At 33.5% G+C, this 72,089-nt stretch overlaps 1 protein-coding gene and 1 non-coding gene across 2 annotated transcripts; both read right to left on the bottom strand.

Moving 5' to 3' along the window:
* Positions 1–23,663: 23,663 nt before the first annotated feature.
* Positions 23,664–61,610, bottom strand: GMNC (geminin coiled-coil domain containing). The gene is made up of 5 exons (XM_049775992.1): positions 61,468–61,610; positions 32,775–32,949; positions 29,561–29,649; positions 28,555–28,671; positions 23,664–24,387 (listed from the first exon to the last, which is right to left on the bottom strand). The coding sequence occupies exons 1-5, from the start codon at positions 61,492–61,494 to the stop codon at positions 23,767–23,769; spliced, it is 1,029 nt and encodes a 342-aa protein (XP_049631949.1). The 5' UTR covers positions 61,495–61,610; the 3' UTR covers positions 23,664–23,766.
* On the bottom strand, positions 58,744–58,846 carry LOC126012391 (U6 spliceosomal RNA). Its single transcript, XR_007496882.1, has one exon. It is a non-coding gene; the product is annotated as a U6 spliceosomal RNA (small nuclear RNA).
* Positions 61,611–72,089: the final 10,479 nt, after the last annotated feature.

Here is a 72,089-nt window from a genome sequence, read left to right as displayed (position 1 = left end):
CCTGGTGTCCCATATGGTTTCCCAAGCCAGGAACTATTTCTGAGTGCATAGCCAGGAGTAATCCCTGAGCATCACCGGGTGTGGCCACAAAACAAACAAACAAGCAAACAAAAAGATTTAAAATTGTAAATAAACAAAGTAAATTGGAATAAAGAAAGATTGTTGAGTAAAAGCATAGATCTACCAATATTTTTTAAAATGATTAGTTGTGGACATAGAAATAGCAATATTAATAATATATTAGTAATTACCATAGAAAGAAATATATTATGGAATCTTCAGAAAAACATAGAAAGGACAAAATTAAAAAGAAATAGCACATTTCACGATAGATTTGAATCCCAAAAATGATATATAAGTAGATATAAAAACATCTGAAAATTTTAAAAACTGAATATAGTTAATAGAAAATTAAAGATAACATGAAACCATAGACATAGTATGCTGTCTTGTATGCAGCCAGCCCTTATTCAATTCCCAGTACCCAGTATGGTCCTCTGAGCCTTGCCAGATGTAATCCCTAAGTGTGGAGCTAAGAGAAAGCCCTGACATTGCGGGGTGGCTTCAAAACTAAACAGACAAAACTTGAACACATACCAGAAAGATTTATCATTGAATTTAAAGATTGATCAAAAGAATCACCCCATCTGAATACACAGAAAATTCAGGACATAAAATATAAAATGAAATAAATAAATAAAACACAAAATTTATTTAAAAAAGATTATAAAACCATAAAATATATAGGAGAAAAAAGGCAGGAGTTGCCTGACCTTAGTCTTAGCTGTGTCTGTAAATATTCACTCTAATAGAAAGGATAAAATATAAAATGAAATAAATCTAGTCCATTGATGTCAAACACAAAATTTATTTAAAAAAGATTATAAAACCATAAAATATATAGGAGAAAAAAGGCAGGAGTTGCCTGACCTTAGTCTTAGCTGTGTCTGTAAATATTCACTCTAATAGGAAGGATAAAATATACTGAAATGAACAAATGTGACTATATTTACTATATATATATAATTACTATAAAACTTCTGGAGAGAAAAATAATTTTTATTAAAAATATACCCTTATACAAGGGTCAGGAGCTTTGAGTTTGTCTGTGATACAGAAGTGGGATATCAATATTTAACTAAATCACTAGAGCCAACACTACTAAAAGCATGAAGCCCAAAGTACAATAATCAAATTAAAAAAGTCTGTCAATGAGCCAGTTTGAGGGTGAATGGAGCCTGGGGACAGTGACAGAGGTATATGGTCACTGATGGTGGTGTTGGCATTGTATATCTGAAATCCCAATCTGAGAAATATGAATTTTTCCAAATTTATATTCCAAAAACGATGTCTATTTGTTTAAATCTACCATGAAGCTGTAAAATACTAAAAAGATTAAGGTTCTTGCCTTGCCTGTAGCAAATCATGATTCTGTCCTCAGTATTACTGTATTATGGTACTATGCTATACACTATGGTATTCTAGTATATACTATGGTATATATTATATGGTTTCCCCATTACTGCTAGCAGTGACATCTGAGTAATTGAGCCAGAAATAAATTCCAAGTATCATAGAACACAGCCATAGATATAACACAAACTGTCTTTGAATGGAAAAAATTGGATAAATGATATATCCAATAATAACTTAATAACCAAATTAAAAAATCTAATGTGCAATAACAAAAGTTAAGTGTACAGATGAACTTAAACTGTTCCCCAAAGAATACTTATGGATAATTAACAGGCATATGAAATTGTTACTAATTCTTATTATGAAAATAAAATCAAATGAGAAATGATATTAATCCATGATTGTTAAAATGATTTTAATACAAAAAGGAAATTAAAAGTATTGGAAAATGTGAAGTAAAGAAAATCCATGTACGCAGTCAGTGGTTATAAATTGGTGCAGCCATTATGGAAAATAATATTTAAATTCCTCTTATAAATAGAAATAGCACATAGAATATTCTCACTCATTGGTGTAATATAAGAAAAATAGTATGATGGGCCTGGAGAGATAGCACAGCGGCGTTTGCCTTGCAAGCAGCCGATCCAGGACCAAAGGTGGTTGGTTCGAATCCCAGTGTCCCATATAGTCCCCCGTGCCTGCCAGGAGCTATTTCTGAGCAGACAGCCAGGAGTCACCCCTGAGCAACGCCGGGTGTGGCCCAAAAACCAAAAAAAAAAAAAAAAAAAGAAAGAAAGAAAAATAGTATGATAATAATATCCAGAAACAATAAGATGAGGCATGGAGGACCAATACATGGTAAGAAGCTTGCCACAAATTGTGGAAAAGTGTAGTTAGGATAGAGAAATGAGAGAAGTAGTATGCCTGTTTTGATATAGTTAGGGGGTAGGGGAGCAGAGAGATAGGGAGCATTGATGGTGGGAAGGTTGCACTGGTGAAGGGGGGTTTTCTTTCTTCTTTTTTCTTTTTTTGTAACTGAAACCCAACTACAAACATCCTTGTAATTATAGTGCTTAAATAAAGATATTATACAGAAAAAGAAAATGATAGTTGGATCTGATCATTCTGGGCAAAAATGGGGTGTTAGAAGGGTGAAAGTGATTAAATGGCACATACCCTTTAATTAACAATAGTACAAACTAGTGTCAAAAGAGGTAAAATGGAGGGAGGGAAAGAAAGAGAGAAGAAGAGTGAGTATCCGCAAAGAGGCAGGCAAGGAGAAGAGTGGGCAGGAATCTGGTGATTTAGGTGGTGGGAAACTTGTAATGGTAAAGGGAGGTGCACATTGTATGACCGAAACTCAATAATTTACAATTTTTGTAATTATAGTGCTTAAATAAAGTAATTATAAAAATTTCATGCAAACTAGTTATTTCACTTCTACAAAGTTATCTTAAACACAAAACACTAATTTGTAGACATGTACGTTATGTCTATTTTTATTATATTATTAACTAAAGCCAATAGATAGAAACAGCTTAAATGCCCACCAACAGATGAATGATTAATATGCAATGATATATATGCATATATTTTCACAAATAAATACTACTCAGCTCTAAAAAGATAAAATCCTGCCATTTTCTAAAACATGGATATATCTCGATGGTATGGTGCTGAATTAAAAAGCCACGGAATATTAAACACCATATCACTTAAGTCACAAAACATATAAATTAAACCATCATGTGAAGAAAAAAAGCATCATTGAGACTATCAGATCAGTCAGTGGTTAACAGAGAGGTAAAGTAGTAACAGATTGTCAATTTGGGTTCAAGTTTACCATTATATTAAAAATAAAATTGTCATTTCAGTGGTGAATTTAATGTATCCATATGTTGATTTTAATTCTGCATATTGGTAATGTATGTTACAGTTAATAAAATGGACAAATTCAGCCAAGCATGTATAAATGAGATGCCATATAAATAGGAAAGAGAACTTGAAGAATTGTCTAAAGAAATAATGACAGTTTTCAAATGTAATAACAAAAAAGATCTTCAAATTCAGGAAGAAGTACAAAGATAATGAGTATAATTTAGCAGAAAAAAAACTGTGTATAAATTTTAAGAGAAAAACAATAGTTAAAGAAAGGACAGTCATACGGTTGAACATGATAAAAGAAAGGGACTTTATCAGAAACTTTGAAGATTAAAAGATAATGAAAATATTTTATATATGAGAAAAAAGAATAGAACCGAAATTCTGTGTACAGCAAAACAGCTTTCAAAAAAGTTTAGATATTTAGATAAAACCTCACACAAAGCTCTTATAAATTTTTACAATATAACTCAGTACAAATGAAAACCCAGGACTATATAAAATATAATCATAAAAGTTATACATTTCTATAAAGATAAAATATGTTTCTGTTCCCTCTATTATCTCTTCATACAATATTATAAACAAATTAATATTTTTTCTAATTTTCTGAAAACTAAGTTTTATTCTTGTAAATTTAGTACAGTGGTAGTAAGGGCACATAATATGAGCTGTTATGTAATTTTATTACTATAAGATTATTTGAAAAAAGGATATTATTTGAGAATAGAGAATAAATTGAGTATAAAAATATCAGCAGGCCAGAAAGGTAGTACAGTAGATAGGGACCTTTCCTTGCAGCCAATCTGGATTCTATCTCGGGTACTCCTTATGGTTCTACAAATCCTACCAAGAGTGACCTCTGAGTATAAAGCCAGGAGAAAGACCTGAGCACCAACAAATGCAGCCAAAATAAACCAAAAATAAAATAAAATAGAAAAAAGTTATGATTCTCCTCAAAAGAAGGTTATATAGGAACAAAGAAATGAAAAATAAAATAGATGGAACACTTTTGTAAAATTCATAATTTTAGATTTAAAATGTGGTCCAAAACTCATCTTTTAACTATCAACATAACTAATTAAAATGTAGAATATATATTAGAACATGGTATAACTTTTTATTTTTATTTTTTCCCATATTTTGGAACCATTCAGCATTTTTCTTTTTCTTTATTTTTTTGTAATAATATTATTTAAGCACCATAATTGCAAACGTGTTTGTGTTTAAGTCATAAAATGTGCATACCCCATTCACCAGTGCCACCAGTGCTCTCCATTTTCTCCTCCCACACCCCATTTTTGTATTCGAGACAGGCATTCTATTTCTCACACACACACTAACATTGTCATGATAGTTATTAGTGTAGTTCCTGTATTTATCTAACTGCAGTCACCACTCTGTGGTAAGCTGCATATCATAAGTCAGTCCTTTCAGCCCTCATCTTTGTTTTCTCAGTATTATTACAATAATTTCTTTTATTAATATTAAATCCCACAGATGAGTGAGACTATTTTGTGTCTATCTCTCTCCCTCTGACTTATTTTATTCATCATAATAGTTTCCATGTCCACTCATGAATAGGAAAATTTTATGACTTCATTTTTCCTGACACCTGCATAGTATTCCATTGTGTATATGTACCACAGTTTCTTTAGAAATTCATTTATTTTTTTTCCCAGATTCAGGATTTTTTTTTGTAAATAGTGCTGCAATGAATATAGGCACTCAGAGGGCATTTCTGCATTGTGTTTTTGTGTATATCACAAAAGGTATATCATAAGGAGTGAGTATTATTGCTGGATCATATGGGAGCTCAATTTCTTTTCCTTTTCCTTTTTTTTTTTTTTTTTGTCAATTTCTTTTTCTTCTTTCTTTTTTTTTTAGGAATAGCCATATTATTTTCCAGAAAGACTGGATTAGATGGCATTCCCACTAGCAGTGAATGAGTTCCTTTCTTCCCATATCCCCACCAGCATTGATTGTTCTTGTTCTTTGTGATGTGTGCCAGTCTCTGTGGCATTAGATAATACCTCATAGTTGTTTTGATTTGCATCTCCATAGTAATTAGTAATGTGGAGTATATTTTCAATTGCTTTTTGGCCATTTCTATTTCTTTGAGGAAGTGTCAGTTCATTTCTTATCCTCATATTTTTTTATGGGGCTAGATGTTCTTTTCTTGATAAGTTCTGTCAGTACCTTTTATATAGTAGATACAGTATTATCTCCTTATCTGATGGATATTAGGTGAATAGATTCTCCCATTCTGTGGGTGACCTTCATGTCTTAGTCACTATTTTCTTTGAGATGCAAAACCTTCTGAGTTTAATGTAGTTACATTTGTTTATTTCTACTTCCATTTGTTTAGACTATGGTGTATTTTTCTTGAACATACCTTTAGTCTCAGTGTCATGGAGTTTATTTTTACCTACATGATCTTTTATACACGTGTGATTCTGGGTCTGATATCAATGTCTTTAATCTATTTGTTTTTTCTTTGTTCATGATATTAGATGGAGATCCATGTTTACTATTTTGCATGAGGTTGACCATTTGTCCCACTACCACTTGTTGAAGAGGCTTTCCTTGCTCCATTTTGGTTTTCTTGCCTTTTATTAAAGATGAATTGATTTTATGTCTGGGGAACATTCTCTGACTATTTAAGTATATTCCCTTGATCTGAGGGTCTGTCTTTATTTCAGTACCTGCTATTCTAATAACTATTACTGTATAACAATGTAAAGTTGGGGAAAGTGATGTTTCCTTTCTTCTAATTCCTATTGCTTTAGCTATTCTTGTGTATTTTTTGTTCCATATGAATTGCAGAAGTGTTTGATACAATTTTTTTAAAGAATTTTATGGGTATCTTTAGAAGAACTGCATTAAATTTGAACAATGCTTTGTGGAGTGTTGTCATTTTAATGATATTTATTCTCCCAATTCATGATCAGGGTATGTCCATTTCCTTGTGTCTTTTTTATCGAAGCATTGTTTTGTAGGTTTTTTTTTTTTTTGTATAGGTCCATCATCTTTTTAGTTATGTTGCTAAGGTATTTAAGTTTCTATGGCACTAATATGAATCGGTATTTTACTGTCCATTTCTTCCCTATCATTATTTGTGTATAAGAAGGTCATTTATTTTTGCTAGTTATTTTTGTAGCTTACCACTTTGCTATATGAATCATTTGTTTTTAGAAGTCTTTCGTTAGAGTCTTTAGTATTACTTTTAGGTAGTTTTTAGTCTTTAGGTAGAGTCTAAATACAGTATCATGTCATGTGCAAACAATGAGAGCTTGATTTCTTCCTTTCCTAGCTAGATGTCCTTGATATTTTTTCTTGCCTAATTGCTATGGCAAGTACTTCCAATATTAGGTTAAGAGTTGTGAGAGGGGGAAGCCTTGTCTTATACTAGATTTAGAGGAAAGTCTTTTAGATTATTTCCATTGAGTATAATATTTCCAATGGGCTTGTGGTAAGTGGCCTTGAATATTTTGAGTAAAATTCCTTCTATTCCCATCTTATTAAGAATTTTTATTATGAAGAGGTCTTGAGCATTATCTAATGCTTTCTCTGCATATATTAATATGATCATATTTTGTTTATATGGTGTATCATGTTGATTGATTTGCATATGTTAAACCATCCTTGCTTCTATGGAATGAAACTTACTTCTTGGCCCTGGTGTATGACCTTTTTGAGGCATTAGATTCTGTTTGCTAGGATTTTGTTGAGGATCTTTGCATCTGTGTGCATCAGGGATATAGGTCTGTAATTTTTTGGTTTTGCTTTGTTTTGTTTTGCAGCATCTTTGCTACTAAAGTGATGTTAGTTTCGTTAAAACTATTTGAAAGTGTCTGTTTTTTAAATTTCCTGGAAGAACCTGAATAATTTTGTATAGGTCCTTGTAAAATTTTGAAACAATTTTTAGTGAATCTATCTGGTCCTGGGCCTTTGTTTTTGGTAAAACTTTGGATTACCATTTTACTTTCCTCAAAAGTGACAAGTTGTTTAAATTTGCTAGATCATCCTGGTTCGAACATGGAAGAATTTATCCATTTCTTTCAGGTTATCTTACTTTGTGGCATAGAGTTTCTCAAACTAGTCTCTGATTATTCTGATTCTCAGTGGTATCTGTAGTGTTCTTCCCTTTTCACTTCTAATTTGGTTTATTACACTTATCTGTCTCCATTTCTTTGAGAGTTTTGTTAGTGGTTTATCAATCTTTATTTTTTTCTAAGAACCAACTTTTGATTTCATTTATCTTTTGATTATTCTTTGAACTTTTACTTTATTAATTTATGCTCTAATCTTTGTTAGTTTCTTCTGCTTTTCTATTTTTGGTTTAGCTTGTTGACCATTTTTTAATTTCATAAGCTGTGTCATTAAGTTATTTATGTAGGCCCTTTCTTTTCCTTCCTGATGTGTACTTGCAAAGCACTTTTGCTGTGTCCCACAAAGTTTGATAATTTGTGTCTTCATTCTTGTTTGTTCCCAAGAATTTTTTAATTTCCTCTTTGATTACATCTCTGCCCCCATTGTTTTTTCATAGTAATTAACTGTTTAATTTCCAGGTGTTTTAAGCTTTTCCTCTGTGTCTGTTTCTACTTCACTTCTAATTTAAGTGCATTATGATCTGAGAATGTAGCTTGTACTATTTCTATCCTCGCGATTTTAAGAAACTATGTTTTATATATATATATATATAACATATATATAGGTAGGTAGATAGATACATATATATATATATGCTTGTATCTACTAGGCCACTTTCTTCCATTTCTCCTTTTAGAGCTAATACATTCCTGTTAGGTTTCATCCTGGTTGACCTATAAAGAAGTGACAGGGCAATGTTGAGGTCTCCCACTATCAGTGTGTTGTTATTTATGTCCTCTTTCAGATTTGTCAATAATTGTTTTAAATATTTTGCTGGTCCCTCATTGGATGTCTATATTTATAAATATAATTTCTTACTGTTATAAACATCCCTTGATTATAATGAAATATCCATCTTTGTCCCTTATAAATTTTTTAAGTCTAAAGTTTTTGTCATATGATATTAATATAGTCATTCCTGCTTTTTTAAGGAATTTGTTTGCTTGGATGATTGTCCTCCAACTTTTAATTTTGAGTCTACATTTGTTTGTTTCTTATAGGCAGCAGAATATTGGATCCATTTGCCACTTTGTCTCTCTTAACTGGTGCTTTTAGTTCATTAATATTGAAATAGATCATTGTCATGGGATTTACTCTCATGTTTGTATTGAAGTTTGTTATGTTGGTTGGTCTGTCTTGTGTTACAGTTGGTCTAACAATTTTTAAATTTATTTTAAAAAATGTATCACGTAGTTGATATAGCTGACATAATACATTTGTTTCAGGATTATAGAAAGAAAAGTTATTAAAAATAAAAAAGAAATAGAGAATTAAATAAATGGAGAAAGGAGGGGAGAGTACATTAGCGGTTATATTGGTGAAAATTATTGTATCACCAATAAAGCCATTAATACAATAGCTGAAGTTTTAGTATGCTCCCTTTATTTTTCTTTAGAGACAGGAGATACAGTAAAATAATAAATTAAAAAAAAAAAGATATGTGAGTGGCAGTTGTTGTTTGCATAGGCAGAGCAAAATATGGAAGAAATTGGAAAGAAAGACCTTTGGCTTAAAAAACAAGGAGATCTTACCCCCAAAGTATTTTGGCATAAGACCAACTCAAGGCTCCAGGCATTGACTAGGACTAGATTGTCCAACCCCATAGTCATTCTCAGTGGTCACTCTTCACCATCACAGTTGTTATCTGTAGTTAAGATCCTGGCTTACAGGTCCTATGTCAAAGTCTGGCTGGTGTATAGTGTCTTTTGGTTCCATCTCACCATTAGTTAGCATTGCAGAGAATACTTCCCTAAAAGCAGACTCTGGCTGTTGCCAGGTTGTCAGGGTGACATAAGAACTATTTGGAGTAAGTTAGTATCATGGCAGTAGTGGGGTTTTCCTTGGTAGAAGTAATGTTCCTGGTGCTGGTGTAGGAAACCATGTTTGTTTCCATAGGTAGTATCCATGGTTCATGGGTGAATGATCAGTGTCCAAACAACTGGTGTTTAAGCCAAGTCACTATGTGGTCTAGCATTTTAAGTGTTTTTTTTTATCTGTATTAATGTCAAGCAAAATTAATTTCAAGATAAAAATTATTATTAAAGTTAAAATATAAATTTCTCATAATTACTAATTTATCAAGACAGGACTCATTCAAATAAAGAATAACCTGGTAACTTCATAACCATTATTTATATTTTAATTGAGACAATAAGTAAAATAATAAACTAAGAAATTCTATTAATCAACTTAATTCTATTGAAACCAATTCGATTTTCTACTATGATCAGATGTGTTATAGACTATTATTATGTATTTATTTTGTAATAAGGTTTAAAAAAGCTATACATAGTAGAATAGAAGACAAAAGTAGCTATTGTTGTACGTTCAACATATGTTATGTTATAGTACAAATATGTTACCTTGGGAGGACAGATTTGGCTAAGCCCCTACTCTGCCATGAAAGATATGACTATACCAGCTCACGTAGCACAAAGTTGACCATCTTGAGAGGAAAGGGTAGGCAAAGTCCCCACAATTTGCTGAAATTATTCTTGCTGCCTGCATATCCAGAACCATTGTTTCCCTGATGGTCCTACCTCACCACTGAGCCTCTGTGATTCCCTTTGGGGACATCAATCTGACCACATTTCATTTATGCCAGTTTCAGATGATGATATTAGACATTTTTGGAATGACTGTGGGCATCGTTCCTCTGTATCTTATTTTTACTGGAGACCTGGTAACTGATTGCATGCCCCCAAAAGTTGTAGTATCAGTTATATTTTATACATCAGAGATAAGTCAAACCATCCAATCCAGTATGTGTTCTTATGACTCACCCAACACATATGATATTTTCCACAGATAAGTCAAACCATCCAATCCAGTATGTGTTCTTATGACTCACCCAACACATATGATATTTTCCATTTCTTTTCAAATTAATTATGTGATTAGAGTTTTCTGAGTTCAAATAATGGATTGTTTATTTCCATATTAACCATTTGCTCTTTGTGAATTCTTTTTTTGTTGCTTTTGGGGGCCACAACCGGTGATGCTCTGAAATTGCTCCTAGCTTGGGGGCCATATGGGATGCTGGGGGATTGAACCGTGGTCCATTCTAGACTAGCGCAGGCAAGACAGACACTTTACTGTTTGTACCACCGCTTCAGCCTCTATTTCTGAATTCTTAATCAACTATGTAGTCACTTTATGCCACATATCTGTCTCAATAGGAAAGAAAAGTAGTTTCTACATAATTGTATTATATGATTAAAGTTTTTGTGTTGGTTGTTCATTTATAATAAAGCATTTAACAAATGGTTTTAGCTATTAAAGTATATTTTAAAACAACTAACATACATTTCTAATTCTAGACAATTTGTATAATCCAAATTTTATTTTCTCCTTTCATTTTATTCTTCTGATTTTTTTACTTTCCTTTTTTATTCCATCTTTTCTTTCTTTTCAATACCTCTCTTTTTTCTTCATTTTTTCATCTTTACCTATTGTATGTTTTGAGTTAAATGTTTTAGGAGCCAATAATTGCTTTACAGATATATTGAGTGGATCTAGTTTGCTCAAATAGTCAAGGGTCCAGGCTTACATTTTCTGAGCTCTTTTGGTGTCCAGGCTATGTGCATTGTAAACTCTAGCAAGTTGTGCATAGTGCTTGGAAAAAATTTCATTAATCCTACCATTAGTAGGTCTGAATTCATAGCAACTAATACAATATCTGTTTCTCCAAGTATGCCAACATTTTCTTGACACCATGTATGACCTTCTGTTATTTCTGAACAAATGTTGGCAAGCTCAATTCAGTGGTGAAGTAAAATAACACAGCAGGTCACAAATTGCTGAGTGCATCCATGCTGAAATAAACAGAACTTTCCAAATTGATTCACTGTATTCAGAAATAAAAAAAAATAAAAGAAGAAAGAATTCAGACAGAATTGAGAGTAATTCTCTAGATCACCAGACTTCCTTATCTAATTTTACTACTTGAAAGTCAGTGGGCCTTCTACCTTTAAAATCCAGATCATTGCATTCTACTAACATGCTTGGACATGTCATTCTCACTGTCCCAATCAAACTTTATCCTCTCAAAGAATCACATATGTCTTCCTGTTGAAACAAATCTTTAAAATCTTTGAAGTTTCTGCCAGAAGTATCAAAAGAGAAAGTAACTTTTCAAATGTGCATAATTAAGTTTTGGTAATTGTGAAAATATTAAATTATTCTATTTTTATTTTTATAATTTTCTAGTTTTATTTTTATATTAATTAATGTGTCTAATTTTAATGAGCATAGGTGGAATCTGTACTTTTGGGGGGCACACCCAGTGACGCTCAGGGGTTACTCCTACCTATGCGCTCAGAAATCGTTCATGGTTTGGGGAATCATATGGGACACCAGCGGATCAAACCGTAGTCCGTCCTAGGTTAGTGTGTGCAAGGCAAATGTCCTACCACTTGCACCGCCACTCCGGCCCCTGAAGTCTGTACTTTTTTTTTTTTTTTTTTTTTTTTTTGGTTTTTGGGTCACACCCGGCAGTGCTCAGGGGTTATTCCTGGCTCCAGACTCAGAAATTGCTCCTGGCAGGCACGGGGGACCATATGGGACGCCGGGATTCGAACCGATGACCTCCTGCATGAAAGGCAAACACCTTACCTCCATGCTATCTCTCCGGCCCCTGAAGTCTGTACTTTTATCACTAAAATAGTACATCTTTCTTGAAGACTACCTAGTAGAATGCAACAAAAAAATCTTTATAGAAAGTTAATGGAAGGGAATGAAGAATGTTGAATGCCTTGCATAATCATAACAGTTGTTCAAATATACTATAATGAAGTTATAATAGCAATTTTTAGTCAAAAGAAAATATTACTATTGGGAGCTAGCTTTCTCCAAATATTTTCAAATATTAAATTCTATGATATTATATGAAAGTCATGATATAATATTAGTGTCTATGATTATGATATTGTTGAACAAATAATAATCACATGTTTTAGAAACTTTCTAAAAAGAAAATATTTAGGGTGATAGAGAAAATTTCAGCTTTGAATCTGGCCAACATGAATACAGAGCCTAGAGTAAGTCGTAGGATAGTCAAGTTTTGCTCAACACTTTTCTCTTATAAAAATTAATTGCAATGAACTTGGATAATTTTATATTTAAATAGTGACATCAATGTTAAATTCTTATATTTACTGTAATTATTTTTTCTTAAAACAATGATTTTAGGAGCCAGAGTGATGGCACAGCGGTAGGGCATTTGCCTTGGATGTGTCTGACCTAGGATAAACTGCAGTTCGATCCCCAAGGCATCCAAGACAAGAGCAATTTCTGAGCGCATAGGCAGGAGTAGCACCTGAGCATCACCGGTGTGGCCCAAAAACCAAAAAATAAAAAAAAACACCAAAAACTAAAACAACAACAATTACTTCAATCAGTAAGTTTAATTCTATTAATTTAAGACTTCTGTTTGATAGGCAGAACACACCTCACTCAGTAGGGCTGTTTTCATTCTCGTGCCTATGCTTGGTTATTGCGCCTCATGGTTCTTGGAGAATGAATCCAGAATCAAAGCAGTCTCGGATCTTAAATACAATTTCTCTTTCTTATTTTTTCTATTGGTCGTATATATATTCTATCAGATAACATAGGTTTATGTTATAATGGGTATTATATGTATTCATGCAATCAAATGGAAAGTAATGGACCAGTACTAAAAAAATATGATCCATGACCAGGCTGATATAATTTTTCAATTTATTGTCTGATGATTTACTTGAAAAATTGAGTTCACCTTTCTTACTCATGCATTGCTGAGGTCAATCAGATTTTAAGTGGTTGGAAATACTCTCCCTCTCATCTTTCAACCTAGATTAAAGTTACTATCAGGTATTTTTTGCGCAACATAGTAGTAAATGAATAGATAGGTATATATAGAAAAGAGTGAAAATAGGCAAGTATGTGAGCCCACATGCCCAAAGTAGTTCTTAAACTGGTGATTTGTTGAAGAAAGAAAATGTCAGAAATATAAATGATGTAAAGGTTTCTGCCCTGTGTTCCTTTGGCTATCCTGGAAATAAATGTTCCCCCTACATAGTAAAGTAAATTTAACTCCTACTTCCTTCAAAATATTGTATATTATATAATGCATTTTAAACCCACAGACTTGCACACATTTAGTTTTGCTTATTGTGTTTATGTACACATTTCTTTAATTAATACTACTCTGATATCCTATGTAGCAGAAATTAATACATATTTCTTAACAGAAATTACTACTTATTACTTGAGAGAAATTCTATACATTATCAATATTTCTGTGCATTGCCCATCTTTTCTTTGAGGGAACAAGGGGATAGAACACAGTTGGCAGTATTCACAGATTACTCCTGGCTCTGTACTCAGGACACACACTTGGAAACACTGAAGGGACATATGTGGTGATGGAATAAAATCAGGGTTAACCTTCTGCAAAGCAGTTGTCTTACCTACCGGGCTATCCCTCTGACCTCATTATTAGCCATCTTAGTTTATAAATTCTGAAAAACAATATTTGAAATTTGATATAGTGTCACTAATTAAATACTATATAATTAATAATTAATTAATTGATAGCTATGAATAAACTAAGAATATAGAGATTTTATTTCTCAAAATTTAAAAATTAACACCCAGGAAAAAAAGGTTCAAGTATTTGTTGTTTAAATGTCTAAGACCCATCCATCATTTGTGTTTTTAATTGCATACTTGAAAATTACATTAATATATAAAATTCAACATAGACCCATCATTATTTTAACTATTTCTTTAGCTTTTCTAAAATTGTCTTGGTTTAGATATGAATATAAATAAAAGAAAAAATATTATGTAATTTTTTATTAACTACTCTGTACCCAAGAAATTTTATTGCTTACTTTTATTCCTGACTTTATCTATACATGCATTTTATTAACAGCATATAATAAAAATAATTATATTTAAATTTTATAATTTATAACTCATTATATACCAGATAAAATAAAAATTAAAGTTTATAAATATATGCATATGCAATGTAAAAATTTCATTGGCAAACTTTGAAAAATTATAATTGAGTATGCTTAATGAATAGCACTACAAAGAATAGTCATTGATATTTTATATGAAATTTATTTTAGTTTTATACCTGGCAATGCTGAGGAGTCACTACTGGTTCTGCATTTAGAAACTTCCTATGGCAAAATTTTGTTTATTTTATTTTATGTTTTGCATAGGCATATTAAGTATTGGGGAAATTAGAAAAGAAATTCCCTTGACCTAAGAGATACAGAGTGTCTCCAGCCTTGAAGCATACTGTCATGAGACCAACCACAGACCAACCATGTTCATTGTCAAACCCCAAAGTCTTTATTTATGGTGCCAGAATGTTCTGCTCAGTTGTGGTTGTCAAGCTCCCAAACATTTGTCTGTTTTTAACAGAAACATAGAACATTAATCATCTTTTCTACCTTATATTCTATGTCTTCCTACAAATTGATAAAAAAAAAAAAGTGCCTGGTACCAGGGGCAAAGCGGTCTCAGGAGCATTGAGTGGAAATAAAAAATGATCACACCTAAATAGTCAACCCAGGATCAGTGACAGGGGAAATAAGAGTCTCACACTACAAGCTATACACAAAAGGGGCCTGTTACAATGGTACTCAAGGGGACTGGGGTGGAGGTGTGAGTTGCGTGCTGGAAGCAGTGGAAGAGAGAGGTCAACACTGGTGGTCGGAATTGCTCTAATTCACTGTCATGATGTACCTTAAATATAATTGTAAAAGACTTGTAACTCACATTGGTTTCAATAAAAATTTAAAAAAAATTTAAACAGGAAGTTATTCCAGGTTAAGGGGATCAAATCTCGATCAGCTTTGTGTAAAAAAAAATAAATTGTACTATTGTTCTAGCCTCTGGAAGCCATTTTTAATAACACATTTTAATAAAATTAATAAATAATCAGTGCATGGCTGGAGAGAGAGTACAGGGCTTAAAGTGCTTGACTTGGATGTGACTGTTCTCAATTTGATCCCAAGATTGTATATGGTTTTTCCATGCCATCAGAAAGTGACCTCAGAGGACAGAATCAATCTTAAATCTTGAATATTGACAGATGTAGTTCACCCCTCTCCCCAAATAAATAATATGTAAGTTAAATTGAGAAAAGTATAAATTGCGTTCTTCCTCCCTTACTATATTTATTTATATCCTACATTTGGTGAACAGTATGGAGGTGAAATAAATGGTACATGTAGAAAACTATCATTAACAATCTTATAAATCATGGCACCTCAGTAAAAAACAGGAAACCCATGAGAACAATCATGGTTATGAGAAAACATCAACTAAATACAATTTTTGTTCTTTCTATATCTATTAATTAGTTCTAACTTTCAAATAATATCTTGATATCATACCTTCAGCAAGTCCTTTCTAGGTTTTATCATTGATATGTAAACTCTGTTTTAAGTCATTAATTATAGTCTCTAAAGCACAAATTTGCATCTGAAACATAATAGAAAAACAATGGGAATGTATTTAATGGAATCATTAACAAACATACTGTTAAACATACTATTAAATATATCTTAATATGTATGAATTTTTTCACTCAATGATTAAATTAAATACATCTGTGTGAAAGATGCAGTTAAAAATATTAATTCAAAGAAGGTTCTTAAAAGAGAATTTTTTTAGAAAGTTATGAGATACAGCAAGCATTTTTATACAACATATGAATACATTGAGCTGTAGAAAATTAAATTAATCTTGAGGGCCTGTGTGAGTGAAGAAAATTAATTGTTGGCTAGAGTTCTTTCTATGTAACAGCACCAAATAGAAGGAAGGGCAGTGAGTCTTTATATTTTAATCTATTAACTTGAAAATTTCTAGTTAACATTATAGATATTAAGCAAACTTCTACAAACCTATCTCATGTCATTCGGAAGATACTTATTTATATCTAAATATTTGTATCCTCAGCCCTATTTTTTCCACTATTGCTAAAAAGATAGCTTAGATAAATCTAATTCATCCTTTATAATTCAAAAATAAGATCATCATAATAATTAAAACTATTGTGGAAATAAAAAAATGAGAAAAACAGGGTGGGTTATGTGGACTGCAAAAAAGAGAGGATAACTTTAGATATATGGTACTTTAGTGCTAAAGAAGGCTGAGATGCTTGGGAGGCATGCACAGCACCAGGTAAGGAGATACAGGTGCCTCTTGCAAGCTCTGCCCATGGTGAATCAGCTGTGAGGGGGGAGGATTCGAGGGAGAATGACTCTGACCCTCTCCTGAGGTTGTAAATCTCAAGAGAATGACACAGAAAAGAGGATGCATTTGGGCCTTTTGCCTGATTCTAATGAAGGGTTCTGATTTTGAATTTAGCACTCATTAAATGACTTCTCCTTCTTTTAAGTTTCAGGGCAATGGGAATACTCTGAGGAAACATTGCTTTTAAAAAACTCCTAAGAATCTGAGCTATTGGATTTCATCCCATAGGGCGCAGCCATTAGATATTAAGGACTATCTTGAAACAACAATTTACCATTAAGAGCTCTTTTCAACTTCTATTGTTTTACACTGTAATCTGTAATAAATATGCTAGGTGGAAAAAGTATCTGCTGTGTCCTTCAAAAGATATCATCTAACCCTTGATTTTCAAAAATGAAAGGATAGAATTTTCCCTGTGTTGTTGGAAAGTATGGGATCAAAATTTTAAATATGTTTCTGCAATGATTAGTTTCTCTTTTAAAATTAAGATTAAGGGCCCAGAGAGATAGCACAGCGGTGTTTGCCTTGCAAGCAGCCTATCCAGGACCTAAGGTGGTTGATTTGAATCCCGGTATTCCATATGGTCCCCCGTGCCTGCCAGGAGCTATTTCTGAGCAGACAGCCGGAGTAACCCCTGAGCACCGCCGGGTGTGGCCCAAAAACAAAACAAAAATTAAATTAAATTAAATTAAGATTAAAAAGTTGATCAGAAAGGACCTAATATAATTTATGTAGAAAAATAAAATCTATTCATGTCAAGGGTAAAAAGAGAGATTTTTGCTATCATTAAGATCAATCGAAAATGGATTTACTTCCTTTTAAATTTAAATTGGTTTTGTTTTATTTTTATTATATTTTTTATTTTATTATATGTTTTATTTTATTATATTTCTTATTCTTTGTGCTTCCTCAAAGATACTTCTGGCTTTGTGCTCAGGGATCACTCTTGGCTTACTCTGGATACGACATGTGGTCCGATCTTAACTTTGTGATCTGAACTCAGGTCCACAACATACAACGTAAACAGCCAAAGGGCTATACTGTCACTTTGGACCCAGTTGCTGTTTTTCTTAAAAAACACACTAAGAATCTCAACCCTGGGGGGCCAGAGAGATAGCATGGAGGTAAGGCGTTTGCCTTTCATGCAGGAGGTCATCGGTTCGAATCCCGGAGCCCCATATGGTCCCCTGTGCCTGCCAGGGGCAATTTCTGAGCCTGGAGCCAGAAATAACCCCTGAGCACTGCCGGGTGTGACCCAAAAACCACAAAAAAAAAAAAAAAAAAAAGAATCTCAACCCTGTGTAGTTTACCCTTTCCATCTTATTCTATCTATAAATAGTTCATTTATTTCAAGTTCAGACATTGTTCCCACTGATTCAACACAATATATGATTTTTCAACTTTACTCTGAGATGAAAAGATACATGTTCTGTATAAATTGTACTTCAAACTTTGTATTCTGATCTTTGGCCTGTCCTTGAGTTAGTAGTACACTAATTTTTCTGAATGATGAAATAGCTATCTGATATGTAAGCAAATATTTTAGATTACTTTTTATTTCTAGGACCTAGACTGTAGCCAACTATAGACTATAATTATATGTGTGTATAATAGCTTAGAAAATAGAATAAGAAGTCAACTTTACTTAGCACTACAAGCACTTAATATAAAAGTTTAAATTAAAATTTTCAACTATAGGGCTGGAGCGGTAACACAAGTGGTAAGGCATCTGCTTTGTGTGCGCTAGCCTAGGACAGACCGTGGTTTGATCCTCTGGCATCTCATATAGTCCCTCAAATCAGGAGTGATTTCTGAGTGCATAGCCAGGACTAACTCCTGAGCATCACCGGGTGTGGCCCAAAACCCAAGAAAAATATTTTAAATATAAAATGAAATTTTAAATATTTCTGTCTTGCGATGATGATTCTGATGATAACTATATTTAAAGGTCACATAGTGAGGTTAAAGTTGCTTACAAGAACAAAAATTAAAATGTTCCTCAAAGAAAACTAAATGGAATTCATAATATTTATGATTGATTGGCATGTCTGAAACCCTATTTCTCTATTTTATTTTGTAGAGGAATACGGATCTATGAAGTATCCTCAGTAGAAACAAGTAAACAAAACTGTTTACAGTTTCATATGCAGATATGATATCCTTAAATTTAAATAATTGCTCATAGAAAAACTAAGATTAATACGAAATTCTTAACCCTCTATTTATTATAGCCACAGTACACTCCTATTTTGAGGACACTGTAAGTGTCAAGAAAATGAAAATATAATAAAACATGACAATATCTATGAGCTATACCTTGCAGCTCTTCAAGTTTACATTGTGTTGTCCTCATTTTTTCCATGCTGTTAGTTTAAGGAGTTCATTATTAATGTCTTTCCAGAATTCATTCATCATTTCTTGAATTCCTAAATCACATCTCTGACAACATTGTTTGAACCCCTCCATGGTCATATTTAAAACAGACATTTATAATTATAAGAAATAACTATGTCCTTGTTTTAATACTCTGTTCTGTTTTATATATAGCCAAGCTAGTTTAAGCACATAGTTTATCATTTTTCTTTTTTCTCATTTTTCTTTGTAAGGAAGTGTTGTAATAAATATTTCTTAAAAAGTGATTCAATCATACCATCATAATATTTTCCAAAATATAGAAGTTATGCCAGAAGTGAACAAATAAAAGTATTAATTAATCTGTTAAACTATTCAACAAAATAAAAAAAACTAAAATAAGAGTAAATGTAAGATTAAATAAGGTTTGGAATTTATTTATTAACATAAATGTATACAGAATTATTCTTACATATAATTAGAAATAACTGAAATCACAAAATTTCATAAATATTTATATTAAGAGTTAAGTTATAGTTTATAGTTAGATAATATCCAATGTAAGAATTACATAATTGGGTATCAAATAATTCTCATGTGATCACATATGTAGACAAAATATGATAAATACCATTAATTATAATCATACTATCTATGTAGTTTATAAACCAATTTTATTTGTTTTGGTGAAAAAAATAAATGATGTATAATATTTACCTTATGTGAATAGTTTGGTAATCTGAAACAATTATATAATTGCGTAACTCAAACTTACAAACATGTAAATTATTATAGATAAGTAAAACTCATAAAACACTACCTCTGAGTATAGAATATAGTAGATATTGCCTTTACATGTAAGATTGACTATTGATACATTTGTCACACTTTAAAAAATTTTGTTTATATTGAAAATAGAGAAGGGCTTCTTAAAGTTGTCAATACCCAGTCCTTTTCACTGGAAAAATATTTACTTAATTCCAGCTATAGTTATATAAAACAAGTCTTATATATTGATTACTATTAATTGCAAATCACAAAGAAATTTAGTTTTAAATTATGTGACCACATGTTGAGTTATGATAAAATTTAAGAAGCTAGGAAAATATTGTGACATATTATCTTCTCTTTAAAACTTTGAGATTTGCAGGTCAGTATTACTTTGACTTAAATAATACCCTTCATTAAGTGTCAACTGCATAAGCAAATCTTTCCAATTGTTCTTATTTTTCAGGGAATAGTAAGAAAAAAACAGCCATTTTCATATTAAATTTAATATTTTGAAACAGCATCAACATTTTTTTTGGTTTTGGGGTCACACCAGGCAGTGCTCAGGGGTTATTCCTGGCTCTATGCTAAGAAATCGCTCCTGGCAGGCTCGGGGGACCATATAGGATGCCGGGATTTGAATCACCATCCTTCTGCATGCAAGGCAAACACCCTATCTCCATGCTATCTCTCTGGCCCCAGTATCAACATTTTAAATTATACTGGATTCTAACTTTCATGTGAGGTTAGGTGAGAGAAAGTTGAATTCTCAAAACACTTGACCTTCCAATCACTTCTTAATATCTGAAAATATCATTGCTATATTCCATGTAATGCAAAGAATGAAATCCTAAATGTAGAGGGTATTAATATTATGTACATAGTAGATGATTTATAGCAATTGGATTGTATAACAAATCAATTAAATTGTAGTAAAAACATAGAAGAAAATTCATTTTTAAATATTATGCACAATATAAAATATTTATCACAAACAAGAATTATTCATCTTTCATTTCTTACATGAGAGTAAAATAGTAATATAGAATTTCTCAGTTACCATGGTATATAAAACAATAAAAGTTAGAATATAGGATCTGGTGAGAGAAATATTCTTTTCAAATATTAACGAAATAATTTCTACTCTAATTTTAATAAAGACAAAATGTTTGTAAATATGATTATAATAAATGGTACTCATTTTTTATATTTTTATCTGTAATATTTGTACTTTATTATGATATCCATGCAATAACTTGTCAGATTAAGATATCATAATTTATCACAAGGATACTATAATTTCTTTAAACTAGGATAAAACCTAGATATACTTAAAAGTTGTCTCATTTTTCTTTTATGTACAAAATGCATTTTGCTAAGCCTGGGTACAGTCTCATGAGATAAAACTTAATAGGGCACATAAAATGCAAGTTGTACATTAACAAATCAATTTTTCTCTATAGCTTGATCATTTAGATTTTAAAAATAATTATTTAATGTTTTAATTAAAAATGTATTAAGATATAATTAGCTCTAGCTCTTAAATTTTTCCATTTGAATAGATAAATTATATCCACTGGGGTCCCAATTACTGTAGTATAAAACATACATTTGGGGCCAGAAAAATAGTACCAGGTTTAGGGCTCTTATTCTTTGTAATTGACTTTAGTTTTTAATTTATCTTCCATACTACAAATGGTCCTCTGAGCACCACCAAGAGGGATCTTTGATTTATGGTGTCAGAGTAAACAATCCCTAAGTACCACCAAGATACATGTCTCAAAATAACCCCCAATAAAGTAATTTGTGAGGGTTTTCTTTTTAAAAGAAATTTGTGAATTTTGGTATTTAAAAAAAGCATAATTTGTCCTATCTATCCCCAATCTATAAAAATATTCTTGTTATAGGGCTAAAGTGATAGTACAGTGGGGGTGTAGAATGCTTGCCTTGCACATGGCTAACCTAGGTTTGATCTCCATCATACTACATGGTTCCCTAAACCCACCAAGAGTGATTTCTAAGCACAGAATAAGGATATAACCCGTGAACATTGCTGGGTGAGGCCCCATAACAAAAACAAATTCTTGTTATAATGCCATTATTTTGAATTCTTCCTCGGAAATTATAAAGACAATTGGTAATAACAAAACTGTAAAAATAGATCGTTTACATTCCCAAAATAAAGCAAACATCAAAAATCAGCAGACAGCAGAATCATGTTCTTGGTCACTCATTGAACTGGATGACAAATATTAATAGCGATAAACAAAAAATTAGTAAATATAACCATGGTAGGTCTTTCTGCTAAGTGAAATTCAGTCCCCTCAAAATTTTATTTAAAATAAACTTGATATGTTTCCCAAAAGCTTCCCAAAAGAGGCTTAGGAAAGTTACTAAGATAATTAACATACTTTTAATTTTAATTGAGTAAAGTGAACTTCTTGATGTCAACTTTTCTATTAATTCAGGTACTCTAGCAAAAATTAATATTTATTAGAATTAAATTAAACTCACACATATATATTTAATCTGCTCAGAGCAGAAAAATTTAAAACAAAGCAATGCCTTCTAGTATTAACTACAAATGGTTCACATTTTAAAAATTATATAAAAGTACAGCCAAGGTATTACCTTACAAGTCCATGAAATTAAATAGAGTATTTACCTGTTATGACAACACTGGAGTAAAGCTGATGGCACTCAGCCTCAATTTGAGGAATTATGAATTATTAACCTATATTTTATAGCTAGGATAACCAAATCTTCATGCTAAAGAGGTAGCTTTCTTCAGGTCACAGTCATTGACCTTGAGAAAGTCTCATGAGGGTGGTCACTATGTCTAATTTGTTCTATTTTATCATTACCTATTTCACACTGTCAAACATTGAGGTGAGTCAATAATTTAATAGACTGATAATGAATGTAGAGACAATGGCAGAATTAGGTTTAGTTATAATTTCTAACTGATATATTTGGCATCTGAGTAAATTAGGATGATGACTTCTTCTTTACCACTAGTTTATCAAAAATATTTTTATTTGATCCTTGTTGGTTAAAGATGCAATGCTAGGGTTGGAGGTTAGAACAAAGTTGAGACATTTATCTTGCCTGTGATCAAACCTGGTTAGATTCTCAATATCCCAGTTTCCTAAGGAGTGATTCCTGAGCAGAGAGTAAGGAGTAATCCCTGAAAATGACTGACTGTGTCCCCAACAAAAAGAGAGAGAAAGAAAATGTTAGATGCCAATAGAAACTGACAAATTAAGAACATAGCATAGTCATTTAAAATCTCATTAAACTTTACTTTATCAATGGCTCTAGTTGTCTGTAGAATTACAAATGTTTAAAGAGGCGATTAGCCCCATTGAGACACACAACTTAGTAGAATATCTTGCATATGTTACACACACACTATGACACTATGTCTTAAGAAATTCTGTAAGCAAAGGAACAAATTTCTTCCTCACCCCCAGCTACTTGAACATTTTATAGTGAATATATGGATGGTTGTATCATTTATTCTAAGATTTATTTTCAGAAAAAATGGCAGGAGAGAAATAAAAGTAAAAAGGCAAAAACTGAATATTTAACTGTTCAATGAATGAAAATAAGCTGTTGAACTCAGCATAATTGATATAGTACACGAAAGTCTCAGGGGAATATACAGGTAATTGGAAATGCCCTTTTAAAGAGCAAAGGAAAGACATCAACAGTCCGGGCTGGTGTGAAAACCGGTCTAATTCAGATGAAAGAACAGGAATGTTTCAAAATGGATTCTTGGAGATGATTCCCAGCAGATTTTATTGAATTGTTGCAAGTGGTATTACAGGAGAGAGCCTGGAGAACAGCTTTCATATTCCACGTAGGTTCAAGTGCAAGTGAGATCTTTGTAAACAGAGTTTATGGTAGTCCTTCGTGATATAAGAAGGGTCACTAAGTTTAAGTCTGCTTAGGGACCCAAGTAAACTTCCAGCCTCCTTCCTCATCTCTACGGACAAAAGCTTGACCCTGGTGAAAGGAATGAGTTTTAACATTACAGTGAGGACTCAGGGAAGTGGAAAAAGCCATCTCTGTCTTATTAGGTGATACATGAGAAGTATAGTAGGTCGGAGTTTGCAACCTTTCTGTGGAAGCTGGAAGCTGAGAAAGGAAGTAAAAATCTTCTGTGTGGCAGGCAGTGCTGTGTAAAGGGGTGGCTTCATTGCTTTCAGAGTCACCTGGCAGTTTCTCTCTGGGGAAATGTTCAATAGCAACTGCATCATCTGGAAATTGGGGAACTATCCCGTTGATTCTTCTGGGATGAGAGGAAAAGGCACTGTAGTTAGCTGACATGGTGTCATCAATAGTGTTGAAGTCTTTTAACCCAAGAGTTTGAAGGACCCAGGGGTCCACCGAGGCCCCAGTTTGTTCTTCACTGTTAGCACATTCACTAGAGATATTTTTCTTAGCATTTTTGTGATGGGGAATCTCAGGAGGAAAATATCTTTGTTCTTTGGTTTTCCTCTTCCCCTTTCTTAATTTTCCACATGTTCTTGAGAACTCATCTGATGACAGCAATTTCTGATGAAGTAATATTTGAAGACATACATAGATAATCAACCAAGATCATTTTCTTTACTGTCATTTATTATCCCTACTTCAAATACTGGCTAATCAGTCTTTATTTCCAAGAATATTTGCTTACATTTCTAGACTTATAAATATAAAAATTTAAGTGATTTGAATTCTATTTCTAAAATAAACTTGATTACTATTTATACACTAGATTTTTTAGACATTTAGAAGGTGAAAGGTTTCTAACAGTTTAATTATGAGGAATAACAATATTAATGACAATGAAAAACTGGGTTGAATTGATTATAAGCATTATCTAACTTTATTTAAATATTATAAAAATTATTTATAAAAATTGAAACAAAGGTATGTTAATGACTAGCTGAAAACCAAATTGTCAAGAAGTCAAACTATTAAATTGAACCAGTAATTGAAGCACTGTGCTGCACTGCTTTCTCTTATTTCACTAGGTATTTTTTTTTTGGGGGGGGACACACCTGTTTGATGCTCAAGGGTTACTCCTGGCTATGTGCTTAGAAATCGCCCCTGGCTTGTGGGGGACTATATGGGATGCTGGAAGATTGAACCATGTTTCGTCCTAGGCTAGCCTTTGCAAGGCAGACGTCTTACCTCTAGTGCCATCTCTCCGGCCCCTTACTTCACTGGTTTTTATTTTCTACCCATCTAATATGCAAAACTAATGTGCAAACCTGATATGAGAAAATACTGCTTAGTTAATTTAAATTAATAATTTAATAAATATTTTTATATGGTAGCTAGAGTGTGGACTCCTGCATAATATCTTTAAGTTGTGCTACTCTTTTATTCAGTAAACCAAGTGAATTGCAAAGGATTAAAATGTACTGCTTTTCTTCTCTGATTATATTTTGTAATAACAAAAAGTATTATCAATTTAGATAAAATAATATCAAACATAGTAGCCTAGCTAGAAGAAATGATTGATTATAAAAACAATAATAACAACAGCAAATAAATAATAATTTTTTTTAAAGTTCTTTAAAAGACACTCTGGCTTGGGGCCAGAGCAGTGGCACTAGAGGTAAGATGTCTGCCTTGCAAGCGCCAGCCTAGGATGGATGGAGGTTCGATCCCCCAGCGTCCCATAGGGTCCCCCGAGTCAGGAACGATTTCTGAGCACATAGCCAGGAATAACCTCTGAGCGTCAAAAGGTGCCCTCCCCCCAAAAAAGACAGCATTCTGGAGTTGATGCAATAAATAGCACAGTGGTAAGACGACCCCAGTTTGATTCCCAGCACTATCTAGATTCAATGCAATCTCTATTCAGATTCAGACAAAATTCTTCAAGGGTTTAAAAGTCTATTATAAAGTGTGTGTCAAACCATAAAAGACCCTGGATAACAAAAACCATAATAAAAAAGCAAGAAATGGGAGGCATAACTTCAAACTGTATTACAAAGCCATAGTGAACACAATATTATGATATTGGAACAAAGATAGACTTTCTGAGCAATTGATCAGAATAAAATAGCCAGTGACAAACTCCAAATATATAATCAAATAATTTTTTTTTTAGTTTCTGGGTTACACCCAGTGACATTCAGGGGTTACTCCAGGCTATGTGCTCAGAAATTGCTCCTGGCTTGGGGGACCATATGGGACTCTGGAAGATTGAACCATGGTCCATCCTAGGCCAGCCAAGTGCAAGTCAATCGCCCTACCACTGAGCCATTGTTCAGGCCCCAATGTCAAATAATTTTTGACAAAGGATATAAGAACCTGAATTGGAATAAAGATAGCCTTTGAAAAAATGGTGTTGGGACAATTAAATAATCATGTGAAATTAAAGTTGGATCCATAATTCACACTTGACATCTGATTCTATAAACTACATTGATGAAAACATAGGCAGAACCCTCTAAGACCTAGACTTAAAGGAATCTTCAACAATATGATGCCAATTTTGAAGACTACAGAATCAAATCTGAATATATGGGGCTACACAAAACAAAGAAAATGATGTATGGTAAAAGAAACACAAGCTAAAACTAAAAGACATCTAAGTGGGAATAAATATTTGCTATTAGCATATCAAATAAAGGGTTTATATCTGGAACATATGAAGTACTCACAATGATTAGGCCCCCAAATTCTAAAATGTTCATAAAAATAGGGAGAGGAAATGAACAGACACTTCTCTGAGGAAGACCAGCAGATAACTAAAAAGCAAATGAAAAAAATGCTCATCATCACTTATTAGGGATATCCAAATAAATATGGCAATGAGATATTGTCTCGAACCACTGAGCATGCATATATTAAAAATACCGGAACAATCTGTGCTGGTGGGGATGTGGTGAAAAAGGAATTCTCATACACTGCTGGTGGAAATGTTATATGGTCCAACCACCCTATTGTAAACAGTATAGAGTTCTCATAAAAGTCAGATTTGAGCTGCTATGTGACCCAGCAAACCCTCTTTGGGGTATTTATTTGCAGGAAAGAAGAAAATTCATTCAAAAGTATATAAAGCATTCTAAAGACTAGTCATTGCAGCACTCAATGCATTAGCTAAAAGTTGGAATGAACATAGATGTCCAACAACAGATGAGTGGATCATGAGGATGTGGTATATGTATGTATATATATGGATATATATATGGATCATAAATGTATGTATATATATATATACTACATTGCTGTAAGGAGTGATGAAACCATGTAATTCTCTGTAACATGAATGAAAGAGGAAGATAGTATGTTAAATAAAGTAAGCCAGACAAAAGAGATTAAATATAGGATGATGTCACTTATATATTGTATTTATAATAACTGCATGAAGTAATGAAATGGTTTAAATAGATGTTATAGATACCCTTGCCCCAGAATATAGTGAATAGAAGAAAGAAATTGAGTTTAACAGAAAGATAGATGTGAAATAATATGGGACAGGGTCTAAAGAAACTCAGTTTTATTGGTGGAGTGAGGAAAGGACAGAACCAATTATTCAAGACACAGAATCAATAACAATAAAACTATGAGACCCAAACTTTAACAATCAAATATAGAAAGATTACTGTTATAATGGCAGGCTGGGATGGGGTGATGGTGGTAAGATAGCCTCTGGGAAGTTTGTTGTGAGGAGGTGGATATTGTTGGTGAGACTGGTACTGAAACATTGTATTTCAAAAACATAACTGAATAATTTTGTAAATTACAATTTTTAAATAAAAATGAAGACTATTTAATTGAATTACTGTAGGTTTATTTGAAAATATCATTATGTTTAAAATTAATTTACATGCTAATTATAACTTCTATAAAAGGTATTATAATTAGACACATATGGTCATTCAAGAGATTTAGGTTCCAGCCATATTCATAGCATTTTAGAGCTGGAATGGTTCTGAAAAGTTGAAAGAATCTATTCATTTACAGATAAAGATATCTGAAAATATTATGGTATGATTGAATCACTTTTTTTTTACTGAAAGTCAAAGAATAATTAAAAGAAAAGAGTATCTCCAGATATGATTCCTACTCTATGTCTATCTAATTTTGTCTTTAGATTAACCTCTGTTTTAGAAGAAATTCTCTCAACTGGTTTTTAAATTTAAGCAATTATTCCTGCATTATATGGCTAAGTATGCAATCTAAATACTTCAGAAAAATGAAACACACTTTAAGTCTTATATTTTCTTCTGAAGTTGGTAGTCCTTTTATCACATAGATGTTAAGAGAGTTGATACGTACATTTCCTACATATATTTTTATTGAATTATTTAAATACAGAATTAAAGAGTTGTTGATTTGTTTAAATTCATGCAATATTCCAAAACCCAACAGTTTACAAGTGTTTATTTTCTGCCACCAATGTCCCCACTTTTCTTCTTTTCCTCACCCCAGCTTACCTTTATGGAAGATTCTTTTCTTCTCTGTCTCAGTCTCTGTCTCAGTCTCTGTCTATGTCTCTATCCTTCTCTCTCACTTCCCCCTTTTTTACTTTAAGGTACAGTGGTTTGCAATATTGTATGCACTTAACTTTTTTCAGCACCTATTTCTTGTCCAGAATAATCATTGCAAACTGTCAGTGCAGTAGTAGCCCTTTCTCTGTCTTAATATTAAGAAAAACTACCCAAATAGTTTCCTTTCTCATATAAATGATCTGTCCTCATAAATGGAATAGTTACATACCTTGGCTTTTTCTTCAAGACATTTAACTAAAGCAGAATTCAGATATTGTCTGAGATGATGGTTCTCTTCATATAATCTAGCAAGTTCTTCTTCTTTCTGCACTAAAGTATCTTGAAGCTGCAAAATAACATGGTGAAGACTGATCCACTTATGCTGATTTTGTAAATTTATAATAATGCCACTGATTTTAATCTGCTTAAACTTAATTACTTTTCTCTTTGTTTTTGAGTTCGACCTCAGTGTGTCCTATTCTTCAGAAGTGTATGCTTGACCTATACTAACCTACCTCCTAATTTGCTTTGTCATCTTAATATTTTTATTGCCACAAGATAATTGTGAAGGTTGAAGGAGAATAAGATACATGCAATTGCTTAAATATAGAAAATGCTGTTTAGAAAAAAATGCTTTCTTACATATTTTTAAAAGAAGAAAAATTTAAAATAAATTGACTTTCTCAAGACTCAAGTTAGTCTATTTTTAAATTAAGTGACTTTCTCAAGAACAGCAACAGAGTATAAATTGAATATATCAATGAAAAATATTTCATAGTCAATACTTTTTAAGTAAAGTTCTTTGTTTATAGGATAAATATACTCTCATAGTCATTAGATTCAAGATTTTGAACCACCAGAGCAAGATGTGGTGCTGACCTGTTAAAGAAAAACACTTGAAAAATAAAACCTTTATCTGCTTATCATTAAATATTTCAAATAATTTACTGAAGTATATAATGTCTATATAACAATTTTGTAGAATAAAATGAGATGTCAAGGGCCATATAGGTCAAATGTGTTAGGTTGAGGATTGACTGCAAGTCTTCCTAGAGCATTTAGCTGTGATTTTGTACCCTGAGATATTCATTATCTAAATACTATCATGCTTGTATCAACTCTATTCTAAAGTTAATGATTACATTTTAATTAACAAAACAAAAGAACCAAAAGGACAATACTGTGATATTGGAGGCATGGTACTTTGTAGGTCTCATTTTTCTTGTTATCTATACCTGCTTGTTTCTGTAGAGCTGAGAGGAAAGCTGAGCATCTTCCCACGGACATGAATTTGGAACAAGGAGATTCAAGTCATTGGATGCTTCTATATAAAGACACCAAATGGATACTTGAGAAAACACATTTGAAGTTGTTTAAAATAAATGTTTATGAAAAGAATTTATAAAGTTGAATATCAATTGTTTTTCAACTATAGCTATTATCTCTATTTAAGGAAAAAAACCTAAATATCTCAGAAGAGGTAAGCTCACCATAAACTACTCTAAAATATTCAAATATTAATATATAAACTATATGTCAAGCTAATTATAAAAATTAATCTCATATTGTATGTCTTACTGATGACTAAATTTATTGGTGGCAATATACATTATTAATACATTCAAATATATATTGACCTTTATATATGCATTAGAGCACTCGAGCACTTTAATAGTTATTTAGCCATGTTTTATTATTTTTCTCCAATTTTAGCACTTGATAAAGTAGTAATCCTCTTTGAGTCAAATCCAATCTTGTGATGCTACCATTTTCAGCAGATCAAAGTCTCTGCCTCCTTGAAGATGCCTTTAGTCTCAATGTCATGGAGTGTCTTACCTACATGTTGTTTTATATAACTTATGGCTTTAGACCTGATATCAAGATCTTTAACCCATTTTGATTTGACCTTTGTGCATGGTGTTAGATGCAGGTCTGAGTTCACTTTTTAGCATGCGGCTTACCAGTTGTCCCAACACCACTTGTTGAAGGGGCTTTCCTTGCTCCATTTTGCATTTACTATCTGTTTATCAAAGATTAATTGATTGTATGTCTAGGAAAAATTTTCTGAAAACTCAAGTCTATTTCATTGATTTGATGGCCTGTCTTTATTCCAATACCATGTTGTTTTAATAACTATTGTTTTGGAATGCAATTCAAAGTTGAAGAAAGTGGAAGAGAAGATAAACAGATGGGACTACATTAAGCTGAGAAGTTTCTGCACCTCAAAGGAAAGAATGAAGAGGATAAAACTGCTCACACAATGGGATATCCATCTGAAAAGGGCTAATATCTACTATATACAAGGTACTGACAGAACTTAATAAGAAGAAATCATGTAACCCCATCAAAAAATGTTGAGAAGAAATGAATAAACACTTTCTCAAAGAGAAAATACAAATGGCCAAAAGACACATGAAAAAATGCTCCATGTCACTAATCATCAGGGAGGTGAAAATCAAAACTACAATGAGGTACCATTTCATGCCACAGAGACTGGCACACATCACAAAGAACAAGAACAATCAGTGCTGGAGGGATGTGGGTAGAAAGGAACTCTCATTCACTGCTAGTGGGAATGTCATCTAGTTCAGTCTTTATGGAAAATAATATGGAGATTCCTCATAAAACTGAAAATTGAGCTCCCATATGACCCAGGTATACCACTCCTAGGAACAAAAAAACACAATACAAAAATGTCTTCTGTACACCTATATTCATTGCAGCACTAGTTACAATAGCCAGAATTTGGAAACAACCAAGATGCATGGATAGGTATAGATAGACACAGAATAGTCTCACTCATCTATGTGTTTTAAGAAAAGTAAAAGACGTTATTGTCATATGCCCAGAGACAATAGAGAGGAGGACTGGAAGGATTGGCTGATGAAGTTCACCACAAAGAGTGGTGAGTGCAGTTAGAGAAATCACTAACAACTATCATGGCCATGTTAGTGAGAGAAGTAAAATGCCTGTCTTGATTACAAGCAGAGGGAAGGGAAGGAAGAAGAATGGGGACATTGGTGGTGGGAATGTTTTACTGGTGAAGGGGTTGTTCTTTTTATGACTGAAACTCAACTATAAACATGTTTGTAATCATGGTGTTTAAGTAAAGATATTATTCAAAATATAAAAAAAAATCTCTGCCTGTCTTGCTCTTGTCAGTCAATTGAATCTGATGGAGAGTGTTTACTAAGAATTCCAGTGTTAGCTCTTTCTACTATAAAATCATTTGACCCTTGCCACTCTGCAGATCACTATTCATCAAACACATGTATTTCAAATGTGTGCATCAGTTTTTATATCTTTTTCATAATGTTTTTTTGATTTGACAGCAAGTTATAACTGCCAGTAAAAACTATGTAGTTTGAAATACTAAAATGGATACTTGCACATTTTTTCTCAACTAGTGCAGTTCTTACTAGGGAGAGGGCAGTTTGGATCACACCTTACTCTGCATTCAGGAATCACTTCTGGGAACCAAATTAGAATATTGGGATTGAACCCTGATTGGCAAGCATCCTATCAGATATACTATCTTCTAGCTCCAATGTAAATTGTTATTCAGGTCCTCTGACTTAAATTGAAATATTATAAAAGTGGAATGGTATGTAAGGATAAAGAGAAAACATTTTATGCACAATTTTTTATATTCTCAGGAATTGTTTATTCTAGTGCGTATTACAGAAATCTAATATTGAATAACTTCCTGTCATATGAATGTGTTTTAATATTTTCTAATTTAGTTCTTTTCTTAAATTGTATTATGTGTATATATATTATATATATATATTTATTCATATTTAATTTTAAGTTTTTTGAGAGTGTTGAGATACTTAAACATTGACTTAGAAAGTCTTCAATGTTTATAATATTACTATTTATTAATTCCCAGAAACAAATTATATGTCATTTCCATCAGTGTTATATAGTCTTTGAAAACTGAAGAATTCTTGGGGAAAAGGGAAATAACTTTCTACTTGTACTAGAAAAGACAATGTTCATAGAATGTCTACTATTAATAAAATATCCAAAGAAACTCTTAAATAGAAAATAATCCAACCTGTACTGTTTATAAAAAGTTGATTAAATCCAAAGTACCTTTTAGAAGTTAAAATTAATAAAGAACTCTTAAATGTTTATATATATGTATGTATATATATATATATATATATATATATATATATATATATATATATATATATACAAACTCCAATAAGCAAAGGAAGAATCCCATTACTTATTTGGGAGACTCTCATTGCAAACTTTCTGCCCAATTTTTACTCTTTGTTTAAAATTATAGATTATTTAGGTTGTAAAATGTGTGTCTTGGTCTTTCTATCTTTTTATATCCTCCCTTATTTTACCCAACCCCTGACCATGGTGCTTTGCATCTGTGGGTGTCAGCAAAGAGCTCCAGATCTACCATTAAAACAGGAGAAAAGTACTTACCCTGTGCCTGTGGTGCTTGTTGGGGATCCCTGTTGTCCTGGAGACCAGCAGCCCAGAAAGAGACCCAAGTCTCCGTGGAAACATCAACACTAGATTCTGAAGTTGTAGTAGAATACGGGCAATTATAGTTCTGGCCTCTTACAAAATACTGATCTTGGCAAGGCAGAATGGTATTCTGTGAATTTCAGTATAAGGTATTATTTTGACATATCAGAGATGGGATAGGAATTTGGAGAGATAAAGAATAGTCAGTCAAAAATGTAAAGGTAAGAAGTGCAGATCAACAGTACACTGGGATAATCAAAACAGAATTACTAAAATAAATCAGTTTGATTGACCAGATAACTTTCCTTAGGTCATTTGAATAATGGGCAAAATTTGTAAACGTCCAGTTGTTCTTTCTCTCTGTTGTAATGTCTCAGCCATCTAACGGACTATCCAAAATATAAATAAAATGAATTATTTTTAGTCATTCAAAGGCATGAGAATTATTTGTCCCTTCCTACCAAATTTTATCATTATACTTCTAAGGTTCTTGAAAGAGTTTCAGTATCTTTGAAGAATCCAGTATGCTAAATACACAGAATATAACATAGACTTCAAACTATTAGCTTTCCCAAGACCTCCTCTTTCCTCTGGTCTTAAATGCTTTTGGACTCCACAGTGATATGAATGTGAATATATGTATATATAAAATGTCTTAAACTTAAAACATATATTTATATGTATATTATAAATAGCTAAATAAAAGGAAAATTGCCTTAACTTCATATTCATGAGAATAAAATCACCCTAGGTAAAAAATAAAAGTATAATGAAAAACTAAAACAAGTTGGTTAGAGAATACAGGAAGCTCTCTCTCTCTCTACATCACTAGGTCTCAATGCCCTTTCAAAGTTATCTTGCCACCATTAACTGCCTGGCAGTTATTCTCTGCTATGTTCTGAATCAGTGAACTACTTCTTGCCCCCCACACCTCAAACCTCAAAATCACAATCTTTCCAAATGTCCAGGGAGGCACAGGTATGCGATACTCCTGGGTTAATTTGAAGAACAGGCCATTCCTAATTATTTGTCAATGTTTAATCAGGTAAAAACAATTTATTTTAGCAAAGCTCAGCTTTAGATAAACTCTTTTTTGACCGTGCTAAGTCTTATGTTGACTTGAGGACTTTCTCAAGCAAAACGTAAACAGAGCTAGAAAACAAATAGGAAGGGGGTAAGGGGGAGTTAACTATATTAACTCATACTTTGTTAATCTTCTGGAAAGTTTAATTTTCAAAAGTCCAGTTCTGAATCAAGACCAGCTTGGGCAGTGAGTGCACACCAAAGAAATTCAGCCAAAAGTTTAGCAAGTGCTATTTTCCTTTATTCTAAAAGCATGTTTGCAGGCTCTTTCCTCAGGGTTATTATTGGAATCAGAGCTGAGCTATTATGCAACTGACACCTGAGAAGAAAACAAATCTCAAACACCCCTAGAAAGTTCAAGTCCAAGTATTTGCAAATATGTGCATTTGTGTAGAGGAAGAAGTAGGATGAAAAGTGAGTTCGGTTTAAAATGGAGAGACAATTTGTAGAAAGTGCAGAGCAGAAGTAACAGAAACAGACTTATAGAGCATGGGAGATAGACAGAAATAATGGCAGAGAGAAAGAGATGGAGAGTGAAATGGGGAAGGGAGGGGATGGAAAAGGAAAGGAGAGAAGAGGGGTGGGGAGGGGAGGAGAGAGAAGGGAAGGTGATAGGAAAGGAGAGAGGGAGAGAAGGGGAGGGAAAAGAAAGGTAGAGGAAGGGAAAGGAGATGAGAAAAAGGGAAGAGGAGAAAGGGGAAAAAAGAAGAGAAAAGTGAGAGAGGAGAGGGGGGGAGGAAGAGGGAGAGAAGGTGAGAGGGAGGGAAGGAGAGAAGGAGAGAATGTACTTACTTCAGATAATTGGAAAGGAGATGGAATAGCAGAGAAGCCTGGCAGGTTAAGTGGTGGACAAAATTCAGAGTGGAGTTTGTATTATCCCCCAGAGCCCCCAACTTTTTGTCAATGGACTAGCTAACCCCATCTACTCACTTACCATCTTGCAGTGGAAGAAGGTGCTGCAGAAACCAGAAACGGAGCCCCCACTTAATTTTTGGTAAAGCCCTTGGGAGCTTTAAATGGGGCTGAGGGGAGGGACTAGGGGAGGCGAGTTCTAATCTGCGGGAACTCCTGGTCACGTCCTAGGTTTCTCGGGTCGCCTTCTGATTTGGTGTGAAGCTGTCAAACTGCTGACGTGGGAACAGAACTAGCTAGCTAGCCAAAGTCACTGGCATGGGCTGCAGTCGCTGCACCAGGACTGGTGCCACGGGTGCGCACCGTGGGTTGTGGTTCGCAGCGCTCCGCCTTGGGGAGTTGAGCTTTGCAGCTTCAAAACCCGCGCCAGGAGCTGACCTGGCACCGGACTTTGGGGCTGGACCAGGCCGGCGCCCTATGGAGAGGCCCAGCTCTGGAGTGCGGACGTAGCAGGGCAGGACTAGTAGGCTCGGATGGCAGAGACAGAAAAGAAAAGTCCCAAACCAGCACCTAGGCAAAGGCAATTGAGTAGTGCTGGGCAAACCTGAATCAACGTGTGTGTGTGTGTGTGTGTGTGTGTGTGTGTGTGTGTGTGTGTGTGTGTGTGTGTGTGTGTGTGTGTGTGTGTGTGTGTGTGTGTGAAACCAGCACCTAGGCAAATGCAATAGAGTAGCGCTAGGCAAACCTGAATCCAAAGTGTGTGTGTGTGTGTGTGTGTGTGTGTGTGTGTGTGTGTGTGTGTGTGTGTGATCAATCCTATGCTAGAAGTGAGTGTTATATGTTGTGGTGACCTATATCCATTCAAGAAGGGAACCTTGAACATTGAAGTTTGTGCCCATATTATTCACATGGGTTTCAAACTACCTGAAACAATTCTTAAAATGTACAAAATATTGAAATAAGCTACACATATTAGGATTTTCCTTGTGTGTCTCTGTGTTCGTTTTATCTTCACTTCTACAATATAAGTTGTTAGTTTCAGTCATATTTTCTCTTCAACTTAATTTTCACAATTCCTATGATGATTCTATATACAGAGGATACAAGGGAGTGACTATATTTAAAATCTACAATCAGTAAGTGACTGCCTATGACCATAAGGTCATAGATGAGGTTGCTGCCCTGTTTAAAAGTTGGACGAAATTAAGAAAGGAGGGGAAGAAGAGAAAGGTACCAAACTTGGTGGAGTCTTTTTCCCCCTCATTCTAAGTCCATTAATTAAAATGTATTTCTAATTATAATGCCATTTATTTTAAAATGCTTCCAAATGTACATTATTAGACTTGGGGATCCCTACATTCCCACCTGTCAGGGTTACTTTTCTAGTGCTGTCTGATTGATTACTCAACATAAGTAAATTCAATAAATGACATGAAATTACAATCAGCTCTTTACTCTCAATGCAAAAGGGATTTGGATATCCCTGCAAATATGATCTATGATGCAAAATGGATCAAAACACATTTAAGTGCTGTGAACTGGCAGTCTTGTAAAGGGTAAATAAAACCCTATTTAGTATTGTGGTAAATAATAAAAAGAAAAACAAAGCTAAAGCATTTTTTTGGAAGCCTTAATCAATGAGACACTTGAGTCTCTAGAAGATACATTTCCCCCAATAGAAATGAATGAAACTAGATAAGCACACATATAGGGTTGAATCTAAATCAACCTTTACTCAATTTCCTGTTCTACTTTAATATTGAATTATGTTTGAGTATCTTTGTCTATATTATCATAATCTCTAAATTCTTAGTTTGCTAAAAGTCAAAACAAACAAACAAAACACATGCTTGTGAAGCTTATGTAAAGTTCAGGGTGATCCTCAAAAATGTATAATTTACTTACTGAATTATGAACTAAAGCTTTTGCCAATATATAGTTAAATCAGAGAACTCTGCCTTTGAATATACATACTGCTATCTCTGTATTATTACAAATAACTAAAATTAAAAACTAAAACAGGATTGTTTCCAGATTAGTAAAATGTCAGATACTTTGATAGATTATTTTTTGGGGGGATATCACACTTGGTAGCACTCAGGGGTACTTCTGGCTCTACATTCAGAAATTATTCCTGGCAGGCTCGGGGACTATATGGAATGAGGAATTTAAACCACCGTCCTTCTGCATGCAAGGCAAATGCCCTACCTCCATGCTATCTCTCTGGCCCCTACTTCGATGAATTTTTAAGCAACTAATATTTCAGGAATCATTAACTGATGAAACTTAGTATGGGTCAGAGACATGGTGCTGAGCAGTAAGGTGTCTGTCTTGCCGGCGCTAGCCCAGGACAGACCATGGTTTGATCCCCCGATGCCCTTTGCCCCAAGCCAGGAGCGATTTCTGAGTGCATACCCAGGAATAACCCCTGAGCATCACCGGGTGTGGCCCCATAAACACCCCCCACATAAATAAACTTAGTAGAAGTAGGGATGGATGTGGTGGCAGAGCATGCATGAAAATAGCGTATAACTGCTGGCAATTAACATAAATTAATATATAATGCTTCTTCAATCATAAATGGATGGAAACATTTCATACTTCTAGGGTATGATTAAAATAGATATTAAAATTAGTTTTCTTAATATTTGTTTTTGAAGTTTTAGTTGTTGGGCCACACCTGGCAGCACTCAGTAGTTACACCTGGCTCTGTGCTCAGAAATCACTCCTGGCAGGCTCTGGGGACCATATAGGATGTTGAGGATCAAACCTGGGTTGACCATGTGCAAGGCAAACACCCTAATACTGTGCTATTGCTCCAGCCTTATAGAGTTCATTTTTTATTTTTATAAAAAACAATTAAACATTTTTATAAAATAAATTCTTTTTATAACTTATCTATTTTGTTTTAGGACTGATTTTTAATGAATCTTATGAATTATAAATAAAAAATTTTGGCCTATTTTATTATTTTATTAATATGTATAAAAGAGATACTGGTTCTTTTGTAATTGCAACTCCTCTAGTTTTTATTCTCTATATAATGAGGTCCACAAAATTTGCTGTTTGCATTGTTGCTGAAGTGAGATAATAAAAGGGAGGTAGATAATAATAGGTCAATTGTCATATTGGGGCATTACCTCCTGCAAGGGCAAAGATATAATAAAATAGAAGAAGGTAATCTGACCTGTACACAAGCTAAAATTGCAGACTGAAAAATGGTTCAAAGTGATCAAAGGCAGCCAAGGTGATAAATAGATTGGCATATGGAATGTTCTTTTATTTCACCCCAGAGGGCAATTTATTTGATTACCTAATTGGTGAATTAAGTACATGACAAAAGAACAATTTTTATATTGTCCTCATAAACAGAGATGCATTTTACTTATAAAATCAATAGTTTTACCATTCATGTAGTAAAATATTGTATTTCTGTGTTCATATGTTGGTGAAGATAAGCAAAATCATTTTTAAAAATTTATGTAGTAATTTACTTGGAAACTTTCAATGTTTGCAGTTTTAGCAATTTGAAGAAACATTATGCATTTAGCGTTAGAGGCACTTTGAATATCACTCCTTCAGAATGATGTGCATAAATAAAACTTTCTGATATGGATAGTTTTGTCAAATATCCATATGTCATCATTGCTTCTAGCTATCATCATATATGCAAAACTTAGGGAGCAGAGAAAACAGGTATTTTGCTATGACATAAATACAATAAACATAAATGAAAGGTATACAAAAGAAATTTGACAACAAAAATGACATTTTTAAAAAATTAAGTAAATCATATTTACTTATTATTATTAATATTTACTTAATCATACTAAGTAAATTATGTAAATCATATTTACTGCAGAAAAGAGAAATAAAAAGGAACTTTAACATATCTATGTTGAAGAAATATTCTTCATACTGTCCTGACTTAGGTCAGTACCATATAGAAGTAGAGGTCTGACAGTAGCAGATTAATATATTATTTCACAGAATATTTTAACCAAAATTTATTTAAATTTTTGGGCATTTTTTTTCTTTTATCCATCAAATTATTTCCTATTATTTTAATTATACTTGAATAAAATACGTGGAGAAAAATGTGATAGAGGAAACCAAAACTCAATGGGGGCGGGGAGAGATAGCATGAAGGTAAGGCGCTTGCCTTTCATGCAGAAGGACCTTGGTTCAAATCCCGGCATCCCATAAAGTCCCCCGTGCTTGCCAGGAGTGATTTCTGAGCATAGAGCAGGAGTAACCCCTGAGCGCTGCCCAGTGTGACCCAGAAACCAAAACAAACAAACAAACTCAATGGTGTCTTTAAATGTCAACTACCCACCTTTGACGGAAAATCAGAAAAAAGAGACTCATATATATGTGTTATCTAAAGTAGGGCAAAGCTTTTCTGTATCATTGCATTTTTTTATTTTATTTTATAATATGCTTCTTGAAATTATTTGTGGTAAGTTGGAATAAACTGATGAGGCTTTTTCTGAATATCCAGTAGCATGGAAATTTCCAATTCTCTCAGGCTGCATCAAACCTCCATTGACAGTTGGTATTAATAACTCTTTAGTCTTGGAAACATTGTATATTGGAGTCTTGGCTAGAAAATTTTGCAGATGGTAATTATCTCATCAAATTAATAAAAACAATTGTGTTACTATTACTATAAAATTATATTCAGCACAATAAAAATTAATTTCATCACTACAATGTTTAGACATAGAATCCCAAATAAAACCAAAACAAACTTTTCCTACCCCTACTGCTTGTACCACCATATCAAAAAGAATTAGAAATGAGTTACTATGGGGATGGAGGGATATACAATGAATAGGGCTCATGCACACGGCCAACCATGATTTGATCCCCCCATTCCATATTTTGCCCTGAAGTTGGCCGGGCGTGTCCCCTGAGTGCAGAGCCATTATTAAGCCTTGGCAATAGCTGGGATATATGAATAAAATAAAAGTGAGCCCAAAAGTATATCTTCATTTAGACATGCTAGTTTAATAATAATTTGAATTAAAATGAATTTCTCCTTTAGAAACACTATATCTCATAATGATAGAGGATTCTTAAAGATGGAGAATTTAATAAATGGATTTATTACTAAGACAATAATTTTGCCATTAACTTTAGAAACTGATTTTATCCTGAGGATAATAGAAGAAACATCATAGCTTATTTCTTCAAATATTTACTTCATGGTCATATATAGAAATGATAGCTTTCTTTTAATTCTGGAAGGTCTGGTAGCTGAAACCATGCCCCACAAATGCAGTTGCCATGTCTACATTTGGTCAGATTCATAGCTTCAATCTATTCTCAAAAGAAATGTAAACCCAGCTGTGAAAAATCATGGGTACATTGCCATGCAGCCGAAAGCTGGAAATCTTGGGAGTACTGGGAAAATTCCTGTCCTGTCAAAGACAAGGTAGTTGCACCCATCACCCAAAATTGCTGATTTGCCAATAGTCCCGCTTCACCACTGATCTGCAACTCACTGTAGACACACCAATCTGACCAAAACTCCAGGTATGTCAGTATGGGCTGACATCTCCAGGACACTCTTGGAAGAGTAATCTAAGGTATCCAGCCCTCCCTGCTTCTTGTACTCCCTGAAGGCCTGGCAGCCAAAACATAACCAACAAAAGCTGTAATATCAGCAACAGTGCTTGGAATTCTTGAACTGCAGCCGCATTTGCCAATTATTTTGATACTTTCATCATCATAGGAACATTCCAATGTAGACACCAATATGTGTCTGAAGTCACCTAAAGTTCAGAAACAATTAACTAGCAGCAAGAGCTTACTAAACTTCCAACAATGACCTCATTGAGAGATACAACTAAATTTCACAAATTTTTTGTCATTGTACTCTTTTGTTTTTCATTTTTTATTTTTTATCATTTTAAAATAAGTGTGCTTCCACTTACCTGGAATCAAACATACTATGTTCAACTATGTCAGCTATTTGATAATATTAGATATGTTAATGATTAGATGTATATCTAAAAATATGTGTAGGTCTATATAGTTATATATAACTATATGTAATTTTAAAGTTTATATTAAAATATATAACTTCATTAAATATTTATTTATATTATATAGATTTATTATGTATATGTATATATAAACAATAAACTGATTCATTTTAGTCCTTTAGTGACAAAAAATGTCACCTCTTTCATAAGAAGAAAACATTAAAACACAAAAAGTCACAATTGTACATTTTTGTAAACTATTAAATGTTAATTTAGTTCCTATTAACCAAAAATTTCATGGCAAAATAACCTATTATTATAAAATAAAATGATATACTTGATACTATGATGAAATTTAGTTATTTCTGTTTTGTTTTGTTTTGTTTTGTTTTGGTTTTTGGGTCACACCTGGCAGCGCTCAGGGGTCACTCCTGGCTCTATGCTCAGAAATCAGGGGACCATATGGGATGCCGAGATTCAAACCACTATCCTTCTGCATGAAAAGCAAACACCTTACCTCCATGCTATCTCTCCATCCCAAAATTAGTTATTTCTATTTCTAGAAATATTTTCTCTTTCACACTACATAAAATAAAAACACAACAGCAAACTATAAACATAGAATTATTTATATATGCAAAATCTACACACTGATATACATATGGAAAAGATATGTATATATAGCTATGTATATGGAAAAGAGTATAAACTTAAGTTATAAAATTAAAAGGCATAAGAATGAACAGAAGCATTAGAAGTATTAGACTTTAATAATAAAGTATTATCCCAGCAATTTAAAATAGAGCTCAAGTCTTATATAAACTTAAGAATAAAATGTTAGGCAGCTGGCAAAGATAATTTTGTTTTATCCTCTACCACTTCCAGAGCAGGACGATTCCTATTGCTTTGACCAAATTGTAGCCTTTAATCTTATCAAGAATGCAATTTTCAAAGCTTTCAGGATAGAAGAGCACTACTACATAAAGAGAAATTAGTTAAATATTTGCTTAAAGGTGGTTAATTGTTTTTGTACACATATGTTAAAACCATAATAGCTTGTGAAGAATATGCATGTTAAAAGGAATTATTATTTCAGAAAATACAGCTTGTCTTGCACATGTGAGATTCTGTTTGATTCCAGCACTGTAAAATTAATAATAAATATCAGTTATGCTTTGTTATTATGAAATGGGTATGTTATTTAAATATATATCTGCATATTAGTAGAAATGTATATAGAGGAATCAAAAAGTTCACATGGATGTTTGAAGTATTTACAGATTGAAATCTAGAATGGAAAATAATAAAGTAGATAGGTGCTTGCCTTGCACCTGGATGACCTGGATTAGATCTCTGACACCATATCTAGTCCCTGAACAATAAAATCCTACGTGGAATGATCTCTGCACAATGATGCAGGACTATATCCTGAGCACTGCTCACTGTGGCCACCACAAAAAACAAAACAAACAAACAAACAAAAAAAACTAAAGATGCAGATATAAAGGTTCACTGAAAACCAAGATATTATACATTTTTTATTTTTAAATAAAATCAATTATCTTCATGATAATATATGCATTTGGTAAAAATTGGATGTAGGAAATGTTTTCCTCTTATAAATATGGACATCTGCAGGACACATTTTTTACTTCAGGAATGGCTCTATCTTAGTTGAAGATGAGTATTGCTATATTATATCATCTTTGACATTATAAGTAAACACTATATGATTCAGTAATGCATGTTAGAAAATATGGTGACATTACAAATATGACAAGTTTGACAACTTTGAAATAAAGGTAACTTATTTTTGTAATTGACTTGTGTGTACATTGTTCAGGAGAACGATTGTATGCTTTTGTTTTGTTTTGTTTCTTTGGGAGTCACACCTGACAGTGCTCAAGACTTATTCTGGCTTTTGTACTCAGAGTTCACTCCTGGGAGGGTTTAGGTTAAGACATTTGGTAGCAGGATAAACCCCAAGTTGAAGGTCTCCTAGGTGAAATTTCTACTCTCTGCACTAAATCTCTGGCTTGATTTTTATGTTTTAAACAAGTAATTGCAGAGAAAAATATATAGAAGACTAATGAAAATATACTATAATGAAAGTATACATAAACTATACTTCAAAATATTCTTTAAAACTGAAAGGCATCAAATACAAGAGAAATAAATTATAAACATCATAAATTTGGAGCCAGAGTTAGTACAGCAGGTAGGGCATTTCCTGTGTACTCTTCCAACTGAGATTTGATCCCTGGCAACCTAATTGTACACCAAGACCTGCCAGGTGTGATCCTTGAGTGCAGTCAGGAGTAATCCCTAAATAGAGCTGGCTGTGGACCTGATGATAATAATAATAAAGTTTCAAATGGTGCTACACAACTTTATCATATAAACATAAAATACAAATTCTAAACATCTAATGATAAAAATTTCCGTCTATAAAATAGAATATGTCTGAACAAGACTGAGTGTCTACACATTATTTTCAGCTTTTGGTCTGCAACCACACCTAATAGTACTCAGGGCTCACTTCTGGCTCTGTTCTGAATGATCATTCAGGGACCGTAGCAGATGCAGTGGATAAAACCTAGGTCAGCTATCTGCATAAAAAGCAACTTTCCCACTATAAAATCTGTCTGGTCCTCCATATATACATATACATATATACATTATATATATAGTAGAGGACTGGCCCCACAAGTTTATATAAATGTTTATATATATTAAAAATTATACAAGGATATTCACACAAATATAAGTATAAAAACTAGACTAATATGCTATATATGCATTGTTTATTTTATACTTTTCATTTTTCTCTTTCCAGAATCTTATAAAAATCAAGATTATCTTATTCTCTCAGAAAAATAGTGGTTAATATAATTACATATTTAATTCTAAAGCTATTCAGAAGTAATATATTTTTGTAAGGTAATATTTTATGAAAAATTAAAGAAAGTTAAAGTTGGAGAGTTAGACATTTACCTTCTACATATTTCATCATTGATTCTTATTCCTAGCACCATATATTATCCTACCAGCACTATCAGGGGTTTCTCCTGAGCGAAGAGCCAGGGACAGCCTCTACATAATACCAGATGGCCCACCACAAATTAAACTAAATTATATTCAAGCAACTTGAGTGAGAGAAGTAGAATATCTGTCTTGAATATAGGCAGGGGGAGGGAAAGGAGGGTGATGGGGGCACTGATGGTGGGAATGTTGCACTGGTGAAGGGGGGTGTTCTTTTTATGACTGAAACCAACTACAATCATGTTTGTAATTCAAGCAACTTTAGCAAGAGAGTAGCATAATATATATGAATATTAAAACAAATATTATACATATTTCTAGTTTTATTCAAATGCAGGTTAAGGATTGTGAAGGCACAGACATTTTAAATATTTTTCCTCCTCACAACTCAAAAATGTTTTTGTTTTCTTTCTCTTTTTTTTTTTTGTTTGGTTTGGTGGGGACATGCCCAGTACATGGTGTTACTCTTGGATCTACCATCAGGAATTACTACTGCAATGCTTGAGGGACCATATGAGATACCTAGGATCGAACCTGGCTCACTTACTGCAAGGCAAGTACCCTTCTCATTGTAGTATAATTCTGGCTGCACAAAATTGTTTTAAAAATTGAACAGGACTACAGGGAAGATAAGAATAATATCTTCTCTAGTAAGATAATACATATCTATTAAATAATAATCAATGATTATTTATTATATTAATTAATATAAATAATACATTATGCTATTTAAATATTACTTTATATAAATGATACAATACTCCAATTCACTAGTAATCACAATGAATTGTTGGGGCTGGAGAGCACGACAAAGAGATCCTAAAATACAAAAATATTTCGATTTTTTTTATACATAGAGAATAAAAATTAAACTAGCACTACAATTAAGTTGTTGCCATTTTTCAGTCTAAAATAAGGACATTTCATACATGCAGTATTTTATAGTTAGAACTTATTATTTTGTAGTTAGAACTTATTGTTCTATAAGTAGTGAGTTCTTGTTCTCTAGGGGATTTTTCAGAGGATAGATGACTGATATTCCCAAATGTCATCTTTTTATTTATACCGTATGAATAACAGAATACCTGCTCCATAAAATTTTCTCAGCATAAAGAACTCATAATTCAGCTTGACTTTATGATTAGAATTTTTTTTTTTTTGGTTTTTCGGGCCAACCCGTTTGATGCTCAGAGTTTACTCCTGGCTAAGTGCTCAGAAATTGCCCCTGGCTTGGGGGACCATATGGGACACCAGGGAATCGAACCGCGGTCCTTCCTTGGCTAGTGCTTGCAAGGCAGACTACCTTACCTCTAGCGTCACCTTGCCGGCCCCAGAATTTTATTTTATATTGAATTTGCATGCATAGCTTAAATGTAAAGACAAATCTCTTATTCTTATTTAGAGTTTTATTTTACTGTGTCTTAGCAGACTTTTCATCAGAATGAGCACTGATCTGAGGACAGGAAGAGTCAACCTCAGATAGAAATAAAATCAGTAATTATTGCCACTCCTTTAAAATATTCTCCCTTATTCTCAGAATGACTAGGATCTTATCATTAATCATGAAAAGGAAGAAGAGAGGGAATACTGAATCTAGTCCAGTTCTTAACTGCTTAACTTTAGACAAAACAAAGCTGAAGTTCTGAACCTTATTTCAGGGTCTGGTGACAATAGGTCAAAACTTATTATATTGTTTGTTTTGTTTGTTTTAGTATGTCTGAGCATCACTAGATGAAGAAATTCAGCCCCATGACTTTCTGCCATAGATTCTCTTTCTCCTTTAACTGAAGTCTGTCAGTTAATGGTAGTCCCTAACTAAACTACTGCCTCCGTGCAGTTGAACCAAGCCTATGTAAGGCTTCCTGTAAAGTTCTAAAGGGAGCTGGTCTGAGGGAGCCTGCTGGCCTGGAGACCCGATGGGACTACAGACCTATCTGCCCTATCCGCCTACCTGCCAGCCTGATGTGAGGTGAATCAAGTCCAGAGAAAGAAAGCCTGCCTTCCTGCTTCCCCAAAGGTCAGCGTAGCCATGCTCCTGCTATATTACTGTTGCTCCTGTGCCTCAGGGTTGCATGTTGTCTTGGATGCTCTCTCTTCCTACTCTCTGTGTATTTTGCTCAGGACTTTCTCACATTAAATGTTTAGATGTGGATAACCCTGCCTCTTACACTTTTACCTTGGGGATTGCTTATCCCCAACATTTATTGGGGGTCGATTCAGCCCCACACAACAAGATGTAACTCCCCAATGCATATTTTTAATTAATAAAAATATTAAATTTTCTATACAATATTATTTCATATATTAATCAAATTTTCCTTAGTGGATATTCTATATCTATATTTTGTTTCTATAAATATTATATACTATACTCTTTCCATGCAAATATTCTTTTTTTTCTTTTTGGGCCACACCCTGTGACGCTCAGTAACCCCGCTGGCTATATGCTCAGAAATCACTTTTGGCTCAGGGACCATATTTGCTGGGTCAAAGGCTTTATCTTTTTAATAGTTGTTGCACAACTGCTTGTCTCTAAATTTTCTTCACATTTTAATTAGTAGCATAAAAAGTCATTCAAATTTTGAATATATAACAAACACTTAACATATTAAATATATTCATATATGTATACAGATTTACATATATTAATATACTATAAGTATTATTTTGTATTTATATACATTTATAACTTCTTGTGTTTATGGTTACATAATTTATAAACAAAATATATTTAAACATTTTTAATGTATGATCAGATATATATTTTATGATGGTCCATTTGTGCACTGAATGTGAATGAAATTTGGCATAAGAGAGTTTCAAGATATGTGAAATAAACAGTGGGAAAAGAAAAATTTCTAGATGACCTCACTTATCTGAAAAAATAAAAAGAAAACAAGGTACTAATGAATACAAACAATGAGAAATCTTTGACCTTAAAATACATGACTTACTAACAAGCAATTGGGAGTGTGGGCATGGAATGAATATTGGACAATAGAACAAAATGGGCACTTTGCTAGTGGTTGTATATAATAATTTTATACACAATACAGTACACTTTAACACTATTGGAGCTATATTATTTAAAATTATTAAAATTAATTATTAAAATTAATAAAAAATGCAAAAGGACCAGAAAAATAGTACAGTGGGTCAGGTATTTTCAAACTCTGTGGCTGAGAGGGTTTAATTCCTGTCCCTGTAGCACTGCCAGAGTCAGCAATAAACTCTTAAGGATCACAGGTCTGGTTCGCAAAACTAAAATATAAATAAAAGAAAATAAAGTTAGAAAATAATATAACTTCAAATATCCTTTTGTTTTGTTTTGTTTTTGGGTCACACCCAGCAGCACTCAGGGGTAACTCCTGGCTCTATGCTCAGAAATTACTCCTGGCAGGCTTGGGAGACCACATGGGAAGCCGGGATTCGAACCACCATCCTTCGGTATGCAAGGCAAACACCCTACCTCCATGCTATCTCTCCGGCCCAAACATCAAATATTTTTATTCTAGCATTTATTGCAAAATAGGGTAGTATCTATCTAAAAATAAAAATAATTCAGTGGCTTTAAATTAATATAATATTTGTAAAGTTTGCTTAGGAAGTTTACCCATCCAGGGGGCTGGAGAATTAGTATAGCAGGAAGGATGCTTGTCTTGCACATGGGCAACTTGGGCTTACTTCCTAGAACTACATAGGATTCTCTGAGTACAGAATCAGAGTAAGTCCTGAACATCACCAAGTGTGGCTCTGAAAACAAAGTAAATAAACAAAAGAAGAAATTATCCTGTCATTAAAAGGGATAGGGGCCAGAGAATTAGCATGGAAGTAGGGCATTTGCCTTGCATGCAAAGAAAGGTGGTTTGAATTCGGTATCTCATATGGTACCCCGAGCCTGCCAGGAGCGATTTCTGAGCCTAGAGCCAGTAGTAACCTATGAGTGCTGCTGGGTATGACCCCCCCCCAAAAAAAAAAAAAAGAACAAATAAGCGTTAGATATATAGTGCAGGGGTTGAGGCTTCTTGCCTTGCATGCAATTGGAACTGGTTTGATCATGGCAACATATATGGTCTTTAGCATATTCTGTGGTTCCCAAAATATTACCAGGAGAAATCCCAGAGCATGGAGCTAATAATTCTTAAGTACCTCTGAACTTGCCTCCCAAGCTACCAAAAATAAGCATATGAAAAAATTATTCAAAGTAGAAAAAAATAAAACTGGGCTGGTGAAATATCTCTATAGACTGGAATGTTTACCTTGTATGCAGGAAGACTAGGATTGACCCCTAGCACTGCTAGATCATTGAGGCACTGAACCAGAAGTAGCCCCAGAACACTGCTTAATGTATCCCCTCAAATATTCGAACTATAACATTAATAAAATATAAATACAAAAACATAATGTTATAGCAGTGGTACAGTTGATATACGTATCAAGTTAGTTCTCTAAAATTTGGAAATGAATGTTTGCCATTATACTTTATTGGATCTATGCAAAAATTAAAATTATTGTTATTTTATAATTAGAAATTATCCATTTCTCACCCTTTTGTTCTTTCTTTATTGTTTTGTTGTGTTTGGGTTGGGAGGCACACTTAATGGTGCTAAGATCTTATTCCTGGTTCTTGATCCAGGCTTAATAAGTCTAATAAGAGCATAAATGGTGCTGGGGCCCTAACCAGGTTTAGCCTTGTGCAAGGTAAGCACTCTACCCACTATACTATTGCTCTAGGCCCTACTCTCTTTATTGTTTTTGGTTTTTTTTTTTACATGTTTGAGTTTGGGAGGGTCACACATCTTTGCTCAGGGTTTGCACCTGGATCTTTTTTTACAGGTTACTCCAATATTGTGTGTTTTTTTTTTCTTGTGTGTGTGTGTGTGTGTGTATGAGTGTGTAAAACTCATAGGCAATGTCAAATATCAAACTCAAACCACCTTCTGTCTTTAATAATTGTCATGGCCTTACCAGAAAAATAAGATTTCATATTGAGTCATATTCATATTCATTTTCATATTGCCCTCTATGAGATTTTGACTATTCCACTATTTTCTTTTAGTTCTTTGGATCTTTCCCTCAATTTCTTGTTGTCTTCCTTCTGCTCAGAAATTTGTATGTTTTCATTCACTTCCATGAAAAAAACTTAAATACATAGAGTGTCCGTAACAGAAATTTGCTGATAAAATGGCCAATATACTCACATGAGTGCTGTATCCATATCATTTGGTTACTAATATTGATTGCACAATTTATTTTCCAGTAGTTTGTATAATTGTTTTCCATACTTTTACTTTGAACCTGTGTTTATCCTTAGATTTGTATGTTTTTCTTGTAAGCAGCAAATGGATTGGTTTCGTTTCATGACCCAATGCTCTGATCTGTCTGTGTCTTTTGATGGGAGAGTTTAATTCATTTACATTCAAGGAAACTATTGAGAGAAAGGGCTGCCATGCTATTATATTGTGTAGGGTTATTGCTGCACAGTTGGTTATTTAGTTTGTATAAGTAACCTTTCTATAGTTCATTTAGAATTGGTTAGATTAATTTACCACAATTTAACATATTACATATTTTTAATAGCCAGAATCTGGAAACAACCCAGATGCTCAACAAAGGTGGGTGGCTAAAAAAAACTGTGATACCTTTACACAATAGAATACTATGAAGCTGTCAGGAAAAAATGAAGTCATGAAATTTTCCTATAGATGAATGGGCATGGAAACTATTATGCTGAGTGAGATAAATCAGAAGGAGAATGATAGACACAGACTAATCTCACTCATCTGTGGGATTTTAAGAAAAATAAAAGACAGTATGGTAATAATACCCAGAGACAATAGAGATGAGGGCTGGAAGCCCCCCACCATGATATGAAGCTTATCACAAAAAGTGGTGAGTGCAGTTAAAGAAATAACTACAGTAATAACTATCGTGACAATGGTAGCGAGTGAGAGAAATAGAATGCCTGTCTCGAGTACAGCCAGAGGGTTGGGTAGGAGGAAGATGGGTGGCATTGGTGGTGGGAAGGGTGCACTGGTGAAGGGGGGTGTTCTTTGTTATAACTGAAACCCAACTGCAAACATGTTTGTAACCATGGTGCTTAAATAAAATGCTAAAAAATAAAAATCAATAGTATAAATGCAAATATCAGCAGGTACTCAACTTCAAGACCACAAAGAAATATGTAATTAAGCTCTGCTAAATAATTGGTTTTCTTAGAACACTGTAATTGGGAAGTACCTATTTTAAGTGAACTTGTCTTGTTTAATTAAAATGAACCTCAATACTTATAATATTAAAATAAATAAAAATAAAAGATCATGGTTATTTGTAGAAATAGGTATTTCTTTTGGATATATGTGTGTATTCTTTGATATTAACTATAGTCCTTGGTAGATACATAGATCATTTAGTACCAAAGTTTGATAATTTAACACGTTTGGTCCATAAAAAAAATTCTAGACAAAGAAACAAAGTAGCACACATCATTGGACTTTTCCAAGTAAACACCTTCAAAACATTTCTTCATATTTATAGCCTATACAGTTCTTTAATTATACATCACAGTTCTTCTGTATCTAGAATATATTATATCTAACTGTTTTTATTTCTCTTTAGATCAAAATATTTTCATATTCCCCTTTATTTCAATAAAGATTTGACTTTCTCTCTCTTCAATATTGCCTCAAGCCTGCCTCTGTTTTATATACTTCAAATTAAAGGAATCTGTGAGGGTTTTAGCAACATAAAAATGATACAAAAATCTTTGTATTCTTAATTTCAGACATACTATATTCGTAGAATGGGAAGTATAGAATATATTTGTATCTAGATATTGAATTAAAACAGACAGGTAACAGAGAGAATTGGGATATTAAAATCAAACTGTGCCTTAAATCAGTCATTTGCCCTACGAGAATCGAAAACATGAGGAAATATCTCTCAGCCCAATATTTTTCTCTGTAAATTCAACATATCATACATGACTGTGACAAGAAATAGGAAATGGATTTAAATCCCATAGTGTATTTCAACGTACACTAAGTCAGTTATTCCAGGAAATTTTCCTGATGTATCAATGTTACTCCTACTACTGTTTGCAAAAGAAAGATGTCATTTGATATCAAGAATCAAATATACAGACAGGGGCCGGAGAGATAGCATGGAGGTAAGGTGTTTGCCTTTCATGCAGAAGGTCATTGGTTCAAATCCCGGCATCCCATATGGTCCCCCATGCCTGCCAGGAGTGATTTCTGACCGTGGAGCCAGGAGTAATCCCTGAGCACTGCCGAGTGTGACCAAAAAACCAAAAAAAAACAAAAAACAAAAAACAAAAAACAAAAACCAAATATACAGAGAATGTACTCTATTTACAGACAAATATGTATAGGTATATTTATGATTTTAAATAAAATTATGAATTAATTCTTTTTTTAAAACTTTATTTACATAGGTTTTGGGGACACATCCAGCAGCACTCAGGGGTTACTCCTGGCTGTGCACTCAGAAATCCCTCCAGAAAGGCTCAGGGGACCATATGGAATGCTGGAGATATAACCCGGCTCCATCCCGGGTCATCCCTGTGCAAGGCAAATGCCCTACAGCTGTGCTATCACTCCGACCCTATGAATTAATTCTTAAGGTAAAATTTGTTTATGTTATATACAGAAACAAATATCATATATTATTTAAACTACTGACTAAACTTGTCCTTTTGCTGAAAGACTTTTGTAAAATAAGGAGAATTAATGCTTGTTAGATTATTGAAAATGATGAATTAAACAGTAATGATTCCAAGTATATTTTACTTGCTATGCATTAATTTGATTTATAATGACAATGATACAATTTGAAAAGAAGCTAAATGAAAACTGTGGAATACTATACAGTCAACTAAAACTATGGTCTTATTTATTTATTTTTATTTCTAATTTCCTACCAAGTTTCTGCTTAGCAAAAAAACCAATCTGGTTCAATGAGTAAACAAGCTAGTCTTTGGGAGTTCATTATTCTAAATTTGAATGTATCATAGAGAAATGCTCGGGAATTCTTCATCAACTTTTGTGTTATTCCCAAGCATATGTAGCACTAACACCTTTTTTTTAAAATCAGAGCTTACACTGTGTGTTAAATTTGCATTTTATCACAAGTTAGCTATTAGCAATAGAATGCATACAAAATCTATCACTTAATGATGTAACTAGGATTTCTCAAATTTATGTCTTTAGAAGTAGCTCTTCAGGGTAATTAGAAGAACATAGTGCTGTTTAATCCTCTCATTTGCAAGTAAGAAAACTGAGGCACAGTAAGCCTTGGTTAGTATTCCATAAAGGCCCCTAATTAAACTACCTAGAGCTAAAGAAGAGAAAAACTCAATCATCCTGCCTTTCCATTAAGAATTCTTGGGGCCGGGTAGGTGGCGCTGGAGGTAAGGTGTCTGCCTTGCAAGCGCTAGCCAAGGAAGGACCACGGTTCGATCCCCCGGCGTCCCATATGGTCCCCCCAAGCCAGGGGCGATTTCTGAGCACATAGCCAGGAGTAACCCCTGAGTGTCAAACGGGTGTGGCCCAAAAACCAAAAAAAAAAAAAAAAGAATTCTTGATGTTGGGGCCAGGCGGTGGCGCTAGAGGTAAGGTGCCTGCCTTGCCTGTGCTAGCCTAGGACAGACCGCAGTTCGATCCCCCGGCATCCCATATGGTCCCACAAGCCAGGAGCAACTTCTGAGCGCATAGCCAGGAGTAACCCCTGAGCGTCACCGGGTGTGGCCCAAAAACCAAAAAAAAAAAAAAAAAAAAAAAGAATTCTTGATGTTGCAACTTAAAATGTAGGCAAAGTGTTTTAGATTTTCACATTTCCCTCAGAGTGTCCTTTTCTTAGAAGGGGCAATAGCACTATTCATTTTTTAATTAATCTATATTTAAGTTCTATGATTACAAACATGATTGTAGTTGTGTTTCAGTTATAAAAAAGGACACTCCCCTTCACCAGTGCAATATTTCCACCACCAATGCCCCCCATTTTCCTCCTCCCCTAGGACAAGAATTCTATTTTTCTCACTCACTATCATTGTCATGATAGTTGGCATAGTAGTTATTTTCCTAACTGAACTCACTGCTCTTTGTGGTAAACTTCACATTATGGGCTGAACCTTCCAACAGTCATGTCTATTGTCTCTGTGTATTATTACAATAATGTCTTTTATTTTTCTTAAATCCCATAGATGAGTGATAATATTCTATGTCTTTCTATCTCCTTCTGACTTATTTAACTCAACATAATAGTTTCCATGTTCATCCAAGTATAGGAAATTTTTATGACTTTATTTTTTCCTGATGGCTGCATAGTATTCCATATGGATAGTACTACAGTTTCTTTAGCCACCCATCTATTGCTGGGCATCTGGGTTGTTTCCAGATTTAACAGAACTTAACAAGAAAAAACATCTGACCCCATCAAAAATGGGGAGAAGTATTGAACAGACACTTCCTCAAAGAAGAAATACAAATAGCCAAAAGGCACATGAAATAAATGTTCCACCTCACTAAATATCTGGGAGATGCAAATAAAAACAGCAATGAGGTACTATCTTATACCCTGGAGTCATATCACAAAGAATAACAATCAGTGCAGTTTACAGGCAGGGTTGTGAGGAGAAAGGAACTCTTATTCACTGCTAGTGGGAATGCCATCTAATCCAGCCATTATGGAAAACAATATGGAGATTTCTCAAAAAACTGGAAATTGAGTTCTCAGATGATCCAGCCAAACCACTCCTATAGGAACACAAACACACAATACAAAACTGTATTCATTGCAGCACTATTTATAATAGAAGTAGCTCTTAAAAGTATTTCTCTAAATAGTGTTTGATCATTAAATGTCCAGGGGGATATGTTGAGGGATGAGGAGATCAAAAGTTGTGCATTCCATTTAAGGATAATACACATGACATTTAAAATATAATCTCATTACTAATCTATTATTATGATTTAGTGTAAAGCAGAAATAAAGTTTTTTGCCTTGTTATAAAATTTTCATGTTTTGAACTATCAAAAATAAAGTTAATTAAGATAGATAACAAGAATAAGAAAATAAAAGCTAAGTGAAAAATTTTTAGTAAAATTGTGAAATTCTATTAGAGATTTATTTACTGAACCAAAAATAAAATTCCTATGTTCATTTAAATATTATATCTAAAGACTTCTAATAAAATATCAGGCATCATATTATGAGTCTTAATTTATCATCTTCATCTTCTTTGTGGAGAGGGTTGATTATCTGGTTCCCTTATCCCCCCTTTATTTTTGAAAGCTCTCTTTATTTTCCCTTTATACAAATATAACTTACCTTACTTCAGAGAATGTTGATCTCTAAATCCCACATATATAAAATGTCTTAATTTTCTATCTTGTTATCTACTTGGCCCAAATCCAAGTTTACAGCTAAGATTCTGTGATAAAGGAGTTAAAGCACCAGAGTTCTGCTCTTTGATATGTCATTGATTTTCAGTGTAAACACGAGGTGTTTTGACACTGGACCTTGAGTTCTCCTGTTTGTATCAGAATGAATCATGGAGTTGATCATCTAGATGGTCCTTTTACGCCAGGTATTCTAATTTCTTACTTCTCTCAAAAAATTCTTTGCCAGTGAACTGTTGCATCCTTTTAACACTAGAGGGTGCTTCTTGAAGACTTTTCTAACGCAAAGATCCAAAGGTTTGACTTGAACAAGTCTGAAACTACCCATATTTAGGTTTAGAATAACACTTTAAAAAAATAAATAAATGTGAAAGTAGGTATATGTCACAACAATAAACTATGTTGTATTACTCACTGTACTTTCTAGCATTAAAACTAAGTTGCTTTAAATATGATTTTGTCAAAAAATTTAGCTTCTTAACCTTTAAATTTACATAAAATATGTGTAAGAAATTCCGAAATAACTACTGGAAGAGAAGACAATTCAGAAAGTAAAATTCTGCTAGCAATTATTTGAATCTAAAATGCTTTTCTTTTTATCTTTTTTCTCTCTTTTTTATTTTTTGTTTGCTCTTGTGTCATGTGCAAGGCAAGTAACTTAATGTACTATCATCGCTCATGCATTATAATGTTTTTCTTCTTGAGTATATTGTAAAAGGAAAGTAATAATGGTTTTGTGTATGCTTTTTACCCATCCTCTTCCCCTTGTGTATGTTTTTAAAAGGAATGAGATTAAATTTACAAATTTCTATTTAAAATAAAAAATATCACTACTTTTTTTTTTTAATTTTGGGCCACACCCAGTGACACTCAAGGGTTACTCCTAGCTATGTAGTCAGAAATCACTCCTGGCTTGAGAGACCATATGGGACAATGGGGGATCGAACCACCGTCCATCCTGGGTCAGCTGCATGTAAGGCAAACGCCCTATCTCTGCACCATTGCTCCGGCCTCAAGTATAGGTACTTTTAAATTTAAAAAATTCTGATGGTAATTTAGGAAGAAAAATCATCACATGAAAAACAATACAATTTGAGATTTGGAGTGAATTAATAATTGCATCATTATACAATTATTATAAAATTAAAAGCATCAACAATATCTTGAAGTTTAATATTAAGCAGATTATTTTCTTTTATTAAATTTTATTTTTATAATCTAATATATCTATGATAAATTCTTTTCTTGAAACTTGGAAGATTATAATCTAATATATCTATAATAAATTCTTTTCTTGAAACTTGGAAGATTTTCATGATTAATTTTTAGATGTTACATATGACTTTATATACTAGAATATACTTTATATAATTTAAAACTACAAAATATTTTTACCTCAAACATTCATTATTAGACCATTATTCTTTTATTATAATTCTTCAATCATTTCATATATTCTTAAAAAGTCTCTAGCAAGTCTCTAACAGTATATATTAATTAGTCTATATATAGGTTATATATATCATCATTAAGCCTCATATATATCATATATGTTTCTATGTATATACATTGTATGCATAGTAAATATAAATATATTCAAATATATGTATATATTATCTTAGTCATCCAATACTTCTAATTTTTTACTGCTGTTCTTTATTATTGCTGATGTTGCTGACACTCTCAGGTGCAAACTTAATCCTGAGGAGTTCCAAGACCCAAAACCAATGCACTCAAACTTGCAGATCATGTGCTCCACTGCTTGAGTCACATCCCCTGTTGCTCAGGTTTTTGGAAGTGGGCTAGGGTACTCCCAGACAGTGCTCAGAGAGCCTGGAGACCACCCTGAAAATACTATGTTGCTCAAAATAGATAGATGGTTTACTGCTTAACCTCTGCAGTGCTGGGAACACCACGCTGATTCTGGTAATATTCAATATTACCAGAGTCAAGATAATGAAGCTCAGGGACATCCAGGACTATTCCAGATAATTCTCAGGGGAACAACATATATTGCTTTGAATCCAAAAAAAGTGCATGTTTCCCTAACCCTGTATTAACTTCCAGAACCAAGGTTTTTTGAAAGCTAATTATCACCAGATACTTTTTTCCAATATATTATCTTAAATTTCTGAAAAAAAATTATATGTTTATTTCAAATATTTATAGTTCTGTTTCTCTCATTCTCTATCCTGTAGTATCATATATATTTTTTGCTGTTTCCAGAGATACTTATACTTATCATAAAACTAGAGTATCTTTATTTGTGAACTTATAATTATTCACTTAAGACAAATACTATTATTATCTCTATTCATTTGTCTCTATTTGTTTTAGAATGGAAATGATTATAATTTTCTTTTATTAAATGATACATTTCATTTTTCTCTTTCTTTGAAGCAAAGCAAAGGAATAGATAATATTAAATATTAACCATAGATTTTAGATTACAAAAATGCGATTCACAAGTAGAAAGAGAAAATAAGGAGAAGTTAGATGCTGACTAGATAATATAAAAGATTGATGGGAGGATAGTGTTAAGGTAATATATCTGTGCATTAAAATCATATACCTATATACTCAAGTATAAGCCGAACTTGGCTTATGCTCAGATCATACAGGTTATTTGATTTAGTGCTCATGCATCAAATCAAATGTATGTAGTCTCCAGTCATCTTCTGCAGTCTGCTGGAGGGGGCAGTGCTTCAGCTCAGTCCACAAGTTATGGCTGAGCTGAAGAGGTAGGTTGCTGAACTGAACTGTATGCCACTAAACTATTTATCCCACAAGATTCTTTGCTTTATATGAGACCAATAGCAGTGATGACGATATCTGTGAACTCAGTGATGACGACAATGTCAGTGCTGATACTCTCACATCAGATACAGCTCAAGCTCTGTTTGGACATACAGATGAGGAGGAGAAGGAATCCAGTTTTGAAGGATTTTAACCTTTGTGATTTAGCTTGATTATCTGTTAAGCTACATTTTCTGCACTTTCTTTAAAGTTTTATTATTAATAAGCATTTTGTATTTGAATTAATTGCTAATTTAGTGAATTTTTTATTAATAATTTTTATTTTGACCAAAGTGGATTACATACATAGTTACAATGAATTACAAGGTACATAGTGACATTGCATCAGGGGCATTCTCACCACCAATGTTGTCCTTCCTCCACCCCTGTTCCCAGCATGCATCCCATATTACCCCTCCTTTGGCCCACCCAAAGACACCCTTTTGTGTCTAACTTGTTGTATATTGGGTATCAACTTCGTTGCAGTTGGTTTTGGGTAGTTATTGTTGCTAGTTTACAATTTTTCTTTAGCAATATATTATATTAAAAAACATTTAACCTACTGATTCCTCAATTATTTTAATTGTTTTGGGTATATATTTTTATTTTTGAAATTTACCAGTGGCTGCTGCATGTTCCACCTCAGCTTATATTCAAGTCACTAAGTTTTCCCAGTTGTTAGGGTGAAATTAGAGGGTTCCGCTTATACTTGAGTCAACTTAAACTAGAGTATATACAGTATTTTAATACTAGTATAAACATGCTATCGAAACTAAAATAATAATATAAGTATATGTGTTAAATTAAGTATAAATTTTACTTCTTAATCATTCCTCTTAATTCCTCTATCGGTAAATTCTTTGCTCACGATTCCCTTTTTCTCAAAATATTTCAATCTCTTGTCAACCATGATACCACAATTTTCTTAGGCTCCCATATCTGTTACTTCAGTTTGTTTTGAAATTTCTTTTTGTATAGTAAGCCATTGGACATATGCAGGCAGTCTTGTTCCATTTTTATTATTTTATTATTAATTTTATTATTGTTAGTATTAATCTAATGATTAATACTGTGACATAACATTCAATGATCAAATTAAATTACATAAATGATTTCAGAGATTTCCTAAATTATTTCAATATTTTTTAAATTCAGTATGGACTTTTATTTGATCTCATGGTGTGTATATTAATAAATTATTATTTTCTACTACTTTCTTATGGATAATGTAGACATAACACTCCCAAGGATGAACAAAATCTTTGTTATCATTTTTCAACACTTTTCATCTCAGAAAATGAGAACACAATTCATTCCCCACAAGTTAGAGTCAACCATAGAAGTTATACAGACTGCACAACGGAAGTTACCAAAGGAGTTGAAGTCAGTGGGGCATAGAGAATGGAATAGGTAAAATAACCTTTGACACTTCTGTAGTACCATGTTATGATAAAATTTAAGGCTTAATATAAACATTTCATCACTAAACATACGCTACTTTAAAAAGACAAGTAGATTTAATAAAAACCTCTCATATCTATTTTTCTAATATTCTAATTATTAGCACTCCTACCCACCAACCAATAAATAGCATATTTTACATTTCTTTCATATCATTTGGAGTTGAACTACTATAAATAATGAATGTCATTATTCACTTTTGCTGTGTCAGAAATTAGCGATAACTCTTTTTCAATTATCTGACTCAAATAAAAGTGAAAATTAATAGTACAAATCAAAGCCAGTAAAATGGAAAACATAAAATTTACATGTCATCCTTGCGCAGGAGCCGTGCTAATGTCCTCTTTATGGTTCCAATTTTAGTAAATGTATTGCCGAAGTGTGCACAGAAAACATAAAATTTAGTATTGGCATGTATAATCTATTAAACAAAGACACAATGAATATTATAAAATGCTTAGAGATATAAAATACCATTGTAAAAACATTCGTAAGAAATATGTATTTAGAGGCTGATTTGTAAGATTGAAGAAGACTCTAGGAGACAAGAAAATTCAGTATGCACAAACTCTCAATATATTTTCTTTCTTCTACTTTTCTGTGGGAGTTAATATTCAGGGCCTGGCTCATCGCTTTTCTTGTCTAATAGCTCTGCTTTTGAAGAGCACATGTGCCTAATAATCCTCATCGAACTAATAATTCACATACCAAAACATTTCCCTTCTGCCCATGAATTTTAAGCCCTTGTGAAACTTGAACCTATTGTTCAGTTCAGTCTTCAGAGTTAATTTTTCTAAAACTAAACTCACCATTTTATATAAAAAAATCAAAAAATCTTAAGAAAACCTAAAACATATATCACATTATAAACTAATGTTACTTAATTGTCCAAATGTAAGTAAAAATTAACAAATAGAATACTGATCTATCACTTTTGCCACAAAAAATGGCCTATTTGACATTTTCATTTTGAATTTTACTTTAATAGCCATTATACATATATATATATATATATATATATATATATATATATATATATTTGGTTGTTTGTTTGGTTGGTTTGAGGGGCACACCCGGTTATGCTCAGAGGTTACTCCTGGCTATGAGCTCAGAAATCGCTCCTCGCTTGGGGGACCATGTGGGACATTGGGGATCAAACCCAAGTTCATCCTGGGTCTGCCACGTGCAAGGCAAACATCATACCGCCGTGCTTTTGCTCCAGCCCCATATTTATTCTTTAATATATGTCATAGTTATCTCTTTTCAGTGTCCATGACTTAAGTATTTATATATCATTTGCAACACAGAATCTTTAGTTAGCTGCTTTTTCCATTTAGCATTGCTTACCATTGTTTTTGGTTTATTTTGTTGTTGGTGAGCACCCTGTTTATAATATATCATTTTTTGTTCTTTGTGAGAAAACATTTTGGTTACGTGCTTTTAAAATTTCTCCACATCAATTCTTAAAATCTATTTAGCACTATTTTCTATGTCTAGTCTTCATCCCTTCATAAAATACTTGATAAATTCTTCATAATAAAATTACTAATCATAAATTAAATATTACTAAACCACTGTTTTTATGAAAGGTCCTCCTTTTTAATGTAAATATTATATTAGCTGTGGAATAAATTTTATAATGTAAATATTATATTTGCTGTGGAATAAATTTTATAATGTTAGTTTTCATTAATGTGAATATTTGAAAATTTTGGGAAGCTAGATTGGAGAAATATTTGTAATTTATATATATATATGTGTTATAGTTAGTTGTTTTTATTATTGTTTATCTAATAATGCTGCTTGATAATGACATTTAAATTACAAAGTGTCATTATTTTTATGATGGTAAGTTGTCTTTAAAAACAACCATTTGTATATTTGATAATTGGTTTGTTTCACCAACAGAATAAAGATATTTTATGTACTTTATCTGACAATATCTTAAAAGGATTTATTAGGAAAATTCCCTGTAACTTGTACTGTGGCTTCTGAAACTTTCTTTTGGCTTCTATTTTATAATTCCCTGGTCCCAAACCACAAAAGATATGTCTTAATTCATCAGGACAATGTCTATTGTTCAAGGCCAATGAGCTCCTTACCAGACTCAATGACTACTTAATATAAAAGTAGAAAGTATGTAATTGATAATGAAATAAGATCTCAAGCTTATACTTAAAACAGTGACATATTTTTTATATCTAGATGTTTGTTTGTTCTGCCTCTTTTCCTAACATTATCTATATATATATATATATAACTCTATAAGGTTTTTATTTAATATCAACTACAACAAAAAATCACAGTATTCTAAGATTAATATTTTAAATGATAATCTGCTTTTTAATTTATAGTTCATTTATACAAAATATAAAATTTATTTTTGCATATTTTATCCACGTATAAGTCTCACTGATCATTAGTTGTAGAATTATAAAATTACATAGTTATACAAATGCATCTTCTCTTACAATTTTTATAAATTTCTTATTCAAAGTATACATAAAGATTACATACTTCACTAAAATCATCTTTTTTCATTTTAAATAAATGGATTTACATTAATTTAAAATAAAGTTCTTAGCATGTAAGTGTTTAGTACATTCTTCCATATTTAGACATTTTTCTTCATAATCATAAAATCGTTGAACAAAGACATTGCCAAAATTTGGCTACCAAAATTCAAATTATGTGTCTTTAGGACTATTTTAAAATATTTGAATCAAAACTGAATTGAAAATATATTTGACCCTTTACACTAACTTGTTGAGAACAGAGTAAATTATCAGTGATTCTGATGAAAATGCATTATATGAAAGTGTGCATTTTTCAAAATATTAGTCATTTTTCCTTAGTCAATTAAAACAAAGACTTTAGAATTCTTAACTTTCCTCTAACTTTATAAAAAATGTTTAGCAATTATTTCTCATTAAATAATACACATAATCAATTTGTATGTGCTCAAATATGAGGTTGCAATTTTAATTTTATATGTCACACTCTTACCTTGAGATGAGATTTCTTAGCCAGCATCGTACACTGATGTTTTCTAACATTAATTTCTTATCGCTGGGTAACCTCACTAGAAGCTAAAAATGTGGTCCACTGGCTCATAAACAATTATATCACCAATCCCCTCTGTGTGTAACAGGAGATCTTAACCACAGAACTGGGAAATAAAAGGAAGAATTATGCCTGAAGTAACAACGGTGCCAGAAACCTGCTTTGCAGTGATTGGTTAAATGGGACCAACCAGTTGAGTTTCATTCATCAGACTTGTTGAGTTAACCTACAAGCATTTTTTTCCTTTCATTTTCTCTATTTTTCTTTTCTGGTCTCCTTTGATTTCATGCTGGCTTTTTAAATTGAGGATAAAGTTAATTCACTTAACAATGCCACAGCTGGAATTAAGTATGCCTCTTCTCCTACCGCTGAGGGGAGGGGCTGTGCTGGTTGGTGGTGTCTTATTGGATGTCCAACACCCTTGAGGGCTGTCGCTGAATCAGTGATGCCTATAGCGACAGGCAAGAAGTTAACTAATTATGAACATATGGTTTGGCAGACACCTTGTTAGCTTGCTGCTGTGTAGGTGTTTGGAAAGAGGTGAAGGCGAAAGTTTGAGGTAGAAGGTGTGGTTAAAAGTCCCACTGACAAGCCTGGGGGAGATTTGATTGATCCTAATCTATTCTTTTTGTCAGGAGTCAGCATGCTTCTGGCAGCAACAGCTTGGTAATAACAGAGATTTGTGGCCCTTAAGCCCTTGTGGTGATAGCCGGCACACGACCAGTCAACTGGTGCCTTACAAGTCTCTCATTTAATTGGCCACAATGGCAGAACCAGAAACCCGAAGTTAGGTCAAGGTGTAACTAACACATGGTCTACCTGAGATGCTCACAATGAACTGAGGACAGATGTCATCTTTTATTGGTGTGACCATATTCAGAGAAACAAGAGAAGCATTGATAAAAGTGACTACAAGAAAGCTTTTATTAAGAAAAAAATGTATGCTGCTTTTATACTTGATTAACTAGAGAAAAGATACATATATAAATGATTGGGAGGAAACATTTATTAGATGGGATTGTGGCTAGGTTTAAGAATGAAGTGATTAAGAATAATATTTGAGTAAGAATAAAGGTTTAATAGAAAGGAAAATTTCTTAAGAAAATAAGTGATTTGATATTTTGAGTTTTATGGCTGTGAATTAGAAACCCCTACCAAAAACCTACAATTTATTGCATTTAATTGCTCTGCTGTCCCAAATATTGATTTTTCAATTAATGACTTTTTATAACATACTAATATTTAGTTCTCATCACTTGAACAAAATGGTTCAGACTCCTACCCAATATCAGCTATAGTCAAAAAAGTAGAATTTACTTTCATTTATAGACTCTTAGATACATTGTTTATATTTTTCAAACTAATATAAAGCACTAAATTTTTGCAATAATCCAGCATTTTATGATGTCTATTAATGATTAGTTTATCAGATAAATAATTCTCTTAAATTATTTACTAAATAGTATTTATTATCATACTTTAAATAGATTTTTTGGTTACTCCTCACTCTGTGCTCAGAAATAACTTCTGGTAAGTTTGGGGGACAATATGGGATTCCAGGGATCAAAGCTGGGTTGGCCATATGCAATGGCAAACACCGTACTGGCTGTGCTATTGCTCCAGCCCCTAATTAGATATTTTTATTTTGTTACTTCGGGTGGCATTAAAATGTAGATAGATTATAGGCATTTAAAATAGCATTTGTGGGCATGTAACATAGGATAGACAGATAGGTTGATGTTTTGCTTGTACAACCTGAATGTGCAACCTCAATTCAATCTACAGTACCACATATAATCCCTTGAACTTTTGTTTGTTTTTGTTTTGGGTCCACACATGGTGATTCTCAGGGGTTACTCCTGGCTCTGTGCTCAGAAATTGCTCCTGGCTTGGGGGACCATATGGAATACCAGGGGATCAAACCACGGTCCATTGTAGGTCAGCACATGCAAGGCAAATACCCAACTGCAGCGCCACCACTCCAGCCCCTCCCTTGAACATTTTTAGGAGTGATCTCTGAGCACAGAGCCAGGAATAAACCCTGAGCATTGTCTCATGATCAAAATCTACAGGAAAAAACAACCTACATCCTCAAGAAATGATAATAAAAGAACGTTCAGGGCCAGAGCAGTGGCGCAATCAGTAGGGCATTTGTCTCGCACGTGCTAACCTAGGATGGATCATGGTTCGATCTCCCAGCATCCTATATGGTCCCCCGAGCCAGGAGTGATTTCTGAACACATGGTCAGGAGAAACCCATGAGCGTCACCGGGTGTGGCTCAACCCCCCCCCACCAAAGAACTTTCAAATGTAACAGTGATAATTAAATGAAAGTTATTATACATCTTCTCACACTTGATAACCTCTATTTTTTGGGGGGGGGGTCACACCTGGCAGCGCTCAGGGGTTGCTCCTGGCTCTGAGCTCAGAAATCGCCCCTGGCAGGCACAGGGGACCATATGGGATGTTGGGATTCGAACCACTGTCCTTCTGTATGCAAAGCAAATGCCCTACCTCCAGGCTATCTCTCCAGCCCCAGATAACCTCTAATAACTTCACAATTTTTATTAGTGAATCAATAAATAAAATACTACAGATGGGATATGTCATATTCATCTATGTTCTCACCATTATACAAATTTCATGTGCATAGTGTTATGCAAGAGAACACATGCATGTGAGTATTATTATTGATTACTTTCTGAGAATAATTTTTACTTTTTAATTTGCATTAAAGTAACCAATTGAATAATTAAAATATTAAATAATTTGTATTTATTTGTTTCAGATGCATACTATATATGGCAGTGCTTAAGGGCTACTAACATAATGCTTAAGGATTCAGTCTTTCTACCACTTGGGGGACTGTATACTTCTTAAGATCAAACTGGGCTCCTGCATCACTCAGCCCTTTGAACCAACTCTGGCTTTTACTTTCTTTCACAAAACAATTAAATCTCAAATTTCAAACACTGAAATGTCTGCATCTCTGCTAAAAATACACCTAGATGAATGTCTGAATAGTACAGCATAAATCACTGATCTGTACCTAGACATACTTAAACGTTTTTCCTGATGTGATCTTGAACAAGTTGCCAACTTCTTTAAATAATGATTTCCTCAGCCAGTTATAGAGCTAAGTATATTTTTGCTACAATTAAGACAGACAAGGGCATATATTATTATAACAGTATAATAATAAATTATAATTTATTATAATATTATAATAAACTTCTGAAGTGCCTCCAAATAGATTAAAAATTTAAAGTAAAGTTCTCAGAAACACTGAAGCTAGTCATGAAGTGAGAAGCTAAGAAGTTTATACAATAACACCTTTTAAGGTCACTAGAGAAATAAATAAGTATCTGCAAAATTGTTCATTATGTATAAATTAGGAAAGATTTCTTCAATTAAAATGTTTTCCTGACCCCACATGCCCAAAAATGTGACATTGGGCAATTGCACAACAATGCATTCTCTTCTGGTACTGAGTTTTTGAAATAAAAGTCTTCAATGGGACTAAAAGAGAATGTTTTCCATCAAAGTCCAGATATAATTAACCAACTGATGCCAATCAGTCCTGGTATGTTTCTGGCAGTAGAAGGTATATATTTGATCTTAAAAAAAAACTTAATTTCAAGTTATCTTGAATCAATTGAAGTTCATTGATCAGATCAAAAATAGACTTCAAAATGAGGATCTGGAACATTAATGCTGAACTTAATGAATTTGGGTGAATTAAATCACCCAAATTTTAAATTGTTTGACTGTTATAAAATGTTAAACACTTGCCTGCAATGTATTTTTCTAAGTTCTGAATTCATAATTATTTATTTACATAATTATCCACCATTCTCCTAAAATGGTGGATATTTATGTATTCACTTGGTCTTTTAGATTAAGCCATTTCAATTAGTCTAAAAGTTTATTTAAAGTGAAAAATATCTACTTACACCCTGTATAAATGATCCTTTCCTGAGGGTTCCCTAGTGTAATAAACATTATAAAAAAGAAAAAATAAACATATAAACCCTGTATAATGGTATGACTTTTGTCAACGTTAAGAGTACTTGCATCTGGTCTGAAGAACAAGGATTAAGGTGCTTGCCAGCATGCAGCAGACCTCAGTTACATTCCTAGCATCAGTCACATATGGTTCCTCTAGGCCAACTGAACCAAATCTCGCCAAAACCAGGATTGAAATTTATTTTGAGAGTCACACAGGGCGTGCACTGACAGAGGCTAGGAGCAGAGTCCTGACTCCTGGAGCTGCCACCCGGCACACAGAAGAATCACATTAAAAAGTTAAAAAAAAAAAGTGTAAAAAGCTGCTTGTGGCTTGCTCAGCTTGCCGACCACTGCCCTGGGCATTGCCTGAAGTAAACTGTAAGCACTGCCAGGAGTAGTCCAAAAACAACTAAAAGAATATATTTTTCCTTTGGAATAATGTATAAGACTCAAATTAAAAAAAATTTTTTTTGCTTTTTTGGGGGAGCACACCTAGTGACACTCAGGGGTTACTCCTAGCTATGCTCTCAGAAATCACACCTGGCTTGGGGGACCATATAGGGCTCTGGGGGATCAAACTGCGATATGTACTAAGTCAGCTGGGTGCAAGGCACTTGCGCCACCACTCCAGCCCCTTAAATTAAATATTTTGTATGACACCAGTAATTATAGAATAATTTTTGTGTATTAGTTCCAATATTTTTGTTCACTGAAAATTCTTCTATTTGTTATCTTAAACATAGAAACAGTGTTGGATTTAAGATGCTAACAGGGTTCATTTTAAACTAAGTGGAATTATAAGACTAAAAAACATTATGGTTAGTCTTTAGACAACGTAATTCAATAATGTTAATATTATTTTAAGCAGATCAATAAGAATTGACTTGCTTGAATTAATACAATTGAAATTAAAAATAAATGTATAAGTCACATATTTCTTGTATAAAATATTTTACATATATGCTAACATTTTTTAAAAAGTTGTGCAAACATACAATATTCTTATAAAATTAGAGGTTATAATTTCAAATTTATCCATATAAGTGAGCTGAAATTTACTCTCAAATATTTACTTGTTTGATAGCATAAATAAACATTTAAAAACCACACTTTCTACATCTATAAATTGTATTAGAAGTCCAGGTCTTATTATTAGTAAAAAAAATTGATTAAATAAAAAATAAATATTATCAGGGATCTCGGTATATAATTTAGAGGTATTTAAAAGAATAGTCTTTCTTAGTAAACTTTTAACAAAATTCATTAAAAATATTGATCCTATTGAAATCAGAGCTATAGTACAATTATTAAGAAACTAACTATCACAGTTTGATTGCCATCACATATTTTCCCTACTAGGAATTTTACATTAAGTACAGTTCCAGTAGTAAACCATTAGCACATCCAGGTGTGGCTTAATAATTAATATCGAGTATATGTAGCAGATATGTAATCTATAATAAAAGTAGATTATATATATATATATTTACTTTGCTATCTGTTTTGCTAGGGGTATCACATGGTGGTGATCAGGGTATATTCATGGCTTTGCTCCCAGGGATCACTTCAGGAAAGATTTGGAGACCCATGATTGAACCTGGGCCAGCCATGTGTAAGGCAAGTGCCCTACCGAAGTATTGTTCTGGGACACTTCACTATTTTCTACATTAATAATTATCTATTGTATCAATGATTTTAAATGTCTTTTTTTGAGAGAGAATCTAAAATTTTGGTAATAAACTATTAAAGATATACTAATATAGAACAAGCTCTGCTGAGCAATTCACATTCTGATCATCTTTTCCTTTACTAAAAAGGTGTCTGTGTGAGATATAATAGAGTGGTTAAGACAACTGCCTTGCTTGCCTTCAACCCAGGTTCTATCCTAAATACAAGATGTCTCCAGAGAACCACTAGAAGTAATCTCTGAAACTTGAACCAGTGAATGCAGTGAATGCACTACTGAATGCAGTCAGTAGTGGCCAAAACAAATCAAATAAAAAAAATGGTGATTTAAAATTATATTGATATATTTATGTATGAAGAATAATATACTACATGAAGTATAAATAAGTCGTTAGTGTCTGGCACACATGAAAAATGATTTATTGCCACAAATTATGAAGAAAATATAAAACAAAATGACAATGATATATCTCATACCAACGAGTAGTGTATATATATAAAGAAATGATTAAAAAAAAAAGAAATGATTATAACAGCAAAGTATTGGAAAGCATATGGTATCTATCCCCAAAGTATAAAAATATATTTACTTAAAAACAGAATTACATAAAGTACATCCTCCTTTACAAGTGCAACCTTCCCAGTTATGTATTATACTATCATGTCAAACATTTAATCAAATCCTATCAAAGATTTCCAGCATTATTACATGTCATGATTAAGCATTCTGTAAACAATTTTGCTTTCTGTGCACAAATAAGTGCCAATGAAATAAAAAAAATAAATTATATACTAGGCAAAGGACTTGATTAATCTTTCAAACTTTATTTCTGGCTTCTGAAGCTTAATTAGCTGCAAAGAATGAGCTGTATATAAGCAAAAACTAAAAGAGCTGCAGCGTCCTTAAAAATATTATATCTAGGTCTTATTAGATCCTTGAACAAAATTTTTAAAAGCAGTCATAATATAAAATAGCACCTCCCAGTAACTTTGTCAAGTTTTCTTCAGAAATTGACACAATTTAGTTTGCTTCATTTGGACGCCTCAACAAAATTCTCCACGAGATCTGGACCTTCATCTTCATCGTCCTCTCCAGTAACAAGTGTGCTTTTCCATCCACAGATTGTTTGGGAAGAGCTTCAGCCATTCTCCATAAGCAAGTCAGACTGTCTGTTCCAAGCTGGTTTAAGATGCTGGGAACCATTTTTGTCTGTTGTTTTTGTCTCAGCATGGCCTGGAATGGTGACTCTTTGCTGCCAGGGATGCCTGAAACTTAAGGGTTGTTAACATGGATCACTGTCCCTTGGTTTGCGAACACTTTCACCTCCTGGATGCTAGAAATACTGTTTACTCTTAACTTCTTCAGAGAGAACTGAAGTTTCATTATCACCTGCAATAGCTGTTCTATGAACCACTTTATCTTTTTTCCTTCAGATTTTTATTGTGGTAAAAGTTAATTACAAATCGTTCGCAATATTTAAGGCACATAGTGACAATGAATGCGGGGCATTCCCACCACCAGTGGTGTCCTCCCTTCATCTTGTTGTCTATGTAAACATTTTATGGGATTATTATGTTACTGACCCTATCCTGATCGGTGATTGTGCCCTACCCTAGGGTGTGACCTGGCATTATGTCCCCACCCTAGGGTGGTACCTGATTCTACTTCCACCATTGGGTGGTATCTGATCCCACTATTGGGTGGTACCTGATTCTGGGGGATAAAAACAAGGGTCTGTGGAAGGCAGAGAGGGGAGGGCTTTTGGCTGGAACTGATGCTGAGGCTTTGCACTACAGTCTTGTCACCGAATAAAGCTAATATTTCCACAAGCCTGACTGTCTGCGAGTTGTTTACCCTCCACTTCACCTCAGAACCACCGGCTGAACAGGGTGGCAGACGCATGCTCCGGAAAGACCTCATCCTCCATCCCTCCATCAGTCAACTTTTTCAGGGGCTGACTTACAAGACATCTCTGTTCCCGGAATGCATCCCACATTTTCCTCTTTTACTCCCTGTAATGCTAGTGGAACTATTCCCCACTTGAACAGCTTGTTGTTCTGTGAGTACATCCTTTCCCAAAAAAGTGCACTTGAACCTGCAGTTTGGCGAGCTTCTCTTGGTTTCCATCATCTGAGGCTCTCGTGCTTGGGTTCTGCTGCGAAGTGGAGGAAGAGAAGGCTTTGGTTGCCTCCTCGCCCCTGGCAGCAGCTCCTGTCTGGACCTTGCCCTCCCAAGAGTTAGCCTGAAACACCCCCCCTTTTTTTTTGAAATGCAAAAATATTTATTTTGGTTGCCCTCATTGTTTTTTGGAAATTTAGTTTTGTTTTGGAAAACACTTAAGCCAAAACTTAAATCAAACATTCTATTTGCAAACCCCAATGTGACAAATGATTGACTTTTTGTTTTTCTCTCTCCCTTCCCTCCCCCACCCCACCCAGCCAGTCTTCCAGACAATCTACTTCTTTCACGACCATTGTCATGATAGTTGTTGGTGTAGTTTTTTTTGTTTTTTTTTTTACTAACTGCACTCATCACTCTTTTTGTGGTAAGCTTCATATTATGGGCTGGTCCTTCCAGCCCTCATCTCTCTTGTCTCTGGGTATTATTAAGATACTGTCTTGAGAATAAACAGTGTTGGCGGGGATGTGGAGAGAAAGGAACTCTTATCCACTGCTGGTGGGAATGCTGTCTAGTTCAACCTTTATGGAAAGCGATATGGAGATTCCTCCAAAAACTGGAAATCGAGCTCCCATACGATCCAGCTATACCACTCCTAGGAATATACCCTAGGAACACAAAAATACAATACAAAAACCCCTTCCTTACACCTATATTCATTGCAGCTCTATTTACCATAGCAAGACTCTGGAAACAACCAAGATGCCCTTCAACAGACGAATGGCTAAAGAAACTGTGGTACATATACCCAATGGAATATTATGCAGCTGTCAGGAGAGATGAAGTCATGAAATTTTCCTATACATGGATGTACATGGAATCTATTATGCTGAGTGAAATAAGTCAGAGAGAGAGAGAAAAACGCAGAATGGTCTCACTCATCTATGGGTTTTAAGAAAAATGAAAGACACCCTTGTAATAATAATTTTCAGACACAAAAGAGAAAAGAGCTGGAAGTTCCAGCTCACCTCAGGAAGCTCACCACAAAGAGTGATGAGTTTAGTTAGAGAAATAACTACATTTTGAACTGTCCTAATATTGAGAATGTATGAGGGAAATGTAGAGCCTGTTTAGGGTACAGGCGGGGGTTGGGTGGGGAGGAGGGAGATTTGGGACTTGGGTGATGGGAATGTTGCACTGGTGATGGGTGGTGTTCCTTTTATGACTGAAACCCATGTATGTAATCAAGGTGTTTAAATAAAAAAAAAATTATGCATTAAAAAAAAAAGCAAAAAAAAAAAAAAGATACTGTCTTGGGCCCGGAGAGATAGCATAGCGGCGTTTGCCTTGAAAGCAGCCGATCCAGAACGAAAGGTGGTTGGTTCGAATCTCGGTGTCCCATATGGTCCCCCGTGCCTGCCAGGAGCTATTTCTGAGCAGATAGCCAGGAGTAACCCCTGAGCAATGCCGGGTGTGGCCCAAACACCAAAAACCAAAAAAAAAAAAAAAAAAAAGATACTGTCTTTTATTTTTCTTAAATACCACAAATACCACAAATGAGTGAAACTGTTCTGTCTATGTCTCTCTCTCTCTCTCTGACTCATCTCACTCGGCATAATAGTTTCCATGTCCATCCTTGTGTAAGAAAACTTCATGACTTCATTTTTCCTGATGGCTGCATAGTGTTCCATTGTATATACCACAGTTTCTTTAGCCACTCAGGTATCTGGGTTATTTTCTAATTCTGGCTATTGTAAATAGAGCTGCAATGAACATAGGTGTGCATTGTGTTTTTGTGTTTCTAGGGTATATACCCAACTACAAACAAGTTTGCAATCATGGTGGTTAAGTATATATATTAATAAAAAATAAAATATGTAGCCAGCATAAAAATAAATAAAAAACGAAACTACAAATCTATGTGTATTGCATCAATTACAATACCTAAAATATTGAAATAAGCAAAATATCAAGCCAAATGTCCAATGAATGAATAAAGAAGTTGTTTATATACATATAGATATACACAATAGGATGCTGTTAAGTTATAAGTGATGATGACATATTGCAGTTCAATGCATCTTGAAAAGAAATGGTGAGGTCCTGTTAAGAAGGAAAAGGACAAAAACAGATGATCTCACTAATTTATGGTGTATAGAGAAGAGTTATAGATAATAATGACAAACCCTTCACACTGAATACAAAACAGAAATTGAAAAGTTAAGGTAATACAGTTGAGGCGGGAAAGACACAGACTATGAGTAATATAAAAGAAAAAGGGGAAGCTGGAGCTATAGAAGTGGGTAGGGTGTTTGCCTTGCACTTGGCCTAACCAGTTTTGATTGATTGCATCTCATATGTTCCCCTGAGCCTCCCCTAAGAGTGATTCCTAAAAGCAGAGCCAGGAGCACCAATGATATGGTCCAAAAGCTAAAACAAATAAACAGAAAACAAACAAACAAAAGTGATCTTAGGACTCTAGTGAGGTTGTAATAAACTTGTTCATTAAAATCATAAACATTTATTTTAGCTTATCCAAGTTACAATAAATGTAGAACAATTTTAAAAATTAAAATAGGAGTTAGTGAGATAGTTCACTGTACAGTATACTTAACTTGCACATGGTTGACTGGGGTTCCATCCCCTGAACTTCATATGGTTCCTGAACCCTGTCAGGAGTGATTTCTGTGTCCAGAGTCAGGAATGAACAATGAGCACTTCTAATTGTGGCATAAAACAAACAAAATTAACC

Source organism: Suncus etruscus, chromosome 6, assembly GCF_024139225.1.
Source record: "Suncus etruscus isolate mSunEtr1 chromosome 6, mSunEtr1.pri.cur, whole genome shotgun sequence".
Classification (NCBI taxonomy): Eukaryota; Metazoa; Chordata; class Mammalia; order Eulipotyphla; family Soricidae; genus Suncus; species Suncus etruscus.
The sequence above is the reverse complement of the archived record's forward strand: the minus strand, read 5'-3'. Positions and strand labels throughout refer to the sequence as shown.

Coding starts and splice junctions, on each gene's coding strand:
- GMNC (XM_049775992.1), bottom strand. CDS start 61,494: ATGCTGGCTAAGAAATCTCATCTCAAG. Junction 28,672..29,560: donor AGCTCTACAGAAACAAGCAG/GTATAGATAACA, acceptor GTTATTTTGCAG/CTTCAAGATACTTTAGTGCA. Junction 24,388..28,554: donor GTCTTGAAGAAAAAGCCAAG/GTATGTAACTAT, acceptor TTACTTCATCAG/AAATTGCTGTCATCAGATGA.